The sequence below is a fragment of the Phascolarctos cinereus genome, unplaced genomic scaffold (genome assembly GCF_003287225.1).
Source record: "Phascolarctos cinereus isolate Bilbo 61053 unplaced genomic scaffold, phaCin_HiC Scaffold_3;HRSCAF=262, whole genome shotgun sequence".
Classification (NCBI taxonomy): Eukaryota; Metazoa; Chordata; class Mammalia; order Diprotodontia; family Phascolarctidae; genus Phascolarctos; species Phascolarctos cinereus.
In genome coordinates, this window is record NW_027555736.1 from 174,295,584 (window position 1) to 174,356,531 (window position 60,948).

A 60,948-nucleotide genomic window follows, 5' to 3' on the forward strand; every position below is an offset into this window, starting at 1 on the left:
TACTTCTTACGTGACTCTGTCCAAGTGACTTCTCTCAACCTCAGGTTTTTATTTGTAAAATGAGGGCAATAGTATCTACCCCACAAGGTTGTTGTGAGGATCAAATGATATAACATATATAAAGCACTCTGTCATATAAATGCTAGCTGCTATTATTGTCTGGGCAGCTGGTGGTGCAGTGGATAAAGTGCCAGGCCTGGAGTCAGGAAGACTCATCTTCCCGAGTTCAAATCTGGCCTCAGACGCTTACTAGCTGTGTGATCCTAAGCAAGTTACCAAACCCTGTTTCCCTCAGTTTCCTCATCTGTAAAATGAGCTGGAGAAGGAAATGGCAAACCACTCCAGTATCTTTGCCAAGAAAACCACAAATGGGGTCATAGAAAAGTTGGGAAGAGTTGAACAAAACTGAAAAAATGATTGAACAACAATTATTATAGTCTACCCTAATCTCTGATGTCTGATTCTCTGTTTGCTAATTACTTTGATTTTTTAAAAAAGGTTTAATAGCTATTCATGATTGTTTTCTGAGTTACCAGTGTTTAAATAATTAGGGAAAGTGGCAAAGATGTTAGGAGCCCCCAAAGTATGTTATGTCTAGACCAGAGGTGTCAAATCCAGTTTAAAATGTAATTGGTCAAAACGTTTAACAAAATAAGTAAAAATAATACAAGATAGACAATCTTAATTTATAGATTGCTAAGCCATATGCGGCCAATAGGGATCTGTTTCTATTTGAGTTTTTCACCGCTGGTCTAGATTGCCAATATCTGACATGGGATGGATAAATGTAATTCCAGCTCAATATTCCTCCAACCCTTCATCTATTTACAAAGGCAGTATCCAAATGGAGAAGGGTGGACCAAATCCTAGATCAAATATCTATTCATGTTATTGGAAAGCCAAGCAAACAGGGTGTCCCAAAAGTCATAGTGCCATTTAAAGCTACTACACTTGAGCTATAATATCTATAAACCAGCTAACAATTATATAAATATCTAACAGAATCAATAAATTAAGTTAAAAGGGGCAGCTAGGTGGTACAGTGAATAGAGTGTCAGGCCTAAAGTCAGGAAGAACTGAGTTCAAATCTGGCTTCAGACACTAGCTGTATGACCTTCAGCAAGTCACTTATCCCACTTGCCTCCAAAAATTAATAAATTTTAAGTCTCTCCTGGAGTCTTCTTCCACAATCCAAAACTTGGTTATCAGCCCTTCCTTTGAAGTATACATAGATCAAAGATTTTACAGCTGGAATATAACTCAAAGGTCACTTAGTCCAATGCCCTCATTTTACTTGAGAAAATATTGTCTATTGAGAGGACGCCAATCAACTGGGGAATGGCTGTACAAAGTGTGGTATATGACTGTAACGGAATACTATTGTGCTATAAGAAATGATGAGCAGGCAGACTTCAGAAAAACCTGGAAAGACTTATATGGTCTGATGCTGAGTGAAGTGAGCAGAACCAAGAAAACGTTGTACACAATAACAGCCATGTTGTACTATGACTAATATTGATAAACTTAACCCTTCCCAGCAATACAAGGATCTAAGACATCTCCAGAGGCCTCGTGATAGAAAATGCTATCCACATCCAAAGAACTATGGAGTTCAAGTGCAGATCGAAGCATACTATTTGCTGTTTTTTTTTCTTGTTGTTTTTTGTTTCCTCTTTCTGGTAGCTCCTCCTATTGGTTCTAATTCTTACTTACATCACTAATGTAAAAATATGTTTAATAGGAATGTAAATGTATAGCCTGTATCAGATGGTGTGCCATCTTGGGGAGGGTGGTGGGGAGGGAGGGGGAGAAAAATTTTCAACTCAAAAGCATATGGAAGTGATTGTTGATAAATCAAAATAAATTAATAAAAGAGAGAGAGAAAAAATATTGTCCACCCAATAACCTGTTATTTTAGACTAGGGGTGGGGAACCTGCAGCCTCGAGGCCACATACGGCTCTTGCATTTGTTATCTTTTCATACATGTTTCCTATCTGAACAAACTCTAATCATTACCCACCCTAAAAGAGTCTTTCAGGCTCTTTTAGGGAGATATGTGTGTGATCTGATAAATTAGGTGGCATTATGAATAAAGTATTAAACTTAGAATCAGGAAGCACTGAGGTCAGCTCTGAACTCTTGACACTTACTAGTTGTGTAATCCTAGGCAAGTCACTTAACCTGTCAGTCTCAGTGTTCTCATCTGTAAAATGGGAATGATAGCACCTACCTCACGAGGTTGTTGTGAGAATCAAATGACATAAACAGAGCTCTGTGCAAACATTAAAGTGACTATATATATATATATATATAAATATGTATAATATATGTATATAAATATATGTATACACACACATATATACTATATATACATACACATACATATATACGTTTCTGCTGTTATCCAGAATTAACCTTTAGGAAGCCTTCCCAGACTAACTTCTTTTTGTTTATCCTTTAATCTGTGGCCACCACCTTTTACACACAAGGCCCCATACCCTTATATAGTTTATACAATATTACTTCTCATTTGATGATTACTTTGGAAGTATGCAAATCATTTCATGTATACAGTTTGTCTTCTCAACTCCCTTATAAACACTCCTAATACCCAGGACAAAGTACTATACACAGTAAGCATAAAAAATGCATATAGACTTTATTGATTGGTGTGGGGAAAAAAAACTTTGTAAAACCTCCTGAAGCACTATTATAAATATAAGTTACTTACAGTTAAGATTCATTGATTCATGGACCATTTATTAAATACTTATTAAATTAGGTGATTAAGGGAGATAAAAATGCACTTAATTCATATTCTCATAGGGAAATACAAAATATACAAATTGGCAGTTTGATAAATATCCAGAATTACAGTGCAAAATAGAATATATAAAAACATTAAGACAAGTACAAAGGGCTTTCCGAGGAAAGAAAGATCATTTCTTATTGGAGTTTTAAATAAGGCTTCCTGAAAGAAGTCACAATTTTAGAAAAGCAGTAAGCCTAAAAAATAAATGTAGTAAGTCTTCAAGAGGTGAAAGGAAGGAAGAGAATTGTTTCCCAGAACACTCCAAGCACAGGGAATAGTGAGAGTAAAGATGTGGAGTTTGGCTGTAAGTCTCTCCCAGTGTTAATTTTTACTTTCCCTACCTTCTTGTTGGCCACTTGTGTTGCTGGGACACCACAAAATGATTCAATTTCTTTCAAGTGAAAATGAAATTGGGTAGCTACTCTATCCCACAAAGAGCTCAACACACTTCCAGTAGAGTGCATGTCCTCCTCTACCTGAGCTTTGTAGTTAGGATACCAGTGAGCTTCTGTTTAATCATCTTCCCATCAAATGCTGTAACTCCTATGGCACACTATTACTTTCTACACACTTGCTAATAATTAAGCTACATTTTGTGCTGAAAAAGCCACTAGATACTCTTGGGTCCTTAATTCTCAAGTTGCCTGGTTCCAACTCATTTAGTTCTATCAGAGCCAAGCCATAGTATTAAGAAATGCAGAAGAGCATAGAGAGCCCATAGACATAATCCAACTTTTGATTTAATTTCACCCAGCCTAACAAGTATCCTAAAGTTGAATTTTTTTCTCCAATTAATAAAGAAATTATAGTTGGGGTTCTTATCTGGAAGAGAAATGCAGAAAGTAGTCTCAAACCAGAACTTATATCTGTTCTGGCAGAGAGAAAAAGCAGATGCTAATAGCAAATTGTATGAAGCAACTGTTTAGGTGGTAATTTGGTGACACCATGAAGAGTGACAACACAGTCTGGGCCAAAGAGACATCTTGATACTGAAATAAAACCATTTCCTCTGGTTAATAGCTAGCTGGAAAAGTTATGTTTTTATAGAAAGAGATCAGAGCATAGAGCACTGTCTAGGAACCAGAGGCACTAGAGTACAGGTTCTAGCCTGCTGTAAGGTATCAGGAGAGCAGTAGTTGCCTTGGGGACAAAGGCCATCAGGAGTGAAGGGAAATTCAGCTTAAAAGTAGAAGGGTGCCAAATTGGTCTCACAATTTTGCCCTAGTAGAATATTTTGGCTATCTAGGAAACAGAAAAAAACTACTTCCTTTGTTTCACGCATAGCCACAAATGCTATACTTGTAGGAGAGCCCTAATTCCTTTGTTAAACAAAATCAGAAGGTAAGTGCATTGTTTAGCTACTTCCTGACCACTTGTTTGCCCAGCCCCCTATAGTCTGATGGCTACTACTCACATGTTCTCTTATGAAACTGTTCTTTAAAGTTACCACTGACCTACCTCCTAATTGCCGAACTCAAACTTTTGTCCTCATCATTCCTTGCCTTTATGAAATATCTGAGCCATTCTCTTCCCACCTCTTAAATGTAAAAACTCTCCCTTGCCCCAGCCTCACCCCCTGAACCTCCCTTTCTTGGTTTTATATACTCCCAGGACTATTAACCCCTATGCCAATAATTCAAAAATCTTATCTCCTGTTCTGACCTCTCCTGAGGTCTAGGTCTATACTTCTATCTATCTGCTTAGTGTACAGATCCATGTAGGCATTATAGACCAAATCTAAGGTTGTCAGTGCTGGGAATCAAAACTCATTAAGAGCTGTGTTCCCATAAAATTCACCGTTCTTCCTAATTTCAACCTAATAGCACCATTATTTTCCAACTTTCCAAAGGCTGGAATCTTGTGGATCATTTTTGACTCCCCAGACCTTCCACATCAGTTGTCAAGTTTTAGGTATCCTACCTCTGCCATCTCTTGAATGTATCAATACTGTCACCACCTAAGTTCATGCCTGTTGCACTTCAGTCTAACCTTTTAAACTGACCTCTAAACTTGTCTCTCTCTGTCCTAATTTAGAGAACTGTTAGTCAGCTTCCTAATGTACCAGGCATACTACTGTGCTCATATCTCTCCCTTGCTCAAAATTAATAGTTTCTCATTTTTTTCTGGACTGGAACCCAGATTCCTTAGCCAAGCATTTAAGACTTATTGGTCTTATTCATATAATCCTCCTTGAGGAACCCGAAGAAAGGAGATAATTCACTGGCCCTTGAATTTTTTCCCGCCTTTCTGTATGTGTTCTTGCAGGTTTCTGTAGCTGGAATGCTAACTGGCTATATGTGACTTTGAATTCTTCCTTCTGTTTCCTCATTTATAAAATGAGGGATTACATTGAGTGAACTCCAAGTTCTTTCCTGGCTCTAACAATGCTGTTCTATATTCTACTGTGCATTTATATCCCATATCCCCCTACCACACCGAATGCCCTTTGACAGTAGGAACTTCTTTTATTTGTCTCTCTGACAACACCTGACAGATCCTTTGCACACAGTGGCACTTAATGTGTTTAAAAAGAAAACATTGCTCCCTGTCTTAACTGTTGAAGATCCTGAGCACAATTTACTAATATACAACTAGTATAACATCCATCCATTCTTTACTGTCTAAGAAGCCTGTATACCTTTTGTTATCATCATACTTACACATTCTTATGGCCTAAACTCTTGTTCCCCACCCAGTCAAGTGTCAGCACAGAAAGGCAGAAACATTTCTGTCTAACTGTCTTTTTATTCCCACATAGTACTAAATCTGTAATACACACTGGTCTTGACCACAAAGAGCCTCAGAAGTCATAGGATGGCAGGGTGAGGCCTCAGGGAATGCATAAGTAGTCTTCTCAAAATATTAGCAGCAGCTTTAGTGTAAAGTGGACTTAATCCATAAACAAGTCTACTGGAGGTGGAATGAAGGATGTTGGGATGTTGGCTGTGAGTAGGAGCTACAATGGAATGATCCAGTTTACCCATGGTGGGAAGGGACCAGTGGAATAAAAGAGAATTAAGGTACCATTAGGAAGGGCCTGAAAGGATAAGTAGTAATTCCAAGGAGGTGGAATACCAATGTTTCTTACTTCTCTACCAACCTCAGGGCAGAAAGCTAAATGGCTCAAACAAGGAGGCAAAGCTGGCCACTGTCTGGAATACAAAGTGGGCAGCGGGGAAAGGAGAGGCCAGGCAGCTGGTGGGTCAAAAAGTCTTCTCAGAAGGTGGCTGCATGTTTTCCACAAGAGTACAGACAAGTCGCTCCAACTTCTCTGCAGCCAAGTTCCCAGCCACCAATACCTCTTCATGATTGGCCGTCTCCAGGCTTTCGTAATCCAATATCGATTTGTTCGTAATGAGGGAGAATCCAAAAACTCGAATGCCACAATGCCTGGCCACTATCACCTCTGGCACTGTACTCATCCCTGACGTGGAAAGAAAGGAAACTGATGTCAAGACTGCCTTTAGAATGGCCGCCATATCATTCACCTCAGACCTGTACTAACCAGCTCAAGCCCATCTTCCAGCATTCTCCAGGACAGGTCATAGTGGAGTGGAGAAATAGTAGAACCAAACTACCTGGCAAAGCCCCTTGAAATCAAAGGACTGTCTCAACGGATTAGTTCTAGGATTTAGGATTTCCTTAGAAAGAAGGAAACTTGGGCGGCAGCTAAGTGGCACAATGGATAGAACACTGGCCCTGGAGTCAGGAGGATGTGAGTTCAAATCTGGTCTCAGACTAGATACTTGATACTTACTAGCTGTGTGACCCTGGGCAAGTCACTTAACCCTAATTGCCTCACCAAAAAAAAAAAAAAGAGCTCTCCTTTGGAATTTTTGGTATAAAATGGTTGACCTGTAATGGCCAGAAGAGCAGATATTAATTAAACCAGTAGTAAATCATTAGCACTGATTTTAACATTTAAAATTTAGTTGAATAGAAAACATTTAAGAGATATTGTGTTATTTCCCTAAAAATCATTCATCTAAGTTAATAACTAATCTAAATTTAATCATTTCAGTTTGGTCTACTCCCTTTAAACCCTTCAGGATTGTGAATTCCCATCTCCTCCTTAGGCCTCTAAGCTGTAATTCTGCCAGGGCTCCCCTTCTTACCAACAGCATCAGCCCCTAGTTTCTGCAGAAACTGACACTCCGCAATGGTTTCAAAGTTGGGCCCTCCCACCATAACATAGGTTCCTTCCTGCAGTGGTCTTTCCTGTTCCATTTGCTTCCATATGTGATGGGCCTTCTGTCTCAAAATCCTGTCGTAGGCATTAGACATGGGAGGAAACCTTTCTCCAAACCTGAAGCAAAGAATGAGAATTCCTCTGACCACCAAGTGCACAGAATCAATTTTAGCTCCATCCTCTATGAATAAAGTCCATATACCTGTCATCATTTGGGCCTCTGAGTGGATTTTGGCCACTGAGGCCTGCCAAGTTGATATGATCTCGGATCAGCATAACATCCCCAACTTTATATTCAGGGTTCAACCCACCAGCAGCATTGGTGACAATTAAGGTGTGCACATCCATAAGTCGGAAAACCCTCACAGGGAATGTTACCTGAGGAGTCAAAAGGATAAATGTCAGGCACTCAGGAATTCCACAAAAGCCACAAGAAAGAGATGGGGAGAAAGAGGTCTAATCATGTTATCACCTTGCCATATTATTCCCCTTCAACTTTAGATACATTCTTCTCCAGCCACCCCCTAAAATCCAGATATAAAGGTACAAAGCCTCCCTAGTAGCATCAGTCCTCTTGCCTATCTAGTCTCTCAAATGTACAGATCCTCATCATGCCAATATTTACATGCCACAGATCTCTCATAGCTACAGTAATGGGCCAGAGACTCTGATGATTACATGGCTAAGGAAACAGGTATTGGATAATATCTAGAAAGGAAGGGAAAGGTGAGTGGATGATTCATGAGGTTAGTACTAATGACTAAAATCTCTGCCTTTCTAATAGGAACTACCCACCTGTGTCTAGGCATCAGACTCACCTTCCAGAGTGGGTAGCCTTCATATGGGTGGAATCGGCCCTGCATCATCACACAGCACTTGTCACGTAAGTATCCAAATACCAACCGCCCTGCATGTCCTGGTACTATACGGGAAAAGGAAACTAAGATTATTCAACAGGAGTTGTTTCTCATTCTCTGGGCCTCTGAAGGGACAGGAACTGAATGGTTCTTTGGGGTCTATGGCCACCCCCAGGGAAAATGAAAATATGATCTACCTACTTCACATCTTCCAGGATAACACCCCATAATAGAAAAAAGAAATGTCTCTGGTGTTCTCTTTTTGGAATCTGAGAATGGAATTATACTGGTCCTCAGCTATCCAGCTGCCTAGTCTCCCAACCAAGAAGCCTCAGGGGCCTAGAAAGGGACAAATGAGGACAGATTAAAAAAGGGCAGAGAATGGCCTATTAGTAAGAGGAAGATAGGACAAAGGACTAGTTTTCTGGTCCTACCTCATATAATAACTATTAGTCAGTTTCTTAATTGTCATTTCGAGAAAGAGTGGCCAACCTAACCTCTCCAGAATTAATAAATAGCTTAGGAGATGGGGTACACTCAAAAAGAATCAGAAGCAGGAGTGCGGAGCTTCTACTTGGGTGTGGGGATTGAAAGAAAGGTAGGTTAGTGGGTAATATAGACATGAAGGGAAAAAAGCATCAACAAACCTGTTTTTTTAATTCAGAGGGAAAAAAGTACAGAAGGAGACATAAGGGCAATTTTGTTACTAATTTGTCAAATTTAGTATATATCTTTTAAAAAATTGCATATATTTTCTAATTCTCTTTCATGACCCTCTTGGTATGCTGAAATATCTGTATTTGATGATGATTGTTAAGTTCACAAGAAAAGAATTTTTTTTAAAGTGGGATAAGGACATTTAAAAAAAATCAGCACTAAGAATATACAGCCAGTACCCAGGTGGGGCAAAAGTGAATAGATAACCACCAGTGGTATCCTCACAAAGAGAATATTATGGGAGTAGATGGGACCCAACTTCATTGTCTCTTGGGAATTGGGCCTTCTGTCTATATTGGTTGTAGGGCACTTTTTCCATGCCTTCCTGAATATCTGTTGTTTCTCTTCCCACCACTTCTCTGGACTCCTCTACTTTAAAGAGTTTAGAAAATGTTCCTTAATTAAAGCCTTGGATTCTCCAAGGGAAAAAGGAGATAGGAATCTAAGAAATTAATAAAAACCAAAAACACCCTACACTTCTTCTTTATCCTACTAATTATAATTCTCTGCACCTCCAACTTCTTGCCAGGCAATCTGGACAGCTAGACAACTGAAGACCAGAATGAGCTCATTCTCATTTCCCAGAAAGACAACATGAGAGAGACTCCATCCTACTTACCAAACATCTACAGTACTCTGCCCAAGTCAGAGGGTCAGTCAGATTCTGGTCTTGTACATACATGTGCTGCCCGTATTTGCATTTATCCGTTTGTATGCTTTCACAAACATATATATGATATAAAAGTTCATATACTTTTAAATAGCACATATATATTTTTATGTACATACACATTTAATAGCTTCAATAATTTAAAGCTGAACTAAGACTTTTGGAATGCCCTAAACATTAGGGATATATAAAAAAGCTGCATGCCTCCAGGCCCTATGACTACTGAAGTTAAGGAAAGTGGCAGGGCCAGGCTGGAGTGAATTATAAGGGAAGGAGAGAATTTAGGACCATGAGTTATACTGGCATAAGCAAGAAGTCAAATATAAACTAATACAGACCAGTCTATTCCATAAAACATGAAAGACATTCACATATCCTGTACGTACCTTGGTGGAAATGTTTTCTGACACCTGGGAGTTCTATCAAACCACCCTGAAAGCCTAGCAGTGGTCTCTCCTAATTTTGATGGGTTTTTGTCACCTCTTGAGGCCTTTTCCTACTAGAAGACAATAGCTTTTTAATACTGGGGCAAATACTGGGACTACAAGGATTTGCCTCTAGTTATGAAAACATTTTTTTCTTAGGCCTTTCTTCACGTCCCACCTAGGTTCCCAGACCAACTTCTCTTCTCCCCAAATCTGCCAACATCATCCCTGTGAGTACCTGTGCTTTGAGGAAAGTTGGGTATATCATTGTAGTCAAAGGCCTGGAATTGGGTCAGTTTATTCGCCAACCCCCCCAATCCAGAACCACAGATCACTGCAATTTCAGGTCGATATTTAGTATGGGATAAAAGCCACTCAGCAGTTTTCTTATAATCCTCATACTTGAATCTAGGAAAGAGAAAAGACTCATTAAATAAACTGAAAGAGGTGACTAAAACTAAAGAAGGGAAAGGCTAATATCCCCAGAATCAAGAAATCAATGAAAACTATTCTTAACAGATGGATAATGGGGAGATGGGGAATAGGGAGGGATGGGCAACAGAGTCACATCTCCTCCACTGGTCTCCCCTCCAGTTACTCAGAATGCCTATGCCTCTTCTTCCTTAGAGGCTCCAGAGGAAGATAGCTTTTATCTTGGGGTTAGGAATTGAGAGTTTTGGCATTAGAGACCAGAGCTTTTGTCAAGTGACTCAGAGAGGTTACAGTGATTTAGAGTACACAGAGGTTAAGAGCCCCAGGCCAAGGGTTGTGGCTCCTAGATGTAGTGATCTTCAGCAAATCACACAAATTCTGTCTCATTTTCCTCAGTTGTTGTTGTCATTTTTCAGTTGTGTCTGTCCAGACCTCTGTGACCCCATTTGGTATTTTCGTGGCAGAGATACCAGGATGGTCTGACATTTCCTTCTCCAGCTCATTTGGCAGATAAGGAAACTGAGGGAAACAGGGTTAAGTGACTTGCTCAGGGTCACACAACTAGGAAGTGTTAGAGGTCAGATTTGAGCTCATGAAAATGAATGAGTCTTCCTGACTCCATGCTCATTGGTCTGTCCACTGGGCCACCTACCTGCCCCTTTCTTCACTTCCAAGAGTTGTAATACAATCTGCCATAATTCAGGCAGAAGCCTGTGGAGAGTAAATTTATGTGAAAGTGTTTTTCAAAGCACTAAACAGATTTTTTAAATTCACTTGTGTCCCCCAATTCTTTCTCCTTTTCTTTCCTTAAAATCACCAACAAGCCAGATTTGCATTCCTCCCTGGAAGAGGAGCCCCCTTTTAGCTAAAGTTAACATTAAGAAACACTGCCCACTACCGCAAAAAAAAAGAAAAAGAAATTCCCAGTCAAGCCACTTAACTTCTCTGGGCCTCAGTTTCCTCTTTTGCAAAATGGGGAGAGAGCTCTGAGGTCCCTGCCAGCTCTAGATTTAGGATCTTATGACCTCTCAGCAAAGAGGCAACCTCAGGTCTTCTCTATAGTTTTAGGGACTAATCTGAAGGCAGTAGCAATTTAGAAGCCTTCAGTCTCTCAGTTCCAAATTTTCTCCCTCTCAGCTTCTCTCCATGCCAGGTTAGAAGGTGCAGAGATGAAAAAGAAGAGGGACCACTGTTCTAGCAGCAACGACTGCCTCCAGAGGATTATCTGCCTCAAAAATAGAAACTGGGAAACTGGAGCAACAGATTCCTGATCCCAATAGCCTTCCTTACAGACTGTAAGGAATGGCAGGAAGGGTAGGAGTAGTCAATAGCATTGCTGAAGCCCTGAAGTCAGAAGAAGTCATGGAGTGGTACAGGGAAGAGGCAATCAGGAAAGGGGAAAAAAAGAAAAAGAAAGATCTGTACCTCAAAAGAGATGTGAGGAAGAAAATGGTGGAGGGCTTTGAATAAGCCTCCACATCCAAAAGTCTCTTTCCCAAAAGCCTCTGGCTGAATAATAGTATCATAAATTCAAGGCTGGAAAAAAACTTAAATTTTAAATTGAGGAAACCGAGGCCCAGAGAAACTAAGTGACTTGCACCTAGAGTCTCAACAGTAGCAAGAAATTAGCAGAGCTAGGACATGGACCAGATGTCCTCCAACCAAATGCAGCCTTCATTCCCTGCTCTCTATTCATCACCAGAGTCACTTGGCAAGAACTCTGGACCCCAAAGTCCAAACTGTCATTTCCTTCTCCAAGACAAAGCCATCCTGCTAAGCAGTCTCAAAGGAAGGAAAGAAATATAGATATTCAAATTAAGTGGAGTGTAGAAAAACCGGAAGAAACGTGACTCTGTGCTGCCCACTCCCCACCTGTACCTCTCAGTCTGTCCCATCCACCAGTAAACGAGCTGCCTTCCAGGATTCCCTAACCCAGCTTCCAGGTGTCCGAGAGATCCATTTCCTGTTCCAGGAAGCCCAGAGTCCTGGCCTCCCTCCTTCTGCCAGAGGGCCCCTAGACTCTCAAATACAGAGAGGTCCTAGACCCTCCAGAAAACCTCTCCAGCTATTGGTCTATTCCGAGGGATACATCAAAATCAGATAGAGAAGAAGCCTGGAGCCTCTAACAAGGGAACAATGATCCCAGTCTTTGGACACAGCAAATGCCCCAGCACTTATTCCTTTCCCAGAGATGTGATCTCCTGATCTCAGAACACACAAGGTCATGATGGTGGGAAGGGTGTGTGGATAGATGTGCCTGGGTACAGGAGCAGGTAATGTTACACAGTTCCGAACAGTAATCCTACTCCTAATTTGAACAGGAACTGACCCCAAATTTAAACTTCCTTCATCTCAATGCCTGCACTTTGTCTCCCTGCCCTATCTCGGAGTCTGGTCTCAACACCCACATGTCCCCACCCCCACCTCCCCATCCTGGAGAGAGAGGCGGGAACACAGAGCCCCACAGTGCCAGGCCTCAGTCTTTTGCAATGCACCCTCTATCCTCACCTGGTCCCTCTCTGCCCCTAGGCTTCCTAGATCACTTTCACCCAGCCTTCCAAGTCTCCCTGATGTCTATTTCTCCTCCCCTGCCTCCCTGAGGGCCTTTAGGCCTGACTCACTGATTCTCCATGGCTCCCTCGTGGTATTCGCCTCCTCTCTGCCTCGGTCTACTTCTCTCCGCTCCGCTCTGCTGCGCTGAGCTCTGAATGCCCCAGTCAGCAAGGACTTGCACATAATTCACTCGCTCTTGGCTTTATGCCCCAGCCTGTAAGGTCCCCAGCCAATGGCAGTTGTAAACGCAAGAACTAGCCCGTCTCCTTGGAGACCAAGCTTGATTCAATCACTAAGCCAAGTATAAGGTGGAGTGTGTGTTTGTTTGGGAGGGGAGGGAGAAAAGAGGGAGGAGACTCTGAAAGAAATAATAAATGAATTAACTTTCCCGGGAGATGATTAAAGAGATATAAACCACACTTCCTTTTTTTTGCCCTGGGGCATGAAATCTGGCAGCCCGCTTCCCCTCTCTGCCACTGTAATCTGAGTGGAGAAAGTTTATAGTTCTATCACGAGCTCATTTCTGAGATTTGAAGGTCAAAAGAGAGTTGGGCCTAGGTAGGTGGCCTTTGCCTGGTTAGCACACAGGAGAGGCCAATATTCCCTATGGGATCTGTGATCAGAGTTCAGCTTCAACTCCCAGACCACATTCAGCCCCTCTGGAACATCACAAATCACCCCATCTTCTGTCACTGACTTACCTGAGTGACTCAGGGCAAGTAATTTTCATTGGATGCACCTAAATTCCTTCATTTGTAAATCAGAAGGGGGGATCGCATTAAACGGCCTCACGGGTCCCTTTCACCTCTAAATCATAATTAGCCCTGTGAGAGTGGTCCATGATTTAAATGCTTTTTATTAGCTATTTATTATTTATTAGCTAGCTGCTAAACACTAGGCTAAGTAACTGAGACAAAAACAAGGTCCTTACTCTCAAATGATTCATAATCTAATGGGAGACACTGCTATATATATTCAAGATATACATAATGTACATGAAAGATAATCTCAGAGAGCAGGCACTAGAATATGGATGGAGGATGGGGGGAGGGAGGGCATGAATTGAAGTGAGATTACAGGCAAGGAGGTATCTCAGAAGGCTGTTGCAGTAGTATTGGTGAGGAGATGAGGCCCTGTACCCAGATAGTGACTGAATAAGTGAAGAGAAGGGGGCATATAAGAGAGAGTTTGTGAAGGTAGAGAAGACAAGACGACAACAGATTGGATATATGAGATGAGCACAAGTAATCCCGGCTGGGAAGGGGAAGTGTGTGAGAGTAAAGATACTGAGTCTTACTTTGGCAATGTGGAGTTTGAGATGTGCAGAAAGCATTTGGCAGTGCAGGGCTGGAGCTCAGGAGAGAGACTAGGGTTGGATATATTGACCTGGGAATTACCTTCATAGACATAATAATTAAATCCATGGGAGCTGAGATCACCAAGTGAGAGAGTACAGTGGGAAAGTCGAAAAGAGCCCAGGATGGAGCCTTAGGAGACACCCATAGTTAGTGGTTAGTAGGTGTGACCTGGATAAAGATCCAGCAAAGAAGACTGAGAATGAGGCAAGAGCAATTCTAGGAGAGATAGCAAAGGAAAAAAAATCCCACAAAGCAGACTATCCCACACAACATTCTGCAACTATGACAACATGCATAAAGGATACAAAAAAAAATGCATAGGGGGTTGTGGGGGTGGGGGAGACTGAGGATGTAGGACTTGGGACACCTGGGATCCATATCTGGCCTATGAAGGGTGAAATCAGGAAAACAGAGAGAGGTCTAGAAGCCAGGTTGTCTGAATTCCTTACCAGAACATGAAACATGTAAAACATGTAATGGTAGGAAGCATGTGTGAATGGAAAGAAGGAAATATCTTAAATTTTCAGGGGTGGGGAACCTACAGCCTCGAGGCCACATGCGGCCTTCTAGGTCCTTAAGTGTGGCCCTTTGACTGAATCCAAACTTCACAGAACGAATCCCCTTAATAAAAAGATTTGTTCTGTAAAACTTGGAATCAATCAAAAGGCTGCACCCAAGGACCTAGAAGGCCACATACGGCCTCGAGGCCGCAGCTTCCCCACCCCTGAATTCCAAAATACGAAATTTGGGGTCTTAATTCTGATTCTTAATTCCATGGAGAGGGGCATGCCCCAGGGTTAAAGTTCCTTAATTGAAAGTAAAAATGTTATCTGTGCTCTGATATCTTACACCTGTTTAGCTACTCTTTGATTTTCCTGACACCCCTGAAAGAGGACTACCTACCTCCTAGCCTCTAATCTCTCCTCACTCCAATTCATTCCCTCCCCTCCCCATCTCCTATCCCCCATCCCCATTCTAGTGCCTTCTCTCAGAGATTATCTTCCATGTACATTGTATCTTGAACATACATAGCAGTGTCTCCCATTAGATTATTAAGCACTTGAGAATAAGGACTTTGTTTTTGTCTTAGTTGCTTAGCCTAGTCTTCCACTGAACCTCAGCCTCATGCCTATACCCCTTGTTTTTTCCAGCCTCCTCACGAAGAACAATATTTCTCCTTCCTGACCCCAAAATTATACTTTTGCCCTATACCACTACTTACAACCCTGTTTCTATCCCTTTGGTCTCCATACCCATCCTTAACCAGTTCCCCCTTCCTGTCTTCAATTTGTTCATACCTTTATCTCATTTCTATTCTTTTCTTCTTTTGTCTATTCCTATCTTTATGCTAGTCCCTGACTAGGATTGTGTTGGATCATATCTCTATTTTTCCATAGCCTAATTTCTTTATCTATTCACATTCCTCACACTATTTAGCTTATATCAGTCTCTGCCTCCGTCAGTGCAGACATTTGGCTTAGCATGTTGGTAGAAATAGAACACTGAAAAAGTCATTTTAAAGACATTAGGGACATCTCCATTCAGTTCATCACCCAGACTCCTACCAAAAAAAAGGTAGTTAGAAATCACTTCCCTGGGAAGTCTCCTGCTTCTGGCCAGAATTCAGGAACCAAACAATCACTCTCATTAGGGTAATTATGCTTCATTACCTTTTTACAACCCTTTCTTCTTCCTCCAAGGAACAGTCTGCACCACACATTGCTACCCCTCCATTCATAAGACTGAAAAGGAACAAGCAGCAACAGAGAGAAAAGCAAGGTTTTAGTGGTCCAGTATTTCAAAATCAGGGTGAAGAGTCCTCAGAGATCATGGCTTTTAGCCTTATGAGTCATCAACAGAGCTAGAAGTGAGACCCTAGAGTTCTTCAGATTACAGGTTCTAGAGAGGGAATTCCTCCATCCCCTATATCTTGCCACAGGACCCAGATGGCTATGATGGGGTGCTTGGGTGCTTATGTTTGGGTGCTTGTACTTGGACCCCAATTTCGCCCTAGCCTCAGAAACACTATCCCTGACAATTTCTCCCTAGCCCAAGGACACTGTGCCTAGCAATTGCTCATGAGTAGACCCCGGCAAGCCCCTTATCTCTCTCCTTGGTGCAGTTCCAAACAGCACCTGAAGGAATTATTAGTTTGAACTGGCTTTGCACTGGGTCATAAAGACATTTTTACCCACTGAACTATCTATACTACTACCCTACCTCATTATCTACATCCTTGACTCCACATTATCTGTATTCTAGACTTAAGACATATGTATACTTCCTACATCTATCTTGTCAAACAAGACATTGATTGGTGGCAGACTGGACAACTCTCAGTTGTCCTGACAGCTAATTAACTTAGTGATGTAGCAGGCCTAAAACCACACCTCCATGTGGCCCCCCTTGTGGGCTTTCCCCAGAGAACTCTGGGTAAAACGCCTGCACAGTGGATACTACAAGTGCATGTTTCTTTAAGAACTGACCACTTAATCACTCCCTATTCTGCCCTGAATCACCTAGTTAGCATATTTGACACATGTCTTATCATATTTTATACTATATAAACTTTAACTATACTCTTTTAAGATTGCAGGCTCGTTAAGAATCCTTGCCTGCTGAAAAGCGTAACAATAAACTTTTTGCAACTTGACTTGAAGATTGCTTGAGTTTGTGAATTCATTCCAGACAACCCATCTTGTACTTTGGTTTTTGAGGGGTCCCAACCTCTCAGCCTTCATCAGCTCCAGAACAGAAAGTGAGAGTTGTGACTTTGCACAGCCCTCCCTCTCTTAAATCCAATTCACTTGTAAGTCCTGGCATCACCTTCCTGACCTCACAATCCTCTCTTCGAGAACAAAGGACAAACAACAACAGCCCTTCACCTGGAAGGTCACTTTACATCCTACTTTCCCTGGACATCAAGATTCTCCTCCTTTTAAATCTTGCTTCACCAATCCAGGACCTGTTCCGAGTACATTTCCTATCCTATGTATCACTTCCATTGCTCTCTTCAGAGTTCTGGATCCCTGACTAAGCCATAAACTGCATGAGGGGAGGGGGATGAAGGGTGGAAGATGTCCCTAATAGCCTGAGTCTCAGAGGTTAAACTCCAGGGAACCACACCCACATATCTCCCCAGACCAGCTGTCCCCCAACAGATAACCAGGTCAGTGCAAAAACAGTTCCCTAAGGTTGGAAAATTCTCCTGCCTGCTACAGTGCCATGGTATGAGATGTTAGTTCTGCAGCTGCTGCATTTTGATCCCCTCACTTGTTACACATGTGTACAGTTGCATTCACATTCAGGATCTAGGCAGGGATGGGGAACCAGCAGCCTCAAGGCCACAAGAACCTTCTAGGTTCTTGGGTGTGGCCTTTTGACTGAGTCCAAGTTTTATAGAACAAATCCCCTTAATAAAAGGATTTGTTCTGTAAAACTTGAACTCAGTCAAAAGGCCACACTTGAGGACCTAGAAGGCCACATGTGGCCTCTAGGCTGCAGGTTCCCTACCCCTGATAGGGGCACTGGGAGGAAAGGAATTAGGAATGGACATTGAGTATGTTATTTTTATCTTCTCATGCTCGAGAAGACAAGAAATGATAGCAGGTAGGATTTGGTGATAGCAAGGTCTTAATTAAAAAGGAAGTAATCCATGTATCTGGAATGAATGTAGTAGAAGCACGAAGAAGGATATGTAGGAAACATCATAGCTACTTCCTCATGGATCAGGAAAGTGTGCTTTCCTTATACACTTCCCACGATACATACCTCTATTGATTCTCCTCTTCACCCTCCATTGCTTAACCAAAATTATCAGAGTCTGGCCCTATCTTTCTTCACTGCACCCCATCTGCCTTCCTTCCCCTACTCCTCCACACTCTTGCGGGACTCTGAATTACAGAATCCAGGAACATACAAGGGCAGTTAGGTGGTCAGTGGATAGAGTGCTGGGCCTGGAGTCAGGAAGACCTGAGTTCAAATTTAGCCTCAGATACTTATTACCTGTGTGACTCTGGACAAGTCACTTAACCCTGTTTGCCTCAGCTCCTGTTTGACTCAGTCCTGAGTTGGACAGGATGGACAACTACAAGTAGATTATATACTCGGAGAGGGAGAGACTGCTGCATTGTATTTGTTATCTCCAGTGCCCATTACACTTTACACTTAATAGGCAACCTTCAAATATGTATTGAATTGAATGGAATAGACTCCTAGAATGCTAGAGTAGGAAGAGACCTTTTAGATTACCTAGCCAGGTCACAAAATGCCAGGGAAACTCCTGAGTGCCACCAGAAGCAGATTAAAATATAATTGGGAAATGTTTAACAAAATAAATAAAAATAAAACATAATGCTAATTTGTGGTTTTCTAAGTCAATATGTAGCCTTCACGGATCTATTTCCATTTGAGTTTGACACAACTGAATTTAGTCTATTTTCTATTTTCTCTCTTCTTCAGTACACTAGTCCAGATGATGAAAAGGGTGATCTTTGCAACCACACTTCAATGGTACAAATTCCAAATGCTGAAACTGCTAGACACATAGAAGGTCCTTAATATAGCACTGTTCATTATAGGGCATATTTATCATAAACTGGGTCAGATTGGTACAAGGACACTTCTTACAATTTCTGGTTTTCATGCCTTTGCTCACAGTCTCCCTGCCTAGAATGCCCTTTCCATCTAATTCAAATGCTCCCCCATCCTTGAAGGCAAGTCAAATCCTAAGTCCTCTATGGAAAACCTTATTTACAACTAACTTTTCCCATCCTATTACTCTCAATGCCCTAATCATTTATCTTCTGTATCATTTGGTGTTTTGCAGAATCTCTTATTGTAATCTGCAGGGTTTTTTTTTAACTTTTCACATATTTCTGGCTTGTCTGAAAAGGAATGTAAATTCCTCAATGGCAGATTTCCAACACAAGGCACTTCTAAGATATTCAGTAAATGTTTGCTAATTCATTTGGTTGTTGAAACTGATCTTCACCAATTGAACTGCCATCTCTTCCATAAAACCTTCCCTGCTAAATCAGTCAAAAGTAATCACTGCTTCCCATTGCTCTAGGTTCCATTATAATGTACCATTTATCACTGTATTTGTGGAAGAAATCATCTAATCAATTTAATGAATCAACAGAATCTCTCCATAAAGAGACCTGCCCATTGCACTTTGTTAAGAGAACAAAGAGAACTCCTGATTAGTCCAATTTGGACTGAGGTCCTTAGGAATTTTTATACCCAAATTGGATTATAACACCACATCTCTTCCATAAAACCTTCCCTGCTAAATCAGTCAAAAGTAATAACTGCTTCCCATTGCTCTAGGTTCCATTATAATGTACCACTTATCACGTATTTGTGGAAGAAATCATCTAATCAATTTAATGAATCAACAGAATCTCTCCATAAAGAGACCTGCCCACTGCACTTTGTTAAGAGAACAAAGAGAACTCCTGATTAGTCCAATTTGGACTGAGGTCCTTAGGAATTTTTATACCCAAATTGGGATTATAACACCACAAACTTGACCTCAGTAAAAAAGCACCCTCATTTGAAGAAGGAGGAACAGAATCCTGTGGGACTAGACAGTGAAAAGGAATTTACTAGAGCTTTTGGTGGCTTCCTCTTTAAAGGAATCTTAGCATCTAATTATCAATCAATCACAAAACATTAATAATAACATTTATATAGCACTTACTATGTACTAGGCACTGTGCTAAGCATTTTACAATCATTATTTTATTTGTTCCCTGTAATAACCCTGGGATATGTGTGCTATTATTATCTTCATTTTAATTTCTACTTTACTGATATGGAAACTGAGGTTAAGTGACTTGCCCAGGATCATACAGCTAGTAAGTGCCTAGGACTAGATTTGAACTCAATTTTTTGAGTATATACCTGGGGCTGTAGCCACTGCTTCACCAAGCTGCCCTACTAAGTACCTACTATCTGTCAGCCACTACACTAAGCTTTGGAGATACAAAGACAAAATGAAACCATCTCAAGAATGATTAGTTATTTCCTACACTTAATATCCAAGAAGGTTGATTCCTGGGGAATGGAGCAGAAATGGAGTGTCAACTTTTATAGTGAACAGGTGTTACATTATGAAAAGGGCATTTAATCTGGAGTCAAATACTACTTTGACACTTAGTGCCTGTGTGATCATGGACAAGTCTTTTCCCCACTTTGGGCCTCACTTTCTACAATTGTAAAGCCTCTAAGGTCCCTTACAGCTATAGAAATTATTCTTTGGGGGAAGGAGTTGAAAGAGGGCCTATCTCCTCATCCCCTAAATCGATGTACCTCATCTTACAGCTGGAGGGGACTCTAGGGATCACTTAGTCCAATTAAGTTTTACAGAGGAAGAAACTGAGGCCCCACAATGAGGAAATGACTTGCCCAACAGGAAGGTTCATTTATGTCTTACTCAAATTGAGGCGGGAGCTGCCGTGAAGTAAGATAATGGAGCCCACAAATCACGGTCAAAGACTGTTAGAGCTGCTATTGGAGTGAAACTTGTCCAATGCACTCATTTTACAGAAGAAACAGAGACCCAGGTTTGAGCGGCAAAGAGGGACTAGAACCCAGTTACCCAGACTCCTACTCCAGCACTCCTTTTTGCCAAGTTGTTGGAATCTGGACTCCCTCAGAAGCAAGGGAGGTAGCCCTTCAGAAGCACTGACTCCTAGTCTCTTGTCTCTGGGCAAACAATGAAGCAGTGACAGTGTCCTACAATCATTCAGGACACCTTGGCTCCAAGCTGACCCCACCCTCAACTCCCTCATACTCATATTCCACTCCAGGGGAAAAAATGTAAGCAGCTTTGGAAGGCAAAACTCCAAAGGAAAAAGGCAAATAAATTGTGAGGGAGATAGAAGCATTCCAAAGAAGGTGTCACCCTTCAGCAGGGACTAAGATGCTTGGTTCCTTCCCCAGTCTAGCCCCAACCTGAAATGTACCAAAAGGAACTTGTTATAAGGTCCACCTCGTGTCTGTAATACAAATCATAAATGTTGACGATATTGCTGCCATGGTAGAAAAAAGGCATTTATTCAAGCTTCTACTATGTGGTAGGCAACATACTAAATACCATGCAAATATTATTTCATTTGTTCATCACAACAACCCTGGAAAGGGCATGCTAATATTAGCCCATTTTACAGTTGAACAAACTTCGGCACAGTTTAAGTCACTTATCCAGTTAGGATCTAGCTAGGAAGTGTCTGAGGCTGCATTTGAACTTGGATCTTCCTGACTTTAGGACCAGTGCCCTATCTACCATGCCATCTAGCAGCTTCTGTCAGATCCCAGAGTATCTTCTAAGTGGTTTTTGGATAGTCTCTTAATTGGCCTTTGTGTTTCCATTCACTCCCCTTTGGAATCCATTCCTCACAATGCTGCCAAAATAATTTCCTTAAAGGTCAGGTCTAACCATGACACTCCTCTTCTCAAGATCTTCAGTGGCTCCCTATGACCTTTAGGACAAATTGTTAACTCAGATGCCCAATCTATATTTTCAGTCTCATCCCCCTTCAATTCCTCTTTACGCATTTTCAGTCAAAAGGGACCATTAAATCAATAAATCTCAGTTATTCTACTAGCGTTTGTTAGGTGCCCCTCCTCAGGTTTTATGCAAATTGCTGATGACACAAAGACAAAAGTGTAATAGTTCTTTCCCTCTAGGAGTTTCCATTCTTGGTCTTCCCCACCACCAACCAGAAGAAATAATCCTAGAAGGTAAATAACAAATAAATCAAGTCAACAGCATTTATTCAGTGCCCTCTAAAGGCAAAAATAGACCCTGCCCTCCGGGAGTTCCCAGTATCTTGGTAGTAAACAACAAGCAAACAATTATGTACAAACAAGATAACAAGATAAATTAGATATCTCAGAGGGAAGGCAGTAACATAAAGGGAAACCAGGAAAGAATTCCTTCAGAAGGTGGGATTTTATTTTATTTTTTCAGGCAATTGAGGTTAAGTGACTTGCCCAGGGTCACACAGCTAGTAGTGTCAAGTATTTGATCCTCTTGGGATTTGAACTCAGGTCCTGCTGACTTCAGGGCTGGTGCTGTATGCATTGGGCCATCTAGCTGCCCCTGAAGGTGGGATTTTAGCTCAGACTGTCAGGATCCCCATGCCAAGACCACCACTCTCTTTTTACTGTTAGGAGACATCCAGAGCTATTCTCCAGAGCTAAGGCCTAACAAGCAAGCTGAGCTTGGCATAACTACAATCCTTTGTGCTCACCCTCTGCACAGGAAAATCAAACCAGCATCAGGTGGTTCCTAAGTTCGGACAAGTACTTCAATACCCATGCTCTGGTCATGAAGTCCTGCTATGAATGAAACTTGTCTCATTGTTTCTGTTACCCGTCATTGTCAGGGCTACAGCTCATACCGAGATTTGTCCACACTAAATGAGGTCTCTTGGGTATCAGAGGAGGCCCTGGCACATGTGTCTAGTTTCCCTCCTCCAATGGTATAAAGAAAACTTTTTGCTTAAGACCACTGTTAGCAATTTGGTTTGATTTTGTTTTTATTTTATTTTTCAGAATTAACTGTGGTTATGAGAGTTAACTGTGTTCAGAGTTAAAAGCAGTTGCATAACCTCTGTGATTCTTTGGTCATTTGTTTTCAGGGTTGACAACTCTGAAGAAATCAAACAGCTAGGTTGTGCCATGGATAGAGTGCTGGCCTGGAGTCAGAAAGACTCCTCTTCCTGAGTTCAAATCAGGCTTCAGACACTTACTAGTTGTGTGACCCTGGGCAAACACTGTTTGCCTCAGCATCCTCAGGTGTAAAATGAGCTGGAGAAGAAAATGGCAAACCACTCCAATATCTTTGCCAAGAAAACCCCAAATGGGGTTAGGAAGAGTCAGACAGAGCTAAAAACCAAAACAAAATAAAAAACAAAACCAAACCAAAAAAACCCACTACACAAAGGAAGCCAGGAGGCAGAGATTAGTAGGGAGAGAATTCCAGAGTTGGGGGACACAAAAAAACATGGAGTAGAACATTTTGTTCAAGAAATACAAAGAGGCAAAGTAACCAGAGAGACTAAGATGTAAAGATGTCTCCCTTTCACATGGCAACTGCATTTTGTAGAATGATGGCTTGATCATTTTGCACCTAGTAAAGGATGTAAAACCTTGAGTAGACTCATCCACACCAGTAAAGCTATGAACAGTTTATTTGTATCTGAAGTCGGTCAATTAGCATTTGTTAGTCAGCTAGCTTTGATTATGGCCCCATGACTTAAAGAGCTAAATGACATAAAGACAAGTAAAAGACATTCTCTATTCTCTAGGAGTTTACTGCCCAGTACTGGAGAACACATGCCAAGGACTGCATATAAACAAGATATAGACAGGATAAATTGGGGGTAGTCTCAAAGGGAAAGCACAAAAATTAAGATCTGGGAATGGCTTCTTGAAGAAAGTAAGACTTTAGCTGAAATTTGAAGGAAGCCAGGAAATAGAGATAAAGAGGGAGCTTGTTCCAGGCATGGGGAACAGCCAGTGAAAACACTGGAAGTCAGGAAATGGAGTATCAGCGTGTGCTAGGAACAGCAAGGAATATGTGAAAGGAAATAAGAAGTAAGAAGAGACCAGGTTAATGGAAAGCTTTAAAAGTCAAACATAGCATTTTACACTGAAAGGGGTGGGGGACCCAGGACCCTAGGTAATTACAGAGAAGAGATCTGAGGTTGTGAAACCAACAAGGAAAAAAAATCAGGAAAACAATTGAGCAGATATCTAGCAGACATTCCTGTTGCTCTAGGGCCTGGATTGCCTCTGTATCTCTTCCCTATCTACTTGTTTTCAAGAAGTTTAAAAGAGTTTAAACAACTAGGAGACCTTGAACTTCAGAGTTATTTGCTGATTACTGGGCAAATGGTTATTGCCTGCTTATAGTGTACCCCAGAGGTGTCAGGTGAGTGTGTGGCTGAACCAGATTAAAATGTAATAGGGAAATATTTTAAAAAATAAATAAAAGTACAATAAAGCATTGATAATGATGTGGATATAAACAGTACCCTGAAGGTTAAAAAGAATATTAAGGGTTACTTTTCCAGTACTTTGTGAGGCCCCTTCTGAGGAGTAGCTCATTCTGTATGTAACTCATCCTGTAACTTAAGAGCATCCTAAAGTCCTTTTCCCTTATCTTGAAATACCGTAAAACTTTTCAATTTGTACCAAAAGAATTGCTTTTGTCTCCCTCATCCTGTGTTCTCCCTGTCCTTAATCTCTAACCTGTGCCCCCCCACCTTATCCTTAATCTTTACCAACCACAAAACCCTAAAAACTTTCCTGTCCTTAATCTTCAATCATCATAAGATCTTAAAAATCTATAAGCTGTATAGCTTTCTGTCTATGTAAGCCTAGTCCCCCCAGATATCAATACCTTTTACTCAGCCCCATGGCTACAGTCAAAGGTCCATGTGCTTTCATGTAATAAAGTTCCCAATGGCTAAAAGAGAAGTCTAAGTGAATTCTTTTCTCTCAAATCTGACCTCAACAATAATATTACATTTTTAAACTTTAATTTTGAGTTTGACACTACTGGTCTAGCCTAGAGAGATGAAGATTTAGGAAACATACTGGATGGTCATCTAATTAAGGTGAGGCACTGAAAATACCTGAGGCTCAAATTTTCTCATCTCTAAAATAAAAGTATTGGACTATGCGATCTCTGTGGTCCTTCCTATCTTGTCCATTGATTTACCTTTCTGCATGATTAGATTCACACATTCAAGACTTTCTGTAAAACCAGAGGATTTAGAGCTCTAAGGGCCTAGAGATCTTTCTGTACAAGCCTCTATTTAACAGACTCTGATCGGTTAAGCTCAGGCCCAAAGAGATGAACAGTAACTTGACTGATGACTCACAAGTAGGATATAGTGGAGCCAAAATGTGAATCCAGGTTTTCTGATCATGAATCTCTTGCCACTACTACCTACAAGAAGCCTACTCACTACATTATTTAACCTGAGCTTAAACCAAGACCACTTAGAAGAATGAACTTTCCAGGAGTACAACCCAAATCTAAAAGGTTCAGCTAGAAACAAAAACTGGGAAGATAGAGCAAGTCTAACATGGACTAATTTAATTCCTTTAAAGCAACTTCAAGAATATGATTTGAAGGTCAACAGGATATAAATCAGCTCCTCAGAGGAAGGGAGGTGGGGGTGAGGGTTGCTGGCCCTAGGGCCTATGGATTCAGGTCTGTAAGTGATTATTTGATCTTATAAAATCTCAATCTGTAGAATCTCATTTCCTCCTAAATTTTTTTTAAAAATCCGTTTTAAATGAGCTTCCAATGCAGCTTTGAATTGGAAAACATTTCACAAAACTGCTTCAAACTTCTCAGGCGGGTATTCAAGGCCCTCTTTAATATGGTTCCTGAGGCACTCACAACACCTAAGCCCAAGAGGATATTCCCGAATTTCCCATCATTACCACTACCACTCCTCCTCTTCCCTCTTTCCTAGGACCAGCACTGCAGCCTATGCCTAGAGGCAACACTATAGCAGGAAAAAAAGAAAGAATTTCGTGGGAAGATCTGAATTTAGGATCTCCTTTGCTAATTACTGCGTGACCTTGAGCAAGTCCTCTCACCTTCTGGGCCTGTTTTCTCAGGGATAAAACAGTAGGAATTTGAATTAGATGATCTATAAAATCTTTTCAACTCTAATCCTAAGAATGATTTCTAGCTGTTGCAATTATGTTTTAAAAGTCCAGTTCCAATGCTTACTCCTCTATGAACTCCTTTCCTGATCTTAGATTTATAGCTGAAAGAGAACAGAGTTCATCTAGTTCAACACCTTCATTTTACATATGATAAAACTGAGGCTGAGGGAGATTACTTACTCAAGGTCACATAGGATAAAAGGAAGGATTTGAATCCAACTCCAGTCCCCAAAGTCAACGGTTCCTTTTTACCTCTCTACTGCTCTCCCCAATCAGAATAATTCCCCCGCACCTTCTATACCTGGATAAGCACTTGGCCGTTTTTAATGGCACTCAACGAGTCTTTTGGTTGTTTGTACAGATGACAAAAAAAAAATAGTAATTGAAAAAAACCTTTTTATTAATCACTTAATTGTGCAAAGCACACAATCAATTTACTAAGCTCTTACTATCGGCCAGTCATTTTGCACAGCTCTGGACAGACTTTGTACAAAAAGTAAAGTAGTCCCTGCCCTCCCATTTACAATCCAACCAGAAAAACAAGTAATAATGATGATAATAGTAACCCTTATACTGCCCTTTAAAATTTGCAAAGCACTTTTGCATACAAAAACTTATTGGTCACTATCAGAATGGGCGATCAAGAAAGGCTTCATGTAGAAAGTGTTTTAAGTTGAGCCGTAGAGAAAATTAAGGATTTATAAAGGTGACAAGGGAGTGTGGGGAGGGAGAATTAAAAGTTTAGATAAGAAAGATCTCTTCCCTCAAAGGCATACAATCCAACTTCTTGATAGGAAAGATGGCTAGATAGGCTGTCCAGAGGGTCTAGGTTAAAATTCTCCTCTGGCCACAAATTCTTTATGTGACCTAGGTGAGTAACTCAACATAGATGAAACTAGTTAGCCTCAAAAATACATTTTTAAAGTGCTGAGCTATCTTAGTACAGTGCCCCGGGAAGCACACAAACACTAGAGCCAAATGTCAAAAGCGTCTCGGCTCTGCCGAATAATTACAATAGCAGGAGCTAAGGGAATCCCACTTCACACCCAGCTACCAGACTCTTTCTGGCCACGCCCTGTTGCGCGGAAATCGGGCGCTAAACCCCAACCAATGAGGCTACGCGGTTGAGACCAGCAGCCAATGAAGAACGAAATTATGTTCTAGGAAGTGAATACCTCCGCAGGGAAGGAAGCGAAAAGCAAGAGACCTCATCACGAAGTTAAAAGGCTTCGGCAAACAAGGGAAAATCAAGGGTCACATGCTCTGGGAACTGAGTAAAGCAACTAATCAGAGGGCGACTTCCTTGGACACGTGCCGAGGGTTGGGGCGAAACCAAGCGAACACCTCCCCCTGGCCCGGCGGTAGCGTGATGGCCGGTGGTACCAATGGCCAGATGGTTCTCTAGTCACGTGAAACTTCCGCAGGGCTTTCCAGATCACGTGGTAGCAGCTGTCAGCGAACTGACACCAATGAGCGGGGACAGTGGCTGTCATGGGATGAGGGAAAAGATCCGTCTGTACCAATGAAATCCTGGTGAACTTGCTGATTTCACCATCACGTGCAGCGGCGGGACGGAAAGGGGCGTCCACCCGGGAGGGAAACGGGGTGGGGGCTTAAGGGCTGGGCGCGTGGGACGCAGGCGCTTTGGGGACCCGGTGGTGACGACGGCGGCGACACCGGCGGAGGGAGCCGGCTCCCGAACCGGAGCGGGTGGCGGCGGCGGCCATGGCGGCGGACGGAGAGCGCTCCCCGCTGCTCTCCGAGCCCAACGACAGCAGCGCCAGCGGCAACGGGCTGGTGGGGCCCGGCGGGGGCGGGGCCGGAGCCGGGGGAGGCCTGGTTCCCTCCGCGCCGCCGTACGGATCCGGGAAACATGCCCCGCCTCAGGGTGAGCCTGGGCCCCCGCTCTCAGATTTGGACCGTGGACCGGGGACTAGCGGGGGCGGGGCCAGGACCGAAGGTGCGGGGCTGTGACCCTCCCGTCGGACCTGTGGGAAAGGAAAGGGGGTGGGGCTCGCTGTTTTAGTCAGAGGCGGAGCCTTGGGCAGAGATGGGCGGGTTCTTTGGAATGAGGGCAACGACTGGTGCCGGAGGGAGGTTGAGGGTTACTCTGGTCAGGGTAAATAGGGCAGGACATGTGGGGTGACATGTGGATGATCATGGGTGACCCACTCTGACTGTACTTCCACAGCATTCCCTCCATTCCAGGAGGGTCACCCGGCTGTGTTGCCCGGGGAGGACCCACCACCATACTCCCCCCTGACCAGTCCAGACAGTGGCAGTGCCCCTGTGATCACATGCCGCGTCTGCAATTCTCCTATCAGTGTGGAAGGCAAGATGCATCAACATGTTGTTAAGTGTGGTGACTGCAACGAAGCTACAGTGAGTTTCATTATCCAGGATTTTTTAGTTGTCCAGCTGTAGAGCCCGAAATTTTTTCTGATTCTTGTATATAAATCCCAGGAATTACACAAGTCCAGACATCTGTCCTTCCTCTCTCCCCTCCCAACACCACCCAGAGTAAGTCCCACGATTGTTCTACTTCGTATCCATCCCAGGTTTCCCCTTGGTTTCTGCATCTAAGTTCTATCTAAGTTCATCTCTGCTTCCCATGGTTCTTTTACGTTCTCCCCAGTGTACCTTCTTTTCTTTCTAATCAGGATCCTTACCAGCTTCCTGGATTATTGCTCTTGGGCCCTCCTCAAAAGGTATGTTTGGGAGGGATTGAATTCAGGGCTTTTGGTGCTCACCTCCCTGTTATTCCTTAGCCAATCAAGAATGCTCCGCCTGGGAAGAAGTATGTTCGATGCCCCTGTAACTGTCTCCTCATCTGCAAAGTGACTTCCCAGCGGATTGCCTGCCCTCGGCCTACCTGGTGAGAGCAGAGGACTAGGAAAGCCATATGAGGAGGGATGGAAACTAAAGAAGTTGTAGGGAATTTAAGAGTGAAGGAATATATGGGGATAGAAGGAGACTGGGGAAGGGCTTGCTGGTAGAACTACAAAATTCTGCAAGAGGAAGTTCAGAATGTGGACAATGAAGAACTCTTCCTCCAGGATGATTCTAGTTTACCTAACCAGCCAGCTTCCTTGAATGCTTAAATAAAAGGTTTGGGTGCAAGATGAAGTCTTCTGATCTAATGGTATATGTAAGAGTATAGATTTGGTGATCTGAGGTCTAGGCCATTTTGTTTTTTTTTTTAATCAAGGTGTATAAGTTAAGGATAGGGAGGCAGAGGATCTTGTGTGGAGGAGGAAGCATGTAGACACTGTCCAGGTGATCTTTGAAGAGGGAAGGGAACAGTTCTTGAGATTTGAAGGGTCCTAAGGTATCCTTCTTTCCTCCCCCCACCAATAGTAAAAGAATCATCAACCTGGGTCCAGTACACCCTGGGCCTCTGAGTCCAGAACCACAGCCCGTAGGTGTCAGCGTCAACTGTGGCCATTGCAAGAATACCTTTCTGGTGAGGAGGGATGGGACAGGCTGGGAAAGGGCTAGTAGACATTTATGTGGGTAACGTGAATGTGTACATGGTGGGAAAGGTCAGTTATTGAAATCACCACCTTTGGCCTTTTTTGTCCTTTACCCTATTCAATCCTTGTGTTTTTCCATGGGGATCCCTCAAAAAATTAACCTTAAAGAGCTTTTTTATTTGTGCCTTTACCACAAATTGACCCCTTGTCCTGTTTTCTCTATAGTGGACAGAGTTTACAGGTCGAACCTTGGCACGTTGCCCCCACTGCAAGAAAGTGTGAGTGATTTGGAATTGATATTATAAACTTAGTTATCAGAAGGAGGAGGTGGGGGATGGGGGACTGTATAAGGATTACAAACTCATGAAAGCCTTGCTTATCCCTTCATAGCTCATCTATTGGGCGAAGATATCCCAGGAAAAGGTGCATTTGCTGTTTCCTACTTGGGCTACTATTGGCTGTTACTGCTACGGGCTTAGCAGTGAGTAACCAGCTCTTATCTTCTCTGACCCTTCACTTTTCATCTTCCTGTTTTATACTTTCCAAGTTTACCACTAGAATCAGATTTCATAAGAGTAGTTAAAAAACAAAACAAAACCAAAAACCTGGAGTTTATCTGACCCCAAAAAGGCTAATAGATGAATAGTCTTCAGGATTGAATGGTTAAAAGGTTTTCTCTCCACAGAAGAGGACAAATGAAATGGCAAGTGATAGGAACAACTTTCAAATTGCAAGCTGATGTAACTTTGTCTTTTTTTTGAGGCAGTCTGGGTTAAGTGACTTGCCCAGGGTCACACAGCTACTAAGTCTCTTGAGGCTGGGATTTGAAGTCAGGTCCTCCTGACTCATTACTCTATCCACTGTAACACCTAGCTGCCATGTATAACTTTGTTTTAATTAAGATTGGGAACTTCCCTTTTCCAGAGATTTTAAAGTGGAGAGCTACATGCCCAGTGGGTAATAACTATTTCCATGGGGTAGATCGGGGTTCAATATCCCTAAAGAGTATTGTCTCATTTCTGCTATAATTGCCTGTAGATTGGGGGGGCCCATCATAACTGAAGCTAGCTTGGATCCAGTGTTTTATCAGGTGGTAGACTGACAGATTGGCACTGTGGCACTGATTCTTTTTCTTCTTTCTTCCATATTCCTCTCCTAGTTTGGCACATGGAAGCATGCCCGACAGTATGGGGGTATCTATGCAGCTTGGGCATTTGTCATCCTGCTGGCTGTGCTCTGTCTAGGCCGGGCTCTCTACTGGGCCTGTATGAAGGTCAGCCACCCTGTCCAGAACTATTCTTGAGCCCCAAGATGACCCACTACCTGTGCCTGGCCCCTCTCAAGCAGGGACAGTGACACTACAGAGGGGAATGGGAATGTCCCCTCGGCTTCCATAAGAGGAGCCAGGCTGTTGCCTTCCTCTTCTATAGGGGAAAGAAATGGGAAGGATCTGGGCCCTCAAAGACAAACAAGATTGGAAGGGTGGGTGGGCCACTGCTGGCTGTTTGGTCCCTTCTGAGGGCTGCCTGTGCTGCTTGGGGTGGAATGGGAGATAAAGTATCCTGACCCCAAGTTCTGGAAAATGGTTATAGCTCTTTCCTTCCTCCATCCTCTCCTAAGGGGCCATTCCTGTCCCTCAAACATTCCAGGGCAGGGTAGGGGTAGGCAGCCCTGGGAGTTTTCCTCCCTTTTGCACCCCCAGGACCTTGCTGCTGCTATTGCACTTCACCAGGGGGTAACTCTAATTTGGCTGCCCTCTTGGCCTCCTCTCCCCACCCCTTTTCATGCCCTGTGGGGGTGGGGTCAGCCGCTGCTCTGTACAGTACTATGGGAACTGATGTGTATATAGCTATTTAATGTGGGGTATGTTCCCCAACCTGTGTTCCCTCTCCCCAAGTCCTTCCTCTCCTGCCGGTTGTGGCCGGTTTGTCTGTCTTTGGGGATCAGGGGCTCATCCTGTGCTTGTAAATAAATGAAGTTGTGACTCTACCTTATCCCTTGTGTCACCTTTTTTTGAGTCAGGGAAGAGAAGAGATTCCAGCCCTTTCCTATGATCCTTTCCAAGGGGAACAGGACATAAAACAAGAAGACTTGACCTCTATGGTTCTTTATTCTCAAATAGATATTTCAAAAGTAGTCAACAATAGCATTCTTAAAATTGAAGAAATAGTTCTGGATTTCTGGTTGCCGAAGAACCAGTTTAAACTGTAGAAGAATTACAGTGCCAGCAATAGAGTGATAGGACAATGGTCACTACCTACGGCTTTGGACCGAATCTTACTATCACATAGGGCAGGGAGCAAGGACTGGGACAACAAGAAATAGTCAAGCCGCCAGCCAACATTCTTGGCTCGGGCATTCATCATGTAGGTCCAAAAAGTATAAGCATAAGCTGCCTCTGGATAGAGGTGGCGGAAACTGTCGGTCAGTGGCACTGCCTGGAGCAGCTCCCCAAACCCTTGGCGTTCCTGTGGAGTAAACCCAGCATTTTTCTTGTTCCCCTTGGGATTGCGCAGGTCAATCTCTTCATGGGCCACATTGAGGTCCCCACAGAGCACAAGAGGCTTTTTGGCATTTAGTCCCTTCAAAAATTTGCGAAATGCTTCATCCCATTTTTGTCGATATTCCAGTCGAACCAGCCCCCGTCCTGCATTAGGCACATATGCTGTCACCAGCACAAACGCCTCAAACTCAGCCACTATGACCCGGCCCTCCTGATCATGCTCTTCTTCACCTATGGAATGGATACAACAAACACAGAGATCAAGCATGAGAAAGTGGAAATGAGGTTAGAGAATGTTTGAAACACTTCCACTCTTAGGAACAGTAGGGGCTAAGGGCAGCAAGCTATGTCTCACCAATGCCAAAGGTGACGTTGAGTGGGCACTGTCGGGAAAGGAGACCAACACCACTGTATCCTTCTTTATCACTGGGTGAGGACCAGTACTGGTAGGTAAGTCCAGGCAGGTCCTGAAGCTCAGGTGGCAACTTGCTCTCTGAACATTTGGTTTCTTGAAGGCAAAGTATGTCAGGGGCTTCTTCCTTTACCCACTGTCCATGTACAAAGGAAGGCAGGTTACAACGACTTGCTTATCCCAGACCATCACCCTCTGCCTCCTCCCCAACTCATCTCATCCTAAAGCCTATTCTCCCAAAATAAGATACTGGCATTTTAAGGGGAAAATCTTTAAAGCAGATACATTAACAGGAATAGACTCCCAAAAGCAAGTTAGTAATTTTGAGTCACTTTCCCTTCCCTGAGAGCCATACTCACATCCAGACCCTTTTTCTTGATCCAGGCCCTGAGCCCATCCACATTCCAGGAGCATATCTTGAGTGTAAAACGCTTGCCACTAGGTGAGGTTTGCTGGTCTGGGGGGTCCTCATACGTGGCAGATCCTTCCCCTGCTGCCTCCTTTTCTTTTACACCCTTCTTAGTCTTCTTAGGCTCAGGCTCTGTTAAAAGTTTTGTTGGGAAAGGAAAGAGATTTCTCAAGGGTGACAGCAGCTATTTCTACCTCAGGTGGCCCATGATAACCAGCTGACCAAGAGGTCCACCCAATGGAAACCTACTCTGCCATTTTCCCATTTTATGGAGATCTTCATAAACCCTTATAATGTGTACTTTTGTCTCCCATCACCTGGGGAGAATAAAAAAATCAAGGTCCACGTGTTACCTTTAGTCTCTGGCTCCTCACTGATCCCATCCTTCACAGATACTTCCTTCTTCCCCCGCTTTGGCATCCTTCTCGCCCAGAACAACGCCTCGCGGCCCAGGCCCCCTACAGCCCAACGCAGCAGAATCCTGGTTCTGTGGACACCGCTGCGGACACAGCGAATTGAACAGAGTTAAGGGCACCGATGCTGAAGTTTGGATGGAGGACGCGGGAGGGGCCCCTTTGGACTCCCTCCTGACAAGACTTTGAAATCCCTTCCTCCCCTCCGGTTTCCCTTCCTCCTTCCCAAAACATCCCAGGATTCTCAGCCCCTGCTACTCCCTGAATCCCCAGGCCCCAGCCTATCAGCTTTATATTGAAAACCTCTTGGGACCGCCTCCTGGACCGGCGGACACTACTCGCCTCCTGCTGCTGTTAAAGTACCGTCTAAAGCCAGGACCGCCGGGGGAATCTACCCCGAAGGCCACTCTGCTTTGAAGATAGAAGCTCCTTCCTACCCCGAACACAAAGAACACAACGCGCGATTTCCCCACGTGGGTTAGTTGGCCCTGATCACGTGGTCTTGTATCGCGGGCTTCGGGGAAGAGGAAATGGCAGGGATTGGCTGAGTCGAAACGCGGTGAGCCCGCCCCTCCATGTGACTCAAATGCGTATCTCCGGGAGGTCTTGTCCGTCGGGGCTGTCTATCCTTATGCCTTACATAAGGCTCCACCCTCCAAGCTGCGATAAGGGCCGTCGAATGAAGAGAAGGGCAAGAAGAGTCTGGGATTACCTAGAGGAGACTCATTGGCTTGGTGATGAGACAGAGAGGAAAAGATGCCGAGTCACCCTCCTCGGCAGTAGCTAGGGCAGACCCTACTTGGCTCAAGTTGGAGGTGGGGATGGGGGGAGGGCCTTTTGGTCCCGTCGCCATAGCGACGAGGGCGGGGGCAAGGGAACTCTGCCGTTAGTGGCTGGGGCTGCGGCGCCTACAGCTTTTGTGGTGTTCCGGTCGGTCCCTGCCGCGTTCTGTGACCTCTCTTCTGGCTGTAGCAGCGTCGGCGGGGGCGGGATAAGGGCGGAGCTCCATGGACCGCCGGGACCTCTGACCTCACAACCCCAACCATGCCCACGGTGCTTGGTTTCGAGGGTAGCGCCAACAAAATCGGCGTGGGCATCGTGAGAGATGGAGAGGTGCTGGCAAACCCTCGGCGGACCTACCTTACCCCTCCGGGCACGGGTCAGTGAGTCTGGGGGTTGGGGTGGGAGGAGCTTTGCCATCCCTGCCTCCTCTCAGGCCCTGCTGGAAAAGAAATACGAATCACAGTTAGGTGATAACAGATGGATATTAGTGTTTGTTTGGTGATAGCTTCCCTGAGAGGTGGGGAACCCAGCCCTGAACGTCCCCATTTTACAGATAAAGATGTTGAGGTTCACAGAGGTGAGAGAATTTCCCTGCACAGCAATCAAAGCAATAGCTCTTTGAAAGTTAGCAAAATACTTCACATCTGTTTTCTCCTTTGAATCTCTCCATAGTTCCAAGACGTGGATAATTGTAATCAGAGTTATTGTTCCCAAGTTAGAGTTGTGGAAGCTGAAGCTCAGAGGGGGTTGTGACTTACCCGTGCTCACAAGCTGAGTGTCAGAGCTGGGATTAGAACAGGTCTAGCACTCTGTCCCCCAAGCTGAAGGGAATTGGATTTGGAGGCAGAGAGCAGGGGTCTGTTCAACTGATCATGGGCAAGACACAACCCCAGTGGGCCCCAGCTTCCTCAGTTTTAGCAAGACAAGGTTGGACTGGACGGCTTCCATCTAAATCTGTGATCCAGTGCAGGTCTTTCTGACATCTGATGTTCTTCCTACTGTAGCTAGAACCAGAGTGTCACTCCGAGTAGTAGTATTTACTTTTAGTCCCATAAATGGTGAATTTCTGGGAAATTTTTCTAAAAGAAGGCATGTGGCATCTGACTCATGTATCCAACCCTCTGCCAGGGTTCCTTCCAGGAGACACTGCCAGGCACCACCGAGCTTGTGTACTGGACCTGCTGCATGAAGCCCTGACTGAAGCTGGACTCGACCCTAAGGACATTGATTGTATCGCCTTTACCAAGGGTACGGGTGGAAAAGTGGCCTTCAGGTTGAGAATGGGCTGAGACTTGTCTAGTTTCAAATGCCCTATCTTTGTGGGCTGGTAATCTGCTAATCACTCTTTTTCCTTCACTTCAGGCCCTGGAATGGGTGCCCCACTAGTCTCAGTGGCTGTTGTTGCCCGAACTGTGGCACAGTTGTGGAATAAGCCATTGGTGGCTGTGAATCATTGTGTGGGCCATATTGAGATGGGCCGCCTCATCACTGGAGCCATTAGCCCAACTGTACTTTATGTTAGCGGTGGAAATACTCAGGTACTGGGAAAACATCACTTACCCCTCCTTGTAAGACTCAAGGCATTTTGATTTTAAAATGAGTAGCAAGAGCAGAGTTGTTCAAAACCGTGATGTATCATACCGGTAAGGTCACATCAGCAATCTTTTTAAGATACAGCCCGGTACTAAAAAAGGTTCTAGGAAGTTCTGTTTTAAATGATCAACAGAATAAGGTGGCACTCAAGTAAATTATAAAGTTTAGAAGTTTTTCGTCTAGAAAGGTGAAGGCTGAAAAAGATTAGGATCAAAGTCTGAAGGATTTGGGTAAGGGAAACATGAGTTTGTTTACCAAATCTCGGAAAACTAGAGCTAAGGATATTCATGAAAGCTGCCGCAGAGCAGGATAGAAAGTACAACAGTATCAGTACTCTTGTGAAAATTGGACCTAATGGTTTTTCTTCCATTTTACCATCTTTTGTTGTAGCTTCCTGAAGGTGGCTAGTGAACAAGCATTGATTCAGACACTTAATAGGGACTTAATGTTTATGAGTTACTATCCTATGTATTTATCAAAATGTTGAGTTTAGGTATATCAATATCTTTCCCCTTTGTGGATCTCATAGTTTAATGCAGAGGTTCTTAACTTGGGATTCTTGATTTTTTAAGTATTTTGATAGTTGTACTTCAGCATTATTTGTTTCTTTAATAATTCTGAGTATTTCATTTTACATATTTAAAAGCATTATTGTGAAAAAGGAGGTCTGTGACACCAAAAAGGTTAAGAAACCTTGGTATAATGGGACTTAGATACAAATACAATTACAATATGCGTAATTGCAAAACATAGTGATACATAAAGTCTGAGAAGGAATCAGGTCCCAGAGTGAAGTTGAAAGAGTGATAGCAGGGGTCTTACTGCAGCTGAATAGGTTTTCCCTTTCTGTACCTTATTTCTTGCCACTAGCCCTGTGCTGTTGACTGGCACTGGGAGGAGGAGAAAAACCTGGAACCAAGATTTGGGGTAGAAACAGCAGGTTTTACCATCCATGAATAAGGCAGAACTTGTAGCCACAATGGGAGGGCCCCTGCAGGAGTTCAGGGGAAGGAACATTCCTCATCTGTACCTCACTGGGATAACTATTCATGTATAAGAGTTCTTTATTAGCTATCAGGAGTTCATAAATAGGAAGACTATCTACTGACTGGGTTAAAAAATGAGTGTAAATCAGCGAAATACTCCCTGTTGTCCAGATTGCTCAGTCCATGGCTTATACTTAAACTACCCCTAGCCTTTTGAATGACTTCTGCAGGACCCTTTCTTCCTACTTTCTTATAGGATACCCTCTTTTATAGCTCAGACTGACAGGACCGTGTCTTCAAAGGATATATGCCCAAAGAATGTGTAGGAATTTCACAGGCTAGATAAATATCAACGAACTAGATATCTGTTTTCAGCTCTCTTATGGACTGGCAAAATCTGCTCTTGACTTCCCTAGGCTATTTCCTATAGTAGGAATACAGAGAATAATTCATTCAAAAACTACAGAAGCTATCTCTTCCCCATTTTTTTTAAAGAAGTCTTAGTTACTATATTGATTGATTGTAATGTCATCCTCAGACTCAGAGTTTCATGGACACCCCTACCTCCTTTAGGTGATTTCATACTCAGAGCATCGATACCGAATCTTTGGGGAAACCATCGACATCGCTGTTGGTAATTGTCTGGATCGATTTGCCAGAGTTCTAAAGGTGAGAGGAGGAGACTTGGGTGCCTAAGGGAAACATAATATGTAATGGGGCCCACTAGGCCCCATTGAGGGGAATAAGGGGAGGACATAGGGTTCTAAGCAGTCAAACTGACTTTACAGTGGGAAGATCACAATAGTGAAATATTGAGCAATCTAGGCCTGCCCTTTGTTCCCTGTACATCTAGCTTAACCCCCTCCCACCTCACTGCTTTCCTGTTTCCTCCCCTACCAGATCTCCAATGATCCCAGCCCTGGCTACAACATTGAGCAGATGGCAAAGCGGTGAGGGGGGTATGGGGTGGGAAGAATATTAAGGGTTATGGGGGAGGCCAGAAAAGGGAGACTGGCAAGACTTCAGGGCCTTCCCTACACATATGAATGTATTTGGGCAGAGTGAGAAACCTTCTCATTCCCTCAGCCTGATGCCTTACGTACTCTTCGATACAGAGGCCAAAAGCTAGTGGAGTTACCATACACTGTGAAGGGGATGGATGTCTCATTCTCAGGGATCCTGTCTTATATTGAGGTGAGTATGAGAGATGAGGATCTGGATCATCCCTCCAATACACCAGGTCACACTGGAAGGGCATTGTGGGGTATGGATCCTAGGAGTATAGGCTTCTAAACCTCATCCTAAAGACAGCCTGAGTTTTAGGAAAATAGGTATTAATTCTCTTTGTTCAGACCACAGACTAATTTCTATCCTTATTACATACCACATGCTACCTTTAGATTTGTCTCCTTACCTAGGAAGCAGCTCATCGAATGCTGGCTGCAAATGAATGTACCCCTGAAGATCTGTGTTTCTCTCTCCAGGTACTTAAGGGGAAAGGGCTGTGATAGAATATTGAGGCTCAGGCAGCCTTGTGAGTAGGATGGGAATGAGCTGGAATGATTCTTACATGTTCCTTTTGTTCCCCTCCCTGATCCCAATCCAGGAAACAGTGTTTGCAATGCTGGTGGAAATCACAGAGCGGGCCATGGCACACTGTGGCTCCCAAGAGGTCCTCATCGTGGGAGGTGTAGGGTGTACGTATCATTGTTTGTCTCTCACACACATACCTGTACGTATATAGATACACACATACATGCACATATGTATACATATATATACATGCATCCATATATATTTTCTTCATATTCCAATATAGTATTTTCTGCCAAGAATTCCAGAGTTCCTTCAGTCTTGTAGGAGGGAGGGTGAGACCTTCCAGCCTCCCCACCCCGCTCCCTATTCCTCTGAATTGGCCCTATAAGAAGGATGTAGCTGGGATTTGTTGATTGGCTGGTGACTTAAGTTAGAGAAACAAGTGGAATGAAACTAACCTGACTTCCATCACTAACTCAGGTAATATGAGGCTACAGGAGATGATGAGGACAATGTGTGAAGAACGTGGTGCCCAGCTCTTTGCCACTGATGAAAGGTGAGAGTGCTTCCTCCTTTTTCTTTCCTGTCCATTTCCTCTCTTCTCCAAGAGTCACTTATTCTGGCTGATGGATTGTGGGACTGATATCCCTTTCCTCGATTCCCAAGGGCTCATGCATGTCCCCTTTTTACCCGCAGATTTTGCATTGACAATGGAGCTATGATTGCTCAGGCTGGTTGGGAAATGTTCCAGTCCGGACATAAAACATCACTCAGCGATTCCGGGGTCACTCAGAGGTGAGGTACTCCTCCTCTTCCAGTATACAAATGTCTTGGAGAGAGTTGCATATCCTTTGACGAGAGGAGAAGGGGGTTACCATTTGTATACATTGTCAGACATGGGGTTTTTACTGGGTGTTTTTGCCTAATTCTTTCTCTTTGTTACAAAGAGAGGTTTCAGGTTAGAGGTCGTGGTTGGGAAACGATCATGATGTTTTTAAAAAATAAAGCGGGAGGGGGCAGTGTCAGAATTTTGCGTCTGGGAGAAAAAGGAGAAGAGTGCTGAAGAGACTGACTCTCAATCAGTGTATCTGTTCTTTCATCTACTATCTCCCTCCATAGGTACCGTACTGATGAAGTAGAAGTGACTTGGAGGAACTGACCTACTGAGGAGAGGGTCACATAGTGTCGACACCAAGGAAAACACGATTGTGTGGAACCTTCTTGTTTTCTGGTCACATGATGGATTTCAGAGTAGTTTCCCCGTTACCTCTTCTAGAGAGCTGAGCTCCATCATGATGAAGCAATCAAGCACCTTTGTTTTTGTGTGTCTGTCACTAACATGAATTTCTCAGAACCCATGTGAATCGCCTTGTGCGAGGTATATAGAGGTACACTAAATAAATGCTTGTTGATTTGACAAGCTGACTAAATAAAAGTGTCATTGACCAGAAAAGGTGATGGCCAACTTCTTCAGGACAAGAAAGGAAATGTATTGAAAATACACAAAAAGGTCGTATGATATCAGAAATTTGGCAACAGAAATAGTTGGATAAAGCTGAGAACTGGGGGAGGTTGAACTGCCTTTCCTGGATTATTTCTGAAGACATTTGTTCATTGAAATCCTATTTGGGAGGAGCAGGGAGCTGGCTGTATAAATGGGGAGCAAAGAAGTCATCATTGCATATTAGCCCTAGATGTTTAGTTGAAAAAAATTTTCTTAATAGTTTTGAGGTGGTGGAGATCTGGGAGAGGGAACCCCTCTTTGAAGTTGTATACTCTGTAGTGGGATTGGAAGGGGAACTGAGACCTTGCCTGAGGCTCTCCTGAGGAAATTCTAAAGTCCTCCTGGAGCTAGGACTCTGGTTCCCTGGGTCTTCTCTTCCTTCCTTTGTCTGGGGCTATCACTGGCAATACAAAGTGTGTCCTGTTGGTTTCCATGGATAAAGTCAATGGGGGCAGTCAAGCCTCAAGACAGTATCTCCAACCATGCTATGTACAAGGCTCCAGAACAGACTGATCTTGGGGCCACAGGCAGAGGCTCCTATTGTTAACATGTGGTGTCAAAAAGTAAGAAAACACTTTAGGTTTCTCTGGTTATTAGGGATTCCCCATCCTAGTACCTGGGATCTATTTCCTTTACCATTTGTGGTCTTCCTAGACTCACATAATGATAAGGGCAGCCTCTTAGCAATATTCATTGCTGCAAGCCTTCGTGGAGACACATCTGATGTTCAGACTGTAGGGAGGGGAGGGGCAAATGCGTCAGAGATGAGCTAGTCATTGTGACAAACTGATCATTCAGAGACCTAAATATCTTCCTTTGATTAGCCTACAACTCTTGCTCAGAGATGTTCCCTAGAGGAGCAGAGGCAATTGGGGAGATTGAGTCCAGTTTTCTCTCCAGTGGTAACTCCTATAGCTGATGTGAGGCCACCACATCTTCAAATGTCTTTAAACTGCAGACATGGGAAGAAAGCTTAGGTTTAGCCCAAAGCAAAGATAGTCCTTGCCATCCCACAGAATTCCCAGGTTCAAAGACCACGGAGCATCTGTGTTTTCTTGGTTCTCTGCTCTGTTTCACTGGATTTTGTACTTCTACCACTTTGGTCAAGTCAGCCCTAGCCCTTCCATTGAATGCCAGAGTCACTCCATTTCCCCCTGGTTAGTCCCTAGTGCTACAGTTATTTTTTTTTTAAGCCCTATTTCAGCATCATCTCACCCTCCATCTTCCTATTCAGCCTCTCTGGTTAAATTGTAGGTCATCAGATCATAGCACCTTAAACCTCTCAGCTGTGTGAGAGAAGGTAAGACAAGAAAGAACACAGTAGAGTAGTTGGGGGTGGTCTTGACCTTTTCTCCTTCAGTTTTCCTGTGAGTTCAAGAGGCACTTCCACCTGGAAACCTAGATGGAATTGTCTGAGGACAGAGTGGATCCTAGCAGAAAAAGAGACAATGGAGAGTATGTTGGGTGTACAGCTTTAACTCCCTACCATTCCTCTTGTCACTTCCAGTCACACAGTGAGGACGAACTAGCCCTTGACCTTGAACGTGGCTTCATGTCCCCCTTGTGCCTTGCTTACCCTGCTCTTGTCCTCTAGGCATACAGGAGGGCTGCTCACAAAAACTCAAATGTCATCTGGCCCATTTCTTCTGTCGAGTCAGCAGATAGGGGATCAGTACTGTCAACCCTGTAAAGCAGGAGAGAAGAGATGGACAGCCCCTCTTCTCCATACCACATCCTCCCAACTCCAATATTACAGAACAGAAATGGGGGAAATGGGATAAGAGATAAAATGTGACAGGCTCCGAGATAGAGGATGAATGGGCCCATAAGAGGGGAGATTGGCATGAGGAGCAGCATAAGAGATGAGACTAGCTTTGGTTTCTCCTGTGATTGGGAATCCAGCAAAGCCCCTAGATCTAGTTGTCTTTGAAGTTTAAGGGGTGGGCTCATACAGTGAAAAGCTGTTAATTCTGTACTTCCTTTCGACTACATCATTCTGAGAATTGTCCCCCACCTGGGAAAGGTAGGAATATGGGGATCCCTACCTCCATCATCACTCAGCCAGTATATATCCATTGCCTGCTTCAGGGCTGCTGGTCTGGTGGTGCACCTGAGAGGGGGCAGGTGGGGAGAAACTGAGACTACCCCCTGTCCCCAGCTGGTCAGTTGCCCCCAACCCAGTCCCATAGATTTCCCATTCTCCCAAGAGAATTCTGGGAAAGATAACCATGTACTTTCCATCCTAGTGGATTACTGAGTCACAGCTACATTTTTTTCCCTTCTGTGACCCTGGCATCCCATTCTTGTGTAGTTGCCCTTTTCCCTACCCACTGCTGTTCCCTCTGCCTCATTACCTGCTCTGGATTTGGCAATCTCCACCCCTTTCTCCAAGGCATCCATTCCTTCAGAGTCCAAAAACACTGAATTCACCGGTGGAAGGGCATGTAGAAGAGCAGAAGAACAAGTTGTCGTGATGTCACCTCCCTAAACTCCTTTTTCTTCCCCACCTCTACCCTCACCCAGATCTCTACCTTCTGAATAACCAGGTGCCCTAAAATGAAAGAAGAGTCCTGTGTACTGTTTGGGTGGCTCCAAGTATGACAGTAGGATTTGGAAGGACCTTAAGGCAAATTCAGAGACTCTGCTCCTCCTGACCATACCAAGCCTTAAACTGACCCCAAATTGTGTTCAGTCACTTAACCCAAATCTCTCCTACTTCTCCAAAAATTTTCCTTTCCTTCCCCTGAAACCAGTCTCAGGAAAGCCTAATACAGACAGAGAGATGTGGAACTGAATCCACTTCTCTTTGAATCCTGGTATCTAATTCCTTTCCATCCTGAGTCCTGCTCATTGTGCTGAGTGGAATATACTCTTTTTATTCCACATCTAATCTCTTCATTACTAATCTCTGACCCTCCAATTCCTTGTATTCCCTAATGTCCTCCCTAATTTACCCTGGGCTTGGTGACAGGGGTCACACTCAGCCCCCTTGGCAGGCAAAGAAGACAGACTTCATATTGGTAATCAAAGGCATCACTAATGAGGAAGAAGACAGTTACTGAAGGAATAGGAACTGAGGGAAGCACCCCTCACTGGGGTCACCTTCAGTTCATTGTCCTGGAGGATCACCATGATCATGTCCTCTACTGTCTCCTGTCCACAAGCCCCATCTCCCCACCACACTGAATGTAGGGTGTGCAGTTGGGATCCCTTCCCCCACACTCACTGTAGTCCTTTATTGCAAGTGTGGGCACCTCTTGCCAATCATGCTTATATCCAAGACTAGCACATTGGGTTTCAGCCGGCCCAGACCTGAGTCCTGGGAGAAGAGGCAATAAAAAGGTGAAGGAATGTAGGAGGCAGCATGATGAAGATGAGAGATATGGTGGTTCTATGATTAGGTGAGAGTGTTAGTCCTTAGCACTCACCTGCAGGAGACTCTGTGCCCCAGCTCAAAGCTCCAGTGCAGGGGCAGGTAGGTGGCACAGTGGATAGAGCACCGGCCCTGAAGTCAGGAGGACCTGAGTTCAAATCCGGCTTCAGACCAAACACTTGACACTTACTAGCTGTGTGACCCTAGGCAGGTCACTTAACCCCAATTGCCTAAAAGCAAAAAAAACAAAAACAAAGCTCCAGTGCAGAGATGGCTGTGTGAAAGGAATGGATCTTCCATGCATTCAACCACTTCATATGGTCCTCTGAATCCTGAATGCCTCGGGTCTCCTAAAGGGCCAACAGAGGTTGGGGGTTACGAGGTCTCCTGACTCAAATCTATCCCTAACTCCCCTGTCTTGAGCTCAGATGTCAAGCATTTGTCTTTTTTACCTAGAAATAAAATCATTGTTCTACCCCAATACCTTTTATGCAGTGCTTTTATTTCCTTTCCTAAGTCCCATGTCTCCACTTACGGAGGCTACATTCCCATAGATAAGACTGATGTTCTTGGTAAAGGTGTCCACAAAGTCCACCAGAGCTGGTTGTTGACTGGTTAGTCTAGTCAATACCAGACACAGAGGCCTGGGAAGAGGAAGGCAAAAATGGCATTAATTAATGAGCTATTTGCCCTCTCTACAGTTAACTTTAGAAAGATGTGGAAAGAAAGCTATGGAGAGACATAAGGGCTCTTCCCTATTATAACCGGTTAGAATGAGATTTGAAGCCCTGGTGTCCTCACTTCCCTCTCCCTTCCTCCATTCCCTCATTGTTACTAAATGGTCATGGATTTCTCCTACTGGAGTCTCTCTCCCTGATAATTCCTCACCTTCTTTTATCTCCCTCCCTTTTCCTTCCCCACAGGTTCTCTGCTATTTAGTATCCCTGCCTAATGAAGGAGTATCTCACCAAAAGTTCTCGACATGATCCTGTACATTGGTCAGGCTCACTGAGTAGGTCAGAGCCATATGATAGGCATAGCCAGCCTGGACTGAGGAACCCCAATTCACATCTGTGAATATGGGACAAATGGTCAGAGAGCTGACCAATGTAGAGTGAAGTGGGGGAACTGGAATAGCAAGGTCACTGAGGTGATTGGGTTGGGTGTGGGGCTCGGATGCTGCATCTCTGTAGCCCAGAGGTTGGCAAAACAATGGTCCTAGGCCTAATACTTGCCTATTTTTGTCAAGCCAGGCCGTTGAGGTAAAAATGGTTTTTATATTTTGTAAAATATAAAAACCATTCTTAGCTCAAATGCTGTACAAAATAGGCAGTTGGCTAGATTTGGCTCTTCTACCCTAGTTTGCCCACTCCTGTTTTAGCCTATTCCCACCACACACACACACACACACACACACACACACACACACACACACACACACAATTCAGGGTTTCCTGTAGCGGGAGAAGTCCTCAGCTCTTCTCTCACTTCTTACTTGATGCCCTATCCCTCTGCTACCTTTCCACTCTTCATACCCTTCCTTACCAGGCTTCCTGTGGAAGCTGTAGAGTAGCAGAAGAAGAATGAGTACTACAGCTATCAGTGCTGGCCAGCAGGTGAGGAGAAACATGATGAGCAGGCAAGGCAGGAAACACAGCAGGGATAGCCAGGGGCTGTACCATCGGAATGAAGGGCACCAACCTAAGCCAGAGAGAAGACCATAAACTGTCCTTCACCTTTAATCCCCAACCATTACTTAAGACTCCCGAGTTTCTATTCCAATTCACCAGCCACCCCCTAAGTCCCAGTTCTGTTCCCAGCACCTTCCTTCCATTTTCTGCCTCCCAAATCCTCTCCCTAACCTAAGAGATTCCCAGCCCTGGCCCTGCAAGTCATCAGGTGAGTGGGTAAGCAAGGCATGAAAACAACTGAAGTTGACAAGGGCATAGGAAGAGAGGAAGAAGTTGGAGATGATGGGAGCAATGGTGTCCAGCTCAGTTTTTAACAGAGAAATAAGAAAGCTAAGTGACAGCATCCAAAGTGAGGGACACAGGAATTAGGCAGGCCTGGAAATCTTGGGGAATCCTCCCCACAGCTTCTCACAGATTAAGTCATTTTCTTAAATGCTAGAGAACTAGAGAAAGGGGCAATAGGGGTGGATGGGGAAAGGAATGGGAACGAGCATTTATTAAATGCTTGCTATGTGCCAGGTGCTGTACTTTACAGTACTTTACAAATACTACCTCATTTGAAGGAAGAGGTATGAGTTCTGGAGAACTTTGGGGAAAGGGAGAGGAACGAGCTACAAAGAAGAGGAACAACATAATGCCTGGGGCCCTGATGGGATGAGGAGGGATCCTTGCTGATAAGAATGAAGCCTACAGAGATGATGAAGGTGAGCAAGCACCCATGTAATGGCTCATTGTTCTTGCCATATTCCTTCCCAAAGAAGCCAATGACAGGGTACAGCTTGTCCTGGCACAGACACTGAAGGAGTGGGTGGTTTAGCAAGAGCTAGGACTGGGGGCCCAGATGGTGGGGAAAACCTAACACTCTCACCTCCTTTACAGGGGTTGGGAAGGATTTGTAAAAGCACATAAATGAGAGAGCAAGGGCTAAAGATCATGGTGTAGGGGAAGTGTTGTGGGGAGGGTAGGGGATGGAGAGAGAACTCATGGAATCTCAAGGATGTACTAGGCCCTAGACCAAGAGACATCCTTAGAGGAACTTGGAAGAGTGGGAGGCAATGGTGTGCTAGCACAGGCTCCCATAGGTTCCTGAGAGCCTATTAAATTTTCAGTGTGAGCATTTACACCTTGGAAATTGGCAAATGCCCCCAAATTAGGGCTTGATTGGTTGTTTTGTTAATTGTCTAGATTTAAGAAAGTATTGGAGAAAATGTTAATAATGCAGATTGAATTTGAAGTGTGTCAGTATTGTATGTTTTTTAAAAGTTTTCAGAGGGCTGATTGTTAAACATCTACCAGCATACCACTGACTAAATATTTTCAGATGGGTAAATCAGGATAGAATGAATATTCTGGGGAGCCTTGAGGGGAATGGGAGGAGGGGAAGTCCCAAGCATTCTGCCTTGGTCCTGGTGAAGTCATTTATGGGTTGTGTATATATAAGGGCTTTAAATATATATGTATGTGTGTGTGTGTGTGTGTGTGTGTGTGTGTACATAAATATGTATACTTTTAAAGAACCAACCATCTGGAACCATATCCACCCCCATCCCTTTTCTATCTTCATCTCTTATCTGACCCCTACCCCAAAACACTGCAGCAGGGAGGCACATCCCTAAAGTGTACCAAGGGATGGCCCCTACCTGGCCGTAGAGGCCCCACACTCCCCACTTCTTCCCCTTCCAAGGTTCTGACTGACCTGGAAGACTTTGGGAGCAGAGACAAAGCAAAAGTTAGTATAGCACTGAAGATTCCAGCAGACTGCAGAGGACTGAAGGCAGACACTATGCTCATGGTCTAGAGAAATAAGGTTGGTCAGGAATAGAAATTGAAGTCTTTAACCATTCATTTTCCTCTTATCCCCTCCCCCCTCTCAGCTTTCCCAGACGTTCTCAGACCAGAAGAACTTCTGCTGCTAATCAATCATCTCAGTGTCATACCCTCAGTTGAACAACTCTTTTCTTCCTGTCATTAAGGTTAGACAGTCCATAGGTACAGGAGCCAAGTTCCCAACAGCCATATGGACACTCTGGCCCTGCACAGCTCCTGTTCCCCACACCCATAGCCAGCATATTCCCTGAAGCATCTCACACCACACAGGAGCCTGAGAAAGAGGCTGAGGATACAGATCCCTTCCCAGGGAGAGGCCCCCAGCTAAGGGCAGCAGTGCAGGCAAGGTCCAACCCTCTCCCAGAACTGGAATTCCTTCTACAGTATCCCTGACCGAATGACCCAGCCTTAGCATGTCTGCATTTTAATAATCAAAGAATACCATAAGATGATATGTAAATCAATAATTGGTTGATAGATATGAGTATATGATCAAAGAATCAATGGGTACCACTCTTGCTCATTACATTCTCTTCATTACAGCCTCTATTTCTTCTGAGAGGCTATGCCAAGTAAAGACCAGGTAATTCTGCAGGAGAGGCAGGTGAGGAAGGTCTTACCAATGATGGCAGTGATGCCCAGGTAACAAAGGGTAGTTCAAAAGATGGCGAGGAGGGTCTCTTTAGGGATGGCTGTGGTTGGCTCCTAGAGGCAAAAGCAAAGTACAAAGAGGAAAGAGGAAGCAAAGTAGGAAGAGGAAATAGGAAAGTAGATTACATGTCCACAATACATACACATATGCATACACATAGGGTTCCCACTTCCCCCCACTATCTTCACTAGGCCCCAGCTCATCTTGAGGTCTCCAGAGATATTAGCCCCAGCCAAGATGTGGCTGAAGGGAAGAAGATAGAAAACATTCCAAAGAAGATGCCATCTGGACCTTGCCATTGTGGGAGCAGATTTTCCAGAAAAATATTCTCTGAAGAGGGTCATGGAAAAGCAGAAGAAAGGATGTGAAGAAACCTCAAGCCAGTGTCCTTTGGTTTACTCCTTCACCCAGTAAGTCACAGAATCATAGATTTAAGATTGGAAGAGATCTTAGAGGTCGTCAAGTCCAAACTCTTCATTTTGCAGATGAAGAAACTAAGACACAGGGAAGTGAAGTAACTTGCCAGGGTTACACAGCTTGTCAGTGTTTGAGGTCTGATTCAAATTCAGAGTCTTCAGACTCTAGGTCTCACGTTCCATCCACGGACACCTTGTGGCTTCCAGTCTTGTTTTTCCTCCAGCCCAGATTAGTTCTAGCGATTTACTTCAAACCAGGAGGACTGAACAACCCTGTAAGCAGATCTCTGCCTTCATACCTCCCAGCACCCTTCCCTTTCTCCTCACTACCCAAAGAAGCCAGTGGCATGTTGGCTGGGCTTTGTAGGAAGCAGAGTCCAGATGACATAACTGATGAAAGAGAGGAGAATAAGGAAGAAGAAAATAATTTGGGCCTGGAAGACCAGAAATATGTAAAAAGGGAAGGTAAGAAATGTTTTTGTTCAGTTGTGGAAACAAGTACTTTTGCTTCCCTCTAATAAACAACCTCATTTAAATTCCATCCTAACTCTTCTCCAGTCAATGTCTTCTTATCCCCGCTAATAAGACCCTACACTGACAAACACCAGGCTTTGAGGAAGCTGGTCAGGATGTTCTACTCCCTCTCTGAGATTCAATGGCCCCCTCCCACTCTGAAGAGACCAGCCTCCAGACTGAGGGGAGATGCCATAACTCCTTCCACCAGAGGTCTCTTATTCTGAGCTCTCCATTCTAGTTCCCCAAGGCTCTGCATTACTTTGCCTTAATTCTCTATGTTTCCTTTGCTGACATCTCCCTCTTTTTTAAGACCCTCTCCTATTTCAAACCTAGCCCTCTCTGAATTCATCTAAGGGCTTTCCCCTCAGCCTTTACATCTCCTTACTCTCTCCACCCTCCTCCAATAAGCCCCAGGATGCCTGCCTTGGATTCCCACTCCATGCTGGCCAGTGAGACACCTAGCAGGACGGTCACAGTCACAATGCTCATGATCCTCAATTTGTCCTCTGGCTCAATCTGCTGCAGCTGCATCCCATGTTCCTAGGATGGGTGGGGAGGGGGAAGGGAGAGGACAGGCATGGGGAGGGTCACAGGTGGTCCTATGAGTAGGGGAAGTCAGGGGGGCCCACAAGGGAAGAAGTTCAAGATGTGCTCTGGCAAGGAGAGGAGCATTTCTGGAAAGAGAGAAGGAAGGGCAGGAGTGTGGGGTGGGATGGAGTGAGGTTGGGCACCATACCCAGAGCAAGTCACAGAAAGTCAGCAAAGCCCAAGGTGTGCACAGCCACAGTATTGGAAAAGGTGAAAATGAGGAAGATGGAGCCTCTGAGCTCTGGACCCAGACTTCAGGAGATCAAGAATTACGTGCCTCCTGGTGGGACAGTGAAGAAGGGACTGGTCAGGAGCCAAGCAGCAATTCCTTCTCCAGCCGAGGATGGTAGGAAGGAAGTTGGGCTGTTCTGGGGTGTCCAGAGTTGAATTCAGATTGCTGTTTTCAATGAAATTCACAGTTCCCATGGATGGGAGGAGGGATTGGTTAGGGGAGGAGACTATGGAAAGAGGGAAGAAAGGAGAGCAGACTCACTAGCTTTGACTTTGCCATTTCTAAAAATGACAGGGATGGATAGGTCAGTGATGGCGGTGACCAAGGCAGAGAGAAGAATAATGGCCCATGTGACTCCTGGAAGAGTCTTAATTAACATCTCTGGATTCTAATGCTCAGTACATCCTTTCCTCCTAAACTGTACCTCCTTTACTATCAAAGTCCTTCTATTGGTTCATACTTATGCCAGCCTGGGCTGTGATCCAGAGTAGCTGAAGGCAGAAGATGATGCCCCAGATGTTGGGCACACAGCACATTTGGGGGAGAAAACCCTGGTGAAAGATCAGCAGTCTTCCCTCAAGAATCTATCTCCTCAGTCCAGTCTATTTCCCTGTAGACCACCTAACTTCTCTTGGCTTTAAATTTCCTGCAGCCCACAGCTTTTCCTATTCCCTCCATGTCTCTTCAGCCCTCTTCATTCCCTACATTGCCTTCTCCAGTCCTTACCATGACTCCCATGATCCAACCAAAGCGTACAGGGCTCTTGCCAGCTTGGCCACCAGTTTCAGCACTTTGTGGTTCTTTATTTTTCTGGGCAGGCTCTTCTCTCTGTTCCTCAGATAAGGGGTTAGCACCTGGTTCCTCTGCCTGAGAAGACGTACACCTACTCCTCTGAACTGGGAGTCACCTTGCCCAGCAGTCCTCAGGGTATCAGTGACTGGAATCAGCCTCATTTAGGAGAAAAAAAAATAATTATCTCTTGGAGAAGATAAGGAATGGATCTCCCAATGAGAACAGGAGTATATATGGGGTAACAGGGTTAAGAATGGGTGTGGGAGACTCACAGGCCTGAAGTGGGTGTGAAATGAAGGTTTTAAGGAATGCAGACCTTCCTAAGTACAAGGGGGAGGGGAGGAAGGAGTTAGAGAGGCCCAGACATATGAAGGTGAGATATGGGAATTCTCACCCAGGCCTGGCTTCAAAGTGCTTCCAGGGAGGGACGACTTCAACAGAGGCATCAAGGCACTGCAGAGTTGACATAAAACTCATAGCGGGGCCAGTGTCCAGAGCCTTGTAGGCTGGAGTTGGGTTCAAGTTGCCCAGTGGGAGGTCAGGAGCAGGAAGGGGTCCATCCTCCTTCAGGTGGGTGCCCAAAGCACAGGGGCTCTGGTTCCATCTTGGAGAGGCCATGGGAGGGATCCAGCAGTGGGGAGGTTGGGGAGGAGAAGGGGAAGTTGATGCAGACAGAAGAGATGGCCATTATCTTTCAATAGGGTCCCTCAGAGTCTTGGCTCCAATACCCAAGATAACCTGGTTGCCTTGAGGTTCCCAGGATTCATTTTCTCTTCTGGTCCAGCACAAGGCTAGGATGCTCTGACCCCCAAGGGATATTTAAGGAGTCAGAGTAGAGGAATCAGGCCACTAGTGTCAGGACTTCGTACTCCAGACATTCAGAGGAGGAGCCTGGGCCAGTCTATGACTAGACAGCTACCCAGATTACTACCTCTCTCACCCCCAGGTACTCTTCATCCTCACCCTAGCTGGAAGCCTCAGCTCTATGTGTGTGCCCCTATAGCGCTGTCTGTCAGGTCAGCCTGTCCAATAAGTCCCAACCTTTTATCCTAGGCCAGTTTTCCCCCAGCAGACTTGGCTTGTCCTCCCAGAATCTGAGGGTGGGGGAGGGGCATCACTGGTCCCCTTCCCGAACCCACTTCTCATCAACATCTGACTCAGAGAATTTCTGGGGGATTTGGGTGGAATTTTACAACCCCAAGAGCTCCATCTTTGAAGCTACAGAAGGGTTGCAAAGAGGAGCTCTGGGGAGATCCTAGAGGTATTGGCTCCAGCTTGGGAATCCCAAAGGACTGGCTCCTGAAGCCAAGATTGAAGTTATGCCCCACACGCCACTCCCCATTTTAGAGTCAGTCAGTCGTGGGTGGGAGGAAGGAGGAGGGAGAAAAAAGGAGACACAATCTTCGAACATTCCAGCAGGTAGAAGGCTTTAGAGCACCCTATCCCTCTCCCACAAGGCCTTGGAGCTGGGTCATTTTGGACCTGCAGCCCTGGTCCCTTCCCTCTACACCTCCTCCCCATTAGTCTCTCAGACTCCTGGTACACCCTGGGGATAGAGGGGGCTTCTGTTTGCCCTTTTCGGTAACATTGTTTCATCTTGGATCCTAGCTTTATAGAGAATGGAAAAATCAATAGCCAAAGCTTTGGGGGATCCTCTCTGAAATATCTCCTCTCGATTCGTTGTAGGCCCCTCCTCCTCAGACCAGACCCCATCTTCCTTCCTTTGCTCTCTTTTCTCTCGCCCCAGCACTGTCCCCCAGCTCAAAGCCTTCCTTGAGTCCTTCTCACTCCTCCCCCTTCAGTCTCCCATCTGCCACTGAGTTTTCTACTTTCAGCTCCCCTACTCAAGTGGAAGAGAGGTCATCTGAGGACTGGGCCCTGGGGATTGGGTGTCCAAGCCCAGGCAGTGGTAACCTCAACCCCTTACCCGTCTATAATTAGCCTATGCACGGCGACAGGCCAGGGTGGCCCCACAAGTTCCCTTTCCCTGGGGTTCAAAGGCAAAGCCCAGCACCCAGGTGAGGAGGATGGAGGAGCTTGTGAAGGGGACCGGCTATAGAGACTATGGACAGATCTGGGGAGCAGCAAAGGAGAGGGCAGTGGTTGGTCAAACACTGAAGTCTTCAGGTCTGGGAAGGATCCCTATAAAATTCTCTGCCTCCTTGGGGCTCCGATTCTATCTCCTTTCCGTAAGATAGCCTGGCTTCCACAGAAAGGCTGAGAAGATAGAACTGTCCTGGAGCAGGGCAGAGGATAGGCCTGGGGTGTATGTGGCAGAACGCCTGAAGTATGAGGTTTGGCACTTCTCGGACTTGGTGGGTGGTGCTGGGCACGGAGGTGCATTTTACCTACGTTCGCGGACGTAGAAACTCAAGCTTTGACAGGCGCCTAATCTCGTCCCTCTCCCTCCTACCCTCAGACCCAGTTAGCTCCAGACCATGAGTTCCCCAGACACGGTGATCTCCCGCCCAGACAAGGGGCTACTTTCCTCTCAGTTCCGGAAGGACTACCCCAGCCTCCGCTTACCAGCCCAGCGAAGCCCCACTTGGCCCTCCTCCCCAGACGAAGACTCAGGTCTGCTCCCCTTCCCTCTGGAAGAACCCAGTCACCGGGCTTCCGCCCCTGGAGATCTTCCCTCTCCCTCCTTGTCCCTGGCAGAAGATGAAGAAGGGGACCCCGAGGTGCTGGTGAGTGAGGAGCACCCGGGCCAGTTCTTTGCAGAAGCTCGACGGCTTCGGGACTTGAGCCTGTTGCTCGATGAAGAGGTAATAGTGCAGGGTCGAAGGTACGCGGTGCACGGGGTGGTCCTGGCTTCGGTCAGCAGCCTCTTTCGCTCCCGGCTGCTGGGGAATGGGTGTCCACGACCCCCCATACAGCTGGACGTATCCCCTCGGGGCTGGGAGGCCGTGCTGACGTTCGCCTATGAGGGGGTGGTAGGTCCCGCCCCTTTGGGGGATATAGTGGCAGTGGCGGAGGTCCTGGGGGCCCCTCGGGTAGCGGCAGCTGCTGTAAAGAGACTGGAGGGGAACCAGAACCACGGAGACAAGGAGCAGGAGGTGCCGGATAAAGCTGAGGAGTTGAGAGAGAATCTGAGTAGCATCGACCAGCTCTATCGTGAGGGTGTTGGCTGTGACCTGGAGCTGGAAGCAGAGGGCTGCCACCTGAAGGGTAAGCACTTGGACAGGGACAGAGGAGGTGGAGGAGGAAGAATTGAGGAGAGGCAAAGGCAGCTACCCACAGAATTCTGTGCATTCACTAAATCCAAGTGGAACTAGGATGCAAAAGATGGAAAGGTCATATATAGACTTTTTTTTTCATCTCTCCGTGTGTGAAGGTGAGCTGCCAAGGATTTACTGTCAAATAGAACATGCGCTTTGAAGTTGTTTTTCCCATACTGGTGATAGATTTACACTGACCCTGCACTCTTTCTATCCCTGTCCTCTCTTGAGATAAACAACATTCATTTACTGGACAGGTGTCTGGGGTTAGTAGTACAATCTGCGGCAGTAGAGACATGCAGCAGCCAACTGGGGCAAAGAAGGATAAACCTAAGACCTTGGCCTCATTGGTCTGGCCATGCTCTGGTCAGACACAATACTAATGGAAGGAATAATATGGAAAGGTGAATATCAATTGACACATATACGTGACACTTATTGGCAGGCCTGTGTCTCCTACAGTTGCTAAGCAGATTTTCTTGCTCTGAATTCAGTTTAGTATTATCCTAAAGCTCCCATTCAAAATGCCCAGGCGCTCAAGATCATACTCTTTCTGACACATTTCTTATCACTAATGGAGCCAGTGACATGATATGTAAAATATTAGTTAATTTGTTCTATGCAGCCAAGGAATAAGGAATGCTGGTGAAACTTCTCAGGAAGTCACATGTGACTTATGCCGACTTATGCAGATGACAAGAACACAGCTACCTAGGCCTCAGTAGGCCTCAGAAGACCTTGAGGGCTGGATCTTTCATTTTGCCTCTAGCCTCTAATGCTTGGTACGGATTCCAAAGGAATGTAGTGCTAGGATCCAGAATAATAGAACTGAGAGGTGGAAGGGGTCTAAGACATTATCTAATTCAATCTTATTTTCCAAGTGAGAAAACAGAAACTGTAAGGGGAAAGAAACTTAGGTGCTTAGGATCACATAAAGAATTAATGGCAGAACCAAGGCAAACCACAAACTCAGGTTTTCTGATGTCCAGTCTGCTGCTCTTTTCATTATATTACATTGTCTTCGGAAGAAAATTCTAGATGAGGCACATCTGTGTGTCATATTGGTCTATTTTGCAATCTAATTCAATAATTAAATGCCCAACATATGTAACCTGAGGAGCTAGTTGGTGAAGTGGGTAGGGTACCTGGCCTGAAGTCAGGAAGACTTGAGTTCAAATCCAGCCTTAGACACTTACTAGTTATGTGACCCTAAGCAAGTCACTTAACCCTGTTTGCCTCAGTTTCTTCATCTGTAAAATGAGCTGGAGAAAGAAATGGCAAACCACTCCAGTATCTTTGCCAAGAAAACCCCAAATGGAATCATCAAGAGTTAGAAATGACTGAAATGACTGAATAACAACAACAAATATGTAAAGTACCATACCAAGCATTAGAAGCCAGAGACAAAATGAAAGATCCAGCCCTCAAGGTCTGCTGAGGTCTACTGAGGCCTGTGTGACTGTGTTCCTGGCACCTGACACAGGCATAAGTCACATCTGACACCCTGAGCAGTTTCAGCAGCATTCCTCATGTATCCAACTGAACAGGACAGGATTACCAGCAATGAGGTCTGGGAATGGGACCAACTCACTGGCACTGAAGTAATGCTCACTGCAATACAGCTTCAATGAATTCAGAAAGTTTACTGGCACACCACCTAAGGAGCTGTTGTATGTCGGATGCAAAGAAAACCTGCTCAACTACTAGCTGACTTCTTGAACTTGGGCATACCTACCTACTTAATCTAAACCTCTGTTTTATCATCTTTAGAACGGGACTGGGGAGAAGATGGGGAATTAGAGACCTAAGATGGTCTCTAATAACAATAGTAAGTTGGAGTGGAGAGAGCCTAGGACCTGGAGTTAGGAAGATCTGAGTTCAAATGATGCTTCTGACATTTAGTAAATGTGTGATCCTGGGCAAGTCACTGAAACTCTCTCAGACTCAGGGAATGGGGATAATAACAAAGTGTACCTCCCTGGGTTATTGGGAAGATCAATGCACTTCTGATCTCAAAGAATTATGGGATTCAAATCAGGGTCTCTTCTGACTCAGCTCTAACATTCTAGCATATGAACTACCAGTTGGTCAGGCAGATGGAAGAATGCCATTAGGGAAGCAGAGTCAGTGTATGATCATACAAAGAGAATTGGAATTGGAGTCAAGGGACCTGAGGTCTAATCCCAAACTTGCCCCTTGTTATCTAGGTAACTTTAGAGCACCAAATTTTTCTGATCCTCCAGTTTTCTCTCATCTGCAAAATGCTCATTGTATTATCTGTCCTACCCACCCCTCACTGATGTTATGAGGTCCGTAGGAGGTAAAGTAGCTGTAGGCACTTTCAAACTAAAAAATTGATTTTTATGTAAAGAATCTGTATTATTTGGCTGCACCAAGGCAGAGGTTCGAGCCATGTTAACTACCTCTAGACGTCTGGGTGACAACAGAGGCAGGTAGACATAGAAGCCTGGAGTATAGCAATAAATCCCTAGGAGAAAGGTAACTTCTTAAACAAAGATTGGATTGTAGAACTGAGTCAGAAATGCAAATAGCCAAGTAGCAAGAGATGCAAGGATGACAGTAGAGTCCGCTATCAAGCAAAAAGCAATCTTCACAAGGTACAAGGTATGGGCAGGGCTGATGGCTGTATCCTTGTCTTTTCAACCACATCTACCCACCCTTGTAGCAGTTACTGCCAGTAAGGAACTCTATTAGAAATAAAAAAAGAATAATTTTCTGTTCCAGGGACACCTTAGGCTCTTTAGTTGGATTGGGATATGGGGGTTTCTATAGTCTACAGTGAATAGTACAGGAGATTGGCCCTGAAAATAGGTAGAGCTACCAGGGTCAGGGTGAGGCCTGGTACCTGTTCTGACCCCATGTCCTTCCAAATTTCCTATGCCCACAGTTCACCGCGTGGCTCTGGTCTGTGGGAGCGAGTTCTTCGGGGCAATGCTGTTGAGTGGGATGAAGGAATCCCAGGGCTCGGCTGTCGTCCTACGCACAGTCTCTGCCCCAGACCTGCAGCTACTTGTCTCCTATGCCTACTCAGGGACGCTGCAAACAAACTGGCCAGGGCTCCTGAGGGCCACCCAGACTGCCATGCAGTACCAAAGTGGCTCCTGTTTGGCCTTGTGCCAGAGAGCCCTGGCCCGGGGCCTTAGCCCTCCCCGATGCTTAGCCTTGCTTCCTGTGGCTGAAGCCCTAGGACTTGAGAGACTTTGGGACAAAGCCCATTACTACCTCCTCAACCATCTGCCTGCTGTGGCCTCCTGCCCTACCTTCCCAGACCTGCCTCTTCCCTTTCTAGCCAACCTACTGGCCAGTGATGAGCTGCATATAGAGGAAGAGTTTGAGGCCTTTGAGGCTGCATGGCACTGGTTGGCAGCAGATCCCATTGGCAGAGAGCCCGAAGCTGAGACTCTGCTGCGCTGCATCCGTTTTGGTCGCATGTCCACCCGGGAACTGCGGCATGTGAGAGCTGCTGGACTGCCCCCACCTCTGCCCTCATCCTTGCTGCACCAGATTCTGGTAGAGGCAGAGGTGCCAGGCCGAGAAAGGAGGCGGGAGCCTGATCGGGCACTGGTGGTGATTGGTGGAGATGGGATCACTCCAGACTTAGCTCAGAGTCAGCCATCCCGAGGGGTGTGGTGGGCACGGGCCTTCTGCAGTGGTGTGGGGCTGGTACGTACAGTGGAGTGGGGTAGGCTACCTGCCTTGCCCCCTCCTGGGCGCTTCCGACATGGTGCTGCCAGTCTCACTGGGAGTGAACTATACGTCTGTGGAGGGCAGCATTACTACAGCTACTCAGACACCTTGGCCTCAGTCCTCAGGTATGAGAGAGAACATGTAGTTGGGGTAGAGTACAGATCAGACTAGTCATTGTTGCATAGGTGCCCAGCCCTTTTCTGGGGCTACTTCAGCCAGGTGGAATCTTTGTTGCAGTAGCCAGATATCTCCAAAGTTCTCCGTCTTCCAGTCATACTTACCTGGCAGGGAATTACTCAGGGAGGGCTTTGGGGGTAAAGTAGAAGGCAACAAAGTACCAGAAATCTGGTGGGTACCAGATCTGGAGAGTAGAATGCAAGTATGAAAGTTGGATATCTCTGCTGGGAGGGGAGAGGGAAAGGGCGACTTGCTGATTCAGGAGTCGTTTATTAGCACCAGAGCTAACTCTACCATATCTCTTTCCCATGTGTGTTCATAGGTGGGCACCTGGCCAAAGTAACTGGGAAGAGCTGGCTCCAATGTGTCAGGCTCGATCCTTCTTCCCACTGGTGGCTCATGATGGACATCTTTATGCCCTGGGTGGGAGAGACAATGGGGCTCCCTTGGATTCAGTGGAGGTCTATGACCCCAAGCTTGATGCTTGGAGGTGAGTGAGAGAGAAGATCAATCAATCAGCAAACCTTTATTAAGTACCTACTATGGGCTGGAGAAATTGGTGATGAAGAGGAGCCAGGCTTCTCCTAAAAGTATAGCAACTACTTACCCCTAAACAAGATGATCCTTTATTACTTTACTGTCAAAACACACAGATAGCAATCTGTCCTTTCAGTCAATTCTTAGACTCAAAGAATCTCTGAGTTGTAAGAAATCTCAGAGATTATCTAGTCCAATCCCTTTCTGAGCAAGAGTCTTCTTCTTTCCTTACTGGTGCCTTCTGTCTCTGTGAGGGATAATGGGATGCCCAGAGTGATCTATATCCACATCATGGTGCCCACATTTAACTGGCCCAAGATGGTCAGTGGCACGAAGGGGCTGGAGGGATCTAGAGTTAGGCAGGGGAGAGAAGGCGCAGATACAAGAAGGAAGTTGAGGATGTCAGCCGTCCTTCTCCACTGAATCAGGCCTTTGTTCTTCCTACAGGACAGCACCATCCCTTCCCATACCTTGTTTTGCACATGCAGCTTCTGTGCTGGATGGTCAGGTCTATGTGAGTGGAGGCTTCAGTGGAACTGGTCAATACCTGGCCTCCCTCTTTAACTACAATCCTACTCGCAAGCCATCATGGATCCTGCTGAGTCCCATGAAGACACCTCGGGCAGGTCATGTCATGGTGGCATTGGGTGGACGACTCTATGTAGCAGGAGGTCTGGGGGAGGCTGGCGACCTGCTTAGTTTTGAAGCCTATGAGCCCAGGACTGACACGTGGAAAAGCCTGGAACCCCTGCCCTCCCCCCATGTGGGAGCTGCTGGAGTCTCTCTTCAAGGGGAGATGCTAGTTTTGGGGGGCTATAGCCACCGAACATATGCTCTCTCCCACCTCATCCATGCATACTGCCCTGGCCTAGGCCGCTGGCTTTGTCTGGGAACCTTGCCCCGGCCCAGAGCTGAAATGTCTGCCTGTGTCCTTCATCTGTCCCCAGTATAGCTGCCAACCCCAGGAGCTGACTTAGCTCAGACTTAAGTCCATAGTGGGGCACAGAAAGAAGTGGGATAGGAGGAGAAAAAGATAGAGAATCAGGATGTGCAGACTGAGGATGTGGGGGACAAGGGAAGAAGCACTCAAGGAAAGAAAACCAATAGGTCATATGATGAGGGAAAAACTTTACAGTGGGTTTCTAAATTTTTGTGTGTGTCATGGACCCCTTTGGCAGTGTGGTAACACCTATGGACCACTTTTCAGAATAATATTTCCATATACTGTACACAATATAAAATACATAAGAACACAAAAGAAACCAATTATATATACAGTTGACAAAATATTTTTAAATGGTCTTCTGGAACCCCACGTTAAGAACCCCTGAAGTAGGGAAGTAAAGAACACCTAAGTGAGGGGGCAAAAACTGTGTTCAACTCCAACCAAGGTTCATGGCCCTAACAACAGGCCTATGTATGGCACAGGCCATGGCCTCCTATCATCCTAGGAGTTAGAACTGGAAGGGAGCTTAGAGGCCCTCATTTTATGGGTAAAGGAACCAAGGTCCGAAACTGTAACGGAGCTGTGCAGGTTCATGTAGGCAATAAATGTAGCCTATGGAAGCACTATAGGAAGAAATGGGAAGCAAGGAAAATTTGATAAAAGTTGGAACGGGACTACATAGAGGCCTTCTCCTCTCTTCCCTGTCTTTCCCTTTCACTTTGTTAAAGAATTCTCTTCTTTCCACTGTCCATGCCTCAAGCTGTCTAAACCCTCCTGACCAGACCAGGTCCCTCCTTTGGTTGGGGAGGCTTAGGAGCCCCTTAGGCTGAGCATGGCTTTTTCCATATCTCAATCATCATTTCTTCCTCTGGGGAACTTCTAGGTTCCAACAAGGTTGAAATCTCAAGCAAAGAAGCTCTTGACTAGGGGTGTAAGAGGTGAGGAAATACAGTAGATAAAGTGCTGGATTTGGAGTCAGGACAGCTTGGGTTCAAATCCTGCCTCTGATACTAGCTATGTGACTTAGCAAAATCACTTAATATTTCCAATCCTCAGTTTTCTCATTTATAAAGTGAGAGGATTTCTAAGGTCCTTTCTGGCTCTAAATCTACGGTCCTATGAAGGTTCAATGTCTAGGAATGAACTTCAGGAAAGCCGATAGAAGTAAATGTGTGTGTATATGGGGGGGGGGGTGTTGTACTTGGTGAGGGGAAGGAGAAGGTGAGGCAGGATGAAGTTAGAAGAACATATAGTGGAAGGGATTGTGATTTAGGGAATGGAAGCTGAGCTAAGTAACTTCAGTGCCTAGATCTGTCCTACCCCAGCATCATGCCCAGCCCCGTCAGGGTGGATTATGAGGTGGGAGGAAAGAAACATTTTTGACTTAAGATTCCTTGGCTGAGCACGAGGGGATACAAGGATCATTTGGAGACTATGAGAACTGTACCGATGACACCCCTCCCACCTCCCAGACTCTTTAGTCCTTTTCCCTAGAATTTTCCTGAATTGTTTGTTTTCTGAGTGGGGAAGGGGAATGGGGCAAAGATACACTGTGTTTTGGGGATATTTGGTGTCCATTTAGTCAAAGGCAAGTAGCTATTTCAAAGATGCTCCAGGGATATGCCTACATTTATTTAATTTTTATTTTTTTATTCTGAACTTAAGAAATAAAACAAGCATTTCCATAACAAAGCAGAATAGAAAAAAGAGGATTGTACATGAAACTACAAATCTATTATGTACAATTTGCTTTTCCTTTTAAATATATAATAAAGTTATCATGTAATTTTCAAAGTTATTCTGTTTGTATTTCTTTCTCTCCTTCTGTTCTATTCTAGGCACTTAACTTATTTTCTTTCTTTCTTCCTTTCTTTCTTTTTGGCAATCCTATTACTAATCCCTGCCCCTCTCCCCTTCTTTTACCACCTTCCCACTAAAAAAGAAAAACTTGTTGGAGGCGCAACCTGTTGAAAGTATGCTGAAGTTCAGGTTCAAGGTCAAGTCTTGATCTGCGGATTTAGTTGTCACAAATAAAGTCTCCAAGGGAGAACACAGAGCAATAAGAGCAGAGATAGCTGAAGACAAAACTTGAGGTAACCCACAAATGAGGAGCATAAGAAGGAAGAGAAGACTGAAAAGAAGCAGTTAGATGGGGAAACAACCCAGAATAATAAATTACTTCAGAAACCAAGGGAGAAGAATATTTCATGAAAAAGAATATGGTTACTATTGTCAAAAAGGGCAAAATTTTGAGAGAAGAGTGGAGAGGAAAGGAGAGGGGAGAGGAGAAGAGAAGGGAAGGGAAGGGAAGGGAAGGGAAGGGAAGGGAAGGGAAGGGAAGGGAAGGGAAGGGAAGGGAAGGGAAGGGAAGGGAAGGGAAGGGAAGGGAAGGGAAGGGAAGGAGATGAGAGAGGAGGAGAGGAGAGAGGAGGAGAGGGTAGTTGATAGAATCAAAATTCAAAGAGAAATCAAGTAGACAAGAACTGAGAGAAGACTATTGGACTTGTCAGTAAAGATAATTGGTAATTTTTAAGACAGCAGTTTCAGCAAAATGGTAGAATCAGACATCAGATTGCAGACATGAGAAATGGAGACAACAAGAACAGTCCAACTTTCTGGGAGTTTGGCCCTGAAAGGGAGGAGAGATATAGGATTGTGGATTGAACAGATGGAGGGGCCAATCAAAAGTTTTTAAAGTGTGGGAGCTTGATTGTATGCATGACAGAAGAAACCAATGGTTGAGAAAAAATAGAAGATAAGAAGAAGAGATAGAATTATTAAAGAGGCAAGCTTCTGGAGAAGATTAGAGGGAGTAAGATAAAAGGCACAATTAAAGGGATTGGGTGAAAAAGGGAGAGGCATATTTTGAGGTACAGGATGTGGAGAAAAGGGAACTCTTGATTCATGGTGTCAGTTTTCTGAGTAAAGTAGGAAGTTAGATCCCCA

General features: G+C 44.7%; 5 protein-coding genes across 9 annotated transcripts; 3 read left to right on the forward strand and 2 right to left on the reverse strand.

The window, feature by feature from the left end:
• Nucleotides 1-2,641: 2,641 nt before the first annotated feature.
• On the reverse strand, nt 2,642-12,921 carry PNP (purine nucleoside phosphorylase). Of its 2 annotated transcripts, none has more exons than XM_021000328.2 (6): nt 12,725-12,921; nt 9,910-10,079; nt 7,821-7,924; nt 7,205-7,380; nt 6,929-7,119; nt 2,642-6,237 (listed from the first exon to the last, which is right to left on the reverse strand). In XM_021000328.2, the coding sequence occupies exons 1-6, from the start codon at nt 12,733-12,735 to the stop codon at nt 6,017-6,019; spliced, it is 873 nt and encodes a 290-aa protein (XP_020855987.1). In that variant the 5' UTR covers nt 12,736-12,921; the 3' UTR covers nt 2,642-6,016. The 2 variants fall into 2 exon arrangements, with proteins under 2 accessions (XP_020855987.1, XP_020856054.1); XM_021000395.2 differs by lacking the exon at nt 12,725-12,921 and adding an exon at nt 8,057-8,198 and having other exon boundaries at nt 9,910-9,999.
• A 14,245-nt stretch (nt 12,922-27,166) lies between these two features.
• Nucleotides 27,167-31,184, forward strand: PIP4P1 (phosphatidylinositol-4,5-bisphosphate 4-phosphatase 1). The gene is made up of 7 exons (XM_021000484.2): nt 27,167-27,605; nt 27,909-28,099; nt 28,486-28,592; nt 29,075-29,180; nt 29,416-29,468; nt 29,581-29,671; nt 30,350-31,184. The coding sequence occupies exons 1-7, from the start codon at nt 27,443-27,445 to the stop codon at nt 30,491-30,493; spliced, it is 855 nt and encodes a 284-aa protein (XP_020856143.1). The 5' UTR covers nt 27,167-27,442; the 3' UTR covers nt 30,494-31,184.
• Nucleotides 31,185-31,281: 97 nt separating this feature from the next.
• Nucleotides 31,282-33,471, reverse strand: APEX1 (apurinic/apyrimidinic endodeoxyribonuclease 1). Of its 4 annotated transcripts, none has more exons than XM_021000087.2 (5): nt 33,365-33,471; nt 32,868-33,013; nt 32,465-32,646; nt 32,049-32,241; nt 31,282-31,924 (listed from the first exon to the last, which is right to left on the reverse strand). In XM_021000087.2, exons 2-5 carry the CDS (start codon nt 32,932-32,934, stop codon nt 31,407-31,409), a joined length of 960 nt encoding a protein of 319 aa, XP_020855746.1. In that variant the 5' UTR covers nt 32,935-33,013; nt 33,365-33,471; the 3' UTR covers nt 31,282-31,406. The 4 variants fall into 4 exon arrangements, with proteins under 4 accessions (XP_020855746.1, XP_020855604.1, XP_020855804.1 ...); XM_020999945.2 differs by having other exon boundaries at nt 33,291-33,426; XM_021000145.2 differs by having other exon boundaries at nt 33,270-33,426.
• Nucleotides 33,472-33,799: 328 nt separating this feature from the next.
• Nucleotides 33,800-39,278, forward strand: OSGEP (O-sialoglycoprotein endopeptidase). The gene is made up of 11 exons (XM_020999852.2): nt 33,800-34,086; nt 34,839-34,958; nt 35,073-35,248; nt 36,863-36,958; nt 37,190-37,239; nt 37,405-37,483; nt 37,708-37,773; nt 37,896-37,986; nt 38,306-38,381; nt 38,522-38,620; nt 38,945-39,278. The coding sequence occupies exons 1-11, from the start codon at nt 33,972-33,974 to the stop codon at nt 38,982-38,984; spliced, it is 1,008 nt and encodes a 335-aa protein (XP_020855511.1). The 5' UTR covers nt 33,800-33,971; the 3' UTR covers nt 38,985-39,278.
• A 12,558-nt stretch (nt 39,279-51,836) lies between these two features.
• KLHL33 (kelch like family member 33) lies at nt 51,837-59,222 on the forward strand. Its single transcript, XM_020982057.2, has 4 exons — nt 51,837-52,584; nt 55,543-56,467; nt 56,842-57,009; nt 57,504-59,222. The coding sequence occupies exons 1-4, from the start codon at nt 51,855-51,857 to the stop codon at nt 58,006-58,008; spliced, it is 2,328 nt and encodes a 775-aa protein (XP_020837716.1). The 5' UTR covers nt 51,837-51,854; the 3' UTR covers nt 58,009-59,222.
• The last annotated feature ends 1,726 nt before the right edge of the window (nt 59,223-60,948 follow it).

Coding starts and splice junctions, on each gene's coding strand:
- PIP4P1 (XM_021000484.2), top strand. CDS start 27,443: ATGGCGGCGGACGGAGAGCGCTCCCCGCTGCTCTCCGAGCCCAACGAC. Junction 28,100..28,485: donor GTGACTGCAACGAAGCTACA/GTGAGTTTCATT, acceptor GTTATTCCTTAG/CCAATCAAGAATGCTCCGCC. Junction 29,469..29,580: donor TGCCCCCACTGCAAGAAAGT/GTGAGTGATTTG, acceptor ATCCCTTCATAG/CTCATCTATTGGGCGAAGAT.
- OSGEP (XM_020999852.2), top strand. CDS start 33,972: ATGCCCACGGTGCTTGGTTTCGAGGGTAGCGCCAACAAAATCGGCGTG. Junction 34,959..35,072: donor TTGTATCGCCTTTACCAAGG/GTACGGGTGGAA, acceptor CCTTCACTTCAG/GCCCTGGAATGGGTGCCCCA. Junction 38,382..38,521: donor CTCTTTGCCACTGATGAAAG/GTGAGAGTGCTT, acceptor TTTTACCCGCAG/ATTTTGCATTGACAATGGAG.
- KLHL33 (XM_020982057.2), top strand. CDS start 51,855: ATGAGTTCCCCAGACACGGTGATCTCCCGCCCAGACAAGGGGCTACTT. Junction 52,585..55,542: donor AGAGGGCTGCCACCTGAAGG/GTAAGCACTTGG, acceptor CTATGCCCACAG/TTCACCGCGTGGCTCTGGTC. Junction 56,468..56,841: donor ACCTTGGCCTCAGTCCTCAG/GTATGAGAGAGA, acceptor GTGTGTTCATAG/GTGGGCACCTGGCCAAAGTA.
- APEX1 (XM_021000087.2), bottom strand. CDS start 32,934: ATGCCAAAGCGGGGGAAGAAGGAAGTATCTGTGAAGGATGGGATCAGT. Junction 32,647..32,867: donor TGAGGAGCCAGAGACTAAAG/GTAACACGTGGA, acceptor AACTTTTAACAG/AGCCTGAGCCTAAGAAGACT. Junction 32,242..32,464: donor TCAAGAAAAAGGGTCTGGAT/GTGAGTATGGCT, acceptor GTACATGGACAG/TGGGTAAAGGAAGAAGCCCC.
- PNP (XM_021000328.2), bottom strand. Junction 7,925..9,909: donor CAACTTTCCTCAAAGCACAG/GTACTCACAGGG, acceptor TTTCCCGTATAG/TACCAGGACATGCAGGGCGG. Junction 7,120..7,204: donor AGAGGCCCAAATGATGACAG/GTATATGGACTT, acceptor TCTTTGCTTCAG/GTTTGGAGAAAGGTTTCCTC.